Genomic DNA, 71,846 nt, shown 5'->3' with positions numbered 1-71,846 from the left:
GAAGGCAGAGCCTGGCACTTTGTGCTCTACCACTTCAGAGCAGAGGCAGGGGAGCAGAAGCTCATGAAGAACGTGCTGTACCCTGCGCAGAGGGGGCCCACTCCCTGCAAACATGCTCTTGCAACACGGGGCTGGATTAGGGAGGAAAGCTGCATCCCTGGTGATGCCAAGCAGGTTTGTGGCACCATTGGCAGCAAAACCTGGGTTGTGGAAAAGAAATCTCTTCCTTCCCAGTGACACTCCTGCTAGCTGCCCCAGCGACCTGAGGTCTGCCCCAGCTATCCAATGCTGGTGTTTCCCTCCCTGACCAAAAGCTGCTCCCGTGGGAAGAGGGGGACGAGGAATGACCCCTGTTCCCCAGCACCAGGAAGCCATCCCACTGGTTTATGATTCACGGCTACAGGAGTGTGGAGGCTGGTACGTGCATGTAGGCTCTTGCGTGCTAATAGCAGCTGAGGATGGAGATGGGGGAGGTGGGAAGTGTAGGGGGATGAATTCCTGATCCCTGGTATGAAGAGATCCAGACAGCCCGCTGAGTCAGCGCAGGGTCAGCAGGGTAAGGCCAGACAGGCTTTGATTCCCCCAGCAACTGGCTTTCAGCTGGTGCCTTCCCACCATCTAGCTCAGCCCCTACATAGGAACCACGTGTACGAGGGAAGCTAGCTTACCCGTTCGCCTCCTTTTCTCGCAGTAACCTTAGCTGGAGCCCTTCCCCACAATCACGTGGAGAACATGGCTCCGTTTCAAGGGACAAAGTGCAGGAGTTTCTCATTAACAGAGAATGAAAACTGCCTGCTGTGATCCAGCTGCAGTAACTCTGCTAAGGAGGAAGAAACAGCCTGGGGGGGAAGAAAGAAGTAGAAAAGGAAATCAAACAAGCAACTGCATTGCAAAGCCTGAGCCTTGAGGAGCTGCCCTTGCTCTCCTCTCCCCATGCACCCCACTGATGCCAGGATGTCAGACTGCAGAAGACCTTGTTCTGCTTCCTGAGCCTCTTGGGGGCAATGACCCCAGTTGCAATGACCTTGACTTCAGTGTAACGCCCAGCAAAATCTCTCTGGACACACAGCATCTGTCTGTGGCTTCCCTGTCTTGCCCAGACACCTGCAGCCCACCCCAGGCTGTCGGGAGCATGAAGAGCATTGCCTTCCCAGGGTATTAGGAGCAGGGAGCTGCATGAAGAGGAGGAGCAGGAGAAAGGGAAGTGGTTGCTGCAGTGTTTACATCTCCCCCTGTTATGCCCCCCAAAAGAAGAAACTGAGATTTGGTTTCCTTGAGGCAGCTCTCAAAGAATTTACCCGGCATTCAAAGGAAAAGGCCTCTTTTTTTCCCACCTACAGACTTGGCTGCAAAACCAGCCTCTTGCTCTACAAGAGGAAAAAACCCCATATTGTTAGTGAGAGCCCACTACTGCCAAACAGGCCGACCCACGTGGGCCAGGGCTGGGAGTAGGAGTGAGACAGGGAGGGAATAAAGTGGCCCTTTATCTGGTGCCTGGGTTGCCTGGGCTGGGGCTGATGCATAGTTAGCGTAACTGGAAAGGTCAAGTTTTGAAACAGCCTGAAGAGGGTGATCTTCCTTCTGGGGGAACTAGGGGAGGAATAAGGAGGAGCATCTGATGAGCAAACAGCCAGATGGTCATTGACTTACATGTGGCTTATTCATACTGCAGGGGAAAAGAGGTATTATGGTAGGATGTGCTGCGTGCATCACATAACCTGGTGAAGGGACGGGAGAGTGACCCTGCCAACCTCCTTCAGCAGCAGCAGCAGATTCCCAAGCCGTGGAGATGAAGGGCCAGACTGGGAAGAGATGGAGCGACTGCAGGAGAGATGGGGTGAGAGCACGGGGCAGAAAGGAAAATGCTGAGTTTGAATAAAGCGGGAGCACTGTTTTCCTTCCACTGCATTGGCTCAGCACCAGAGAAACCCAGTCCCAGGCGGAATTCTGCTTGTGACTGTTGATGGTGAAGTGAAACGAGCTGCTTTCCTTTTACCCCCAACACACACACACATCCACTCACTGGCACTTTATGTAGCAAGCTAATCTAAACTGAGTGACGACCTGCCAGCATCTGCTGCAGCTTCCCCGATCCTCCCCTGCCCAAGGGAAGTTACTGACAGTAGAATCATCCTTGTGTTGTCCTCCCAGCAAACGCCTCTGCTTTTCCCCAGGAAAAGGTGGTGGCATTGGCCAGGGTGGCATACCGTTCCCTTCCCACCTCCTGGTAGAACCTCTTGTTGAGGGTGAAGGGCAGGTTGCAAGAGACAAAGCCCTGATCCTATTGCCATGGAGATGTTAATTCAAGCTGAGTTCAAAGGAAATTTGTTCCAGCTAAAGCTAACAAGCCTGGCAGGAAAGCCCCGCTGTCAGTTGAAAGAGGCCAGCTTCTCGTAAAAGGGGAAAGGAGGTGGGGTCAGAAAGAGGGGCCCCATTCAAAACACAGGCTCCAAATAGACGCAGTCCTATTCCCTGCCTTTGAGCAAAACCTTCCCCCACCACCAGAGCCACCAGCTGTGAAGCAAGACAGAAGATGCCAGACAGTCTTCCCATGCCTGGATCCTTACAGCACAGTGGCCAGGAGGATGGAGGAGCTAGCAGAGCAGCTTCTCCCACCTAGGGCAGATGTGATGGGCATGCACTTAGGCTATATGGCTTGGGTCTCCCCTGCTTAGGTCACTCTGCTATGGTACACGGTGATGGTGACAACAAGCACAGGTCCCAGGCAAGGCTGGCTGCCTGCCTGCCATGCACCAGAAAGCACTGGAAGCAGAGAGGGAACCCTTGACACCAGTGGCAGAGGTCTTGCTGCCACGCAAGCATTAAATGCACGATGTGATAACCAGGGCAGGATAGTGAAGGGCAGGACAGCTCTTGCTTAGCTCGGCACTGAAGTCATTCGGGTTTTCACAGTGCAGTTTCAGGGTTAGTGGAAGTATCACATTTGGTATAATGATTAATCCTGGCAGGCGAGACATGTCGGAGGGTATAAAATCTTGTGTTTGTGCTGGTGTTTAGGGAATGCTTTGTCTCTGGTAGCTGGTGGTGAATGTTCACAGCCCTTCTAAGGGTGGGCCGGACTGACCTTGTCGTTATTTGGCATTGCTGGAGAGCATAAGGGTCCATATAGAGCATCTGGGGAGAAGGCAGGTGTGCTTTCCCACACAAAACACCTTTAAACTGAGGAAGTGACTCATGGGGGTGCAGGACAGGCAGAGGCCACAGTCTGGAATGGACAAGAGAGAGCAGAGCTGCAAGGTCAGTAAAGAGCTTTGAAAGAGATGATGAAGCAAAGAGCTGCCAACCCCCTCCCCTGCCCTGCAGGAGCACTTTGAACATCTCCTACCCTGAGTCAGAGCAGGAGTGGGCCTGCTTAGTGCAAGATTTGGAGGAGAATCATGAGCAGCCTAGCTTAGCGTTAGAGACATTAACTGTGGTTAGGAAAAAAAAGAACAAAACCCCAAACTCAGAACAGACTCTTCCAACTGAGCTACAATATCTCCCCATCTGCTCCTCCAGTGCCAAGAGGCAAAGCAAGCACTGGAATCAAACTGCTCCCTGCCAGCCAGGACAGCAACAGGAAGAGAGGAAGCTTTTGTCTGTATCAAGCAGCCCTGGAGAAACTCCTGGCTGGCAAAGAAATGCCCTAAGGGAGTGCTGTGCAGTCCCTGCCACTGCTGGACCCTGAGATGCCTTCAGGGCTTGCAGGAAACTGCTAGCTCCATTGGCCATAGCATCCCCTCCCCTTGGTCCCTAATCCTCATCTCCCTTTCCCTCCTTCCCATCTCCAGTGCCTTCCTTGCTGCTCTTTGCATCCCCTTCCTCTCTCTTGCGAGCTCACCCCGGTGCCGGGCTCAGAACGACGTGGCAGGGAGCAGTAAGAAACTGCTGACAGCCAGTTAGTGCTGCAGGTTTCACATCCCGCTGGTTTAGCAAGACTTGGGCCCTCTCCCACCTCTTCCTTCTCTTTCATCTTCCCCTGCTTCCAGGCTGTAGCTTGAGGCAAATGCAGGAGGAATTTGCTAACGAACAGCACAGAGATTTCCCACAGATCATAGCAAGAAGCGTTGTCTCTGGTTCTTAGCTTTTCCTCTCCTCCTCTCATCATCCCTTCCCCTCTCTCAGACCCCTTTCCTTGCCAGCTGGCTCGTCTCCTCCCATGTCAATGCTGAGAGGACGAGGGGCTCCCTCCCAAAGCAGCTCTGACTTTTGGCCTGCTCAGCAACGTGCCTGAGCAAGAGGAGAGAAAGTAAGGAAAAGGGGAGGGACAGACTCGGGTTACTGTGAGCTATTAGGGCAGCGGGAGAGCGTGCAGTGAGGCGGAGAAGGAGACCTCAATATGCTAGCGTCGGAAATAACAGCAGTGATACTTGGCATCCCTCTAGCCTCGCTCGTCTTTGCACTCAGATGGGGTCACAGAATGCTCCTGGCTGCACAGCCCAGTGGCAGGAGAGCCAAGAGGACCCCCCCGCCCATAAACCAGACTCTGAAATGCCTCTTCACTGTGCAGTTAGGAAACCTCCAGACACTGAAGGGCATTGCTGCCTCCGGTGAGTCCAACCTGCTCACCCTGCCTTGGACAAGGCACCGCTGAAGGAACGGGCAGCACAGTGACTCAACTGGGAGCCCAATGCAATTAAACCACAGGGTAAAGCACCTCCGTGGCCACTGCTACCAGCACAGGCATGTACGTAAGCTGATCAGCAGCAGTACTCAGAAGCTCCATCTCCTCCTCCAGTAACAGGAAAGGATCTGCTGGAGTCGTAGGAGAAAATGTATCACACACTCCCTTCCTTGAAATAGCTTGAGCTTCGTGCTAAACCAAATTAGAGCGGATGGTTATCCCCACCTCCCCACCCCCAGTTCTATCTGTAAATTGAATTATGTTAGAAAAGAAAAACATCTGGTTAGAAAAATAACCGGCCCTCCTAGGCAGCCATAATCGATTTCATTTTCCATTCACATGTAGCCTTAACTCTTCTCCCCTGCAGAATTTGCTCTGGCATCCTGCTGAGGAGTGAGGTAGCATTTCTGTAATCCGCTACAGTAATCTCTCCCAACCCTGTCCCCTTTTTAATTGTAGGTATTGAATTAGGTGCTTTGGTCCTGTGATAACATGGGGTTGTTGAAAACCCCAATGAAAGAGCCATGATTTCCTCCACTTTTCTAGAACCAGAGAGGAGAAGGTATTACCCCAAAGAAAGTGAACTCTGAATTTTATTTCTACCAGGAACTTGGCATTTTCCCTTTGAATACCTTTGCCTTCACTTGCCCCACATTTACCCCTTTCCTCCACTGATGATGAAGTTCTCTGGAGGCAAGGTTAAACCTCTACCCCATGCTGATTGCAGAGCATCCCCATTTCTTCCTTCCTTCTTTCCTTGCTCTTTTTGTTCTGCACTGGGGAATTCGGGGCTAGTTATTTTAATGCCTATTGCGAGGCTAGTCAGCTTGGCTTTTGACGGCTCTCATTGATTCCTGCACACACCAACCTCGAAGCTGCTGCTTTCTCTGCTGATCTGGCTTGTTTCTACATCCCTTGCAGGCATTCTGATGACTGTTAGCATCCTTTTGAGGTGGTTATTCATCTAGCTGGAACTGGAAACCTCGCTTGGAAGGTGTCTCCACCCCCCACCTCTCAAACATCTTGAACTTTGGGTTTTCTTTGACTTAGAAATATTGCAAGCCTGCTCTGAGCTCCTGAGTCCAATTTTCATTCCTGTGGATTTCTTTTAGCCAACAAGGATTTGCCTATTTGAAATCAAGAACCTTATTTGCAAGCTTTGTTTATCTTTCCATTTCATTTTAATTGAATCAGCAGTTAATCTCTGCATCCAAGGCTAACTTTCTCAGTACGGTGCCCTCATTGCTTATCAAAATCCAGTCCAGGGCAATACCTTTGCTCACAGTTCAGCGAACGCTGGTGAAGAGATTCACCTGCTATTACGTGCCAGAATATATTCCCTATTGTTATTAGTGATACTGATTTTTCATGCTAAATGAGAAACTTTCGCTTCCTGAGTAAGAACACACTTTCTCACTCTGTATCAGGCAATGGACTCTCTGTCCATGTCCCAGTCTGACCCTGGAAATCTACAGCACAGCCCCGTCACAATGCCAGCACCAGCCCATCGTTCTTTCCCCACTGATCGTAAGTCTAATAGATTCCTTTCATGGCATGTCAAGACATAGAAATTCTTGCTATAAGGTTCTGTATTGCCCCTTCTACCATGTGTACCCGTAGGGAACTGTAATTATTTCAGATCTCATCTCGGAGCAAGGTTTCCAGCTAGCCTGCTGTTTCTGCACCTCATCAGACAGATACTGCATGGCATGGTGCAATACATCCTCTGCCTGGAAAGCAGGGCACACTGCAGATGGTGATGAAATGCAGTTCCCTGAAGTAGGGATTCACTGAAGCTGGGATTCAGCGTGGAATAGACAAGGCTTTACCTCCTCTCTCACTTCTAATTCCTCCAGCTCCAAAAAGCAAAGTTAAAAACCAAGGGTCTAGACTTAGAGTGTAGTTTCTGTTCATTCTTCCTCTCAGTTACCATAACAGCAACTACTAGATACGTAGGTGCAAAGGGGCAATGCGGGCACAGGGCAATAGTACAAAGCATGCCATGCACCAGTGCCTTGCTGTAATGTCTGGCAGGGTTCATGAAGTGACAAAGAAGTTTGCTTCAGTGTCATCACATCACTGCAAGAAACAAACAAAGATAATCAGTGCAGAACGCCAAAGGGATTTTCTTTTCTCTCTCTTTAATCTGTATTTGAGTTCCTGTCTAAAAATCTTCCATTTCACCTCCTGATGTTTCTGCCCCTTCCCTGCTCTTTAATGGATTACTTCAGTCTGCTAAGGTGGGCATCAGGCCAGGCTGCTGAACGATAGTGTTTGCTTAGTTTAGCACTGGCTCCTGTCAGAAGCAGCCCTGCTGGCTGAACATACCGTTTGTGGCCATATGTGGTGTTATTTACATGGGGAAGGGAAGAAAAAAACCCATCTTTGTGAAATATGGGTTGAGAGAAAAGAGAGACACAGGCAGAGCGGGGTGGGAATGTGCCCATCTGAGAAAGCCATCCCAACCCAGTCTGTGGGAAGAATTAGCCCAGTGCTCATGGAGAGGAATGCTGCTCCTAAAGCGAGCTGCGAGGGTCTGCAATGAAGCCTTGCAATGGGAGAAGGAATTGGACAGACTTCTGGAATTGCTGCACGGAAGCTCAGCTACCAGCTGGGAGACTAATTTAGTTTCTGTTTTTTTCCCCTTGTCCCCATCCTCCCTCTTTCTCTCTTTGAATAGGAGAGCAACGCAGCCAAGGGCTCAGCTCCAGCCAGATTGTGCAGGCTCAGAGCGGGCAGACTGGGTCACTCAGTGAAGGAGTAAACATCAGGGAAAGCTGAAGGGGCTTTCTTAGGCTGTGCTTGAGCTAAAATGCTGAAGAAGAGCACAGGAAGCACTTGAAATCCCCAACAGGTCCCAGCCTGTCTGCATCCAGCTGCGTTACCTGTTGAGAGGTAGAGCAGCCTGAGGACTACTCTAAATCCCACAGCAGCCGTGGCAGGTAATGAAAGCAGAGACAGGCAAGGGCTGAAGTTGGTGAGTGCTCCGTTGCCTTCCTGCTGCTTAGCACAGCAGTATTCTACTCTTTGAGTGGTGCCCAGCACCAGCATTGCAATTGTGTCATCCCCAGCACAACCAATCTCTTCCCAACAGAGCCCGTGTCAGTATCCTGATGTGCTTGCCGAGAGATGCTGTGCCAGTGGAGGTGCCATCCTTTGGAATAAGATGTAAACCCAACTGTCTGACAGCCTGGACTATAAAAGTTCCCTTGGCAGCTTCTGCCAGTGTTATCTTCCTCCCTCAGCCAAATTCCAGGTTAGAAACCGAACAAAGCAGTAGTGATGAGTTGCCAGTATTTTAATGAGCAGTTCCCACAGACACTTTCCTACCCCTGCCTGTGATGAAACTCTGCAGAGCAGGTGCACGTGTGTGCTCCCAGAAAGGGAGCTGTATTTACTTCTCACTTGTTCAAACAGCAGCAGCTACAAAAACCCTCTCTCATAACCATCACTCAAGCAGGGAAGTGGCTTATTTGGCAAAGAAATTGTCATCAAGAGCAGTTTGCTGGAGATGTTTACATTGTGTTTCTGAGGGTATAATGAGTGTGCTGATAAGATAGTGCACGAACTAGCTGACTTGAACGAGAGGGGAGTGTGTTGATGGGCAAGCTGCAAGCTGTATTCCGCAAGGTGTTTGAGAAATACCCTGCTGACACCCTACAGAGGCAATAGGATTTACTCTTGAGTGTGTATTTCAGGCCGCTTAGGGAGAAGGTCTTTCTAGGACAGAAAAGCAGGACTGGGAAAGCTGGGGTTTCCAGAATTGTGTTTTTCTCCCCCAGGAAGGAATCTAGGGTGTTTTCCCTGCTGTAAATCCAATTATCCCTTTCCAGCATCTGAGGTATTCCAGCAGGGAGGAGGAGAGGAAGAGGTACTGTCAAACCTCCAAGGAGTTCGATACTTCATGAAGATTAATCACGAAAGCACTCGCCCTAACAGGGACCTTGGCAGGACAGGCATGGACCAGGGGAGCAGCACAAGGAGAGGCTGGCTCCAACACAGGTAGGTCGTTCGGGACCTGGCTCAGCAGCTTTCTTGCTCCCCAGGGCTGGCTGCGTTTCAATGGCGGTGGATTTACCTCTCTAGCAAAGCATCGAAAAGCCTGGAAATCATATACAGCAAAGCTCGGGTCCTGTCCTCTGCCCCTGGCCTCGGGGAAGGCTCTTCCTCCTCCTCCCTCGCACCAACCCATTCAGGACACGGAGCGGGTTTCCCTGTGCCCGCATTCCCGAGGCTCCGTTCCCCGCGGCGCTCCCGACAGCCGTGTGCGGGTCACGGGGGACACCTAGCGGCTGGCCGCCGTGCCGGGCAGGGGGCCCCGAGGATGCTCACCCCATCGCACACCAGGGTGGGAGCTCCTCTCTCCTCCGTTTCACCGCCCTGAGCTGCCCTATCCATCTTCGGTGCTCGCACACAAGCCAGGGAAATCACGCAGGAAGGGGAGAGTGGGACTGAGCATCTCTGGCATCCTCCTAAGCCCGCATCCCCGCACAAACTGGCTGTGTAGGAGATTATTTGCATGCTACATGGTGTGGGCATATGGCTGCAGAAGGTCAGCGAGGAGGAATAAGCACCTCCCGTGCACTCCTAAGCTGGACTTCCACGTCTTCCCCAGTATGGTGCAGGGCATGGGGATAGATCAGAGGATGCTGCATCACAGAGGTGTGAACACTGAGTTTGGGAAAAGCTGAGCACTAAAGCCCACCAGGGAAGAGACATGGGAACCTTCCACAATGTCCAAGAGACCTTCATCGATCAGAAACACCCTTTTACAAGCTAGCAGCTCTTCAGGGTGGTGAGTGGCATGCACTCTCCTCAGTGAGAGCCAACGTGTACTTTGTGTGCGTCCACACGTACACACTCTCCCTGCTGCCATAGGGCCAGGATCTCCAGGAGAAGTACAAGCAAGTAGGTGAGGGCAGTCCCCTGCTTTCTCCTCCCTCTCCTCTCAGACAGAAGTGGCCCTGGGTGGCAGTGTGCCCCCCTGGCATGGGAACTCACCCCAAAAGGCTGTGGCAGCCAGCTCAGAGGGCAGGATCATCGCTGCATGGGTGCAGGGAGACAGGCAGGGAGTGTGAGGCAAAGGCAAGCACGCCCTTCCTTGTACCAGAACAGAGCTGCAGCTCCCCCCTAGGCTTGCAGCTTTCTCACCCCATCTTCCTCCACCCCTTTGGCTTTCCTTCCTGGGTGCCAGCCAGCCCCATGATGCTACGTTAGGCTGCGTTTGGACTTGATGGAGCCTCCAACTTAAATGCAATTAATGTAATAAAGGCAAGCAGCTAGTGCATGCATGGAGCCAACCGGAGCAGCAGGGACAGCTCCCCAAGTTGCCCAAGCTCCAGGTGTTCCCTGCCCATGCACAAGCAACATCCCTTCTCCACTCCCTGGCGTTCCTGCAGCCTGCAGAGCTGCAGTGCCAGCACATGGCTCAGAGCTGCCTGGGAATCTCCCCCGTTATTTTACCCTCTTTCACAACTATACCACCAACGAGGAGGCCAAATCCTGCCTTTCCGCCAGCACTTGCTGCTGGAGATGCAGGCTCTGCCAGGAGGTAGCGAGGTGGGGAGTCAGGAATGCACGAGCTTTGGGCCCTCTGGGTGCTGGGCACCTTCCAAAGCTCACATGCAGCTGCAAGAGTTCCCCAACCTGACTGCCCATCCTGTTCTGTGGGGCCAGCAGCTGTGACAGTGCTGGCTGGCATGCAAGGCAGTGTGGCAGATGCCTGGCCTGAGGCTGTGCCCCTTGCTGCTGCTGCCAATGTCCAGTCTGCTACCCTGCACCTTATTATGGGCACTTAACTCACCACATAGAGCTGCTACCGCAGTGACAGAGCTGCCACCAAGGCCGGAGGAGAGCTCCATGTGCTAGCCACACAGAAAGCCCTGCCCTGGGGAGGTAGGCGAGAGGATAGGATGGACAGGCAGGCAGCCATGGGCAAGGATGCAGCGGGTGGCCATGCCTGTGCGCCACCAAGAAGATGATGATCTCCCCTGACTTTGAGTCAGGTCCAGGGTTCTTGAGCTAAAGAACCTCTGCAGAGGTTTGCTTTGCTGGGTGAAGACAGAGAGAGGAACAGCTTTTTCTGTCACCAGGCCACATAGGAGTGAAGCAAAGAGGTCCTAGTTGGTAGGAAGATGGAGGCTGGTTGCAGGGTGGCTGTGAGGGGAATTCAGGGTGCAGGTGGCCCTTCTGGGCTGTTCAGAGCAGTGAGGATGCATCTGGAGAGAGGCAGGAGCCAGGAGAGAGAGCTGGGATAGCAGGATGAGAGGTGAGCTCCTGCCATGTATCAGTGGGGCTTGGAAGAAGGTATAAACAGGTGCTGAAGGGCTGTGAGCTCAGTGCCAGTGACGTGAGAGCTACCGTGATCAGCATGTCCCCAGATCCTTTCCAAGGCAAACATCAGACATTTTCCATCAGACGCTGCTTTCTTTGGGTGCCAAAATTCACTCCCATTTGTGCAAGCCAGGGCCAGTGTCCACATGCTCCTGTTGAATTGCAGATCCCTTCCCAAGCCCCAAACACTGAGCGGCCGCTGACAGAAGCAGATAAGGGACTTAGGAAGACAAGCTGGTTCAAGGACTGCCTTCCCTCTGCTCCCATCTCCATCTGAATGCCGGCAACCAAAACACAGTCTCTGTACTGCTACCTGGAACAAAAGCAGCCTTGCTGGCCTTCCCTGCACCTTGCTGATCCTGTTGTTTTCACCTGGAGAAGGGGGTGGCATGACAAAGCCATTTACCGGGCAGTTGCCACCACCCTAAAACCAGAGGGTGGGATTCAGCTACAGAGGGATAATGCTGACCAAGGACAAGCAAGTCCAGGCAAGGCATGCAGCGCAGCACTGCTCCTGATGAGTAAGAGTGGTGGATGCTAACCCTCCTCGAGGTCTGGTCCTGACCCTCGCCCTGCCTTGGCTTCTGTCATATTATTCTGTATTCATGGCAGTGAGCAAGGGAGGCTCAGGCCCCAAGTGCACTCTCTTACCTAGGTTTTATATTCCTCTCCCAGACTTGTTCTGATATTTTCCTCATTCCTTCTTTTCCCAGTGTTTTCCCTCTTCTTTGTCTCTCCCCCTTCACCCTTGTCTCATTTTTCTTTCGCTGTCATACTTTTTTCTTCAGTATTTATAGAGGAAGGGAAGAGGGGCGTAAATCAAGACACACATGCACTGGATATTTGTCTTGCTCTGTCACAGTGTGAATAAGCGTCCCTGTTTTAACATGTTTTCCCATTTAACTTCCCAGGGGCTTTTCAGAATGAGAATTCCTCTGAACAACCAGACACAAGAACTGAGCTCTCAGTCATTTGCTCTGCGCGGTGGCCTCATTCCTCAGGCTTCCCTCCGTCCTGCACTCCTGGTTTCCAGGAACACAACGATGACACAGAGCGGGGCCCACCCACCTCCTGCCCTAAAGCCTCCCTGGCAGGCAGGGAAGCCCAGCGAGGTCAGGCTGCAGCTCCCGAAGTGCTGAGCTGTCTCCTGGCGTGATGGAGCAGCAGCTCTTGCACAGGCAAAGCCTCCAATGGAGGTTTCTGTGCAGGGCAGAAGCCACGGGCAGCCAAGACCTTGCCTGCTAAGGCTCTTTCACATCTGCCCTGGGTGGGTGATGGCTCCTCATCCCTCTAAGCAACATCCCTCCAAGCGGAAGGATCTCTGAGCCTTCTGCAGAGATCCGACCTGAGACACTGAGGCTCTTGCAAGAGGTGAGGGAGCGTTTGGGAGAGATGACACTTGCTCTTAGCAAGGAAGACACTGACCAGGGCTAGAGCTGATCCCGCAAGCACAGTAGCCCCTCACCAGCCCCTGGACTGTGAATAAGCACAGGGCAGGAAGAAGGACCCCTTAGGTCCATTGCAGCACTCTCACTTCTGCTCTCCCACCATGCTGGGTTGCTTGGTGGCCACACAGACCTGGAAAACCTCAGGAGGGACAGAGGCACAGTTTCTGTCTCCAGGGCAGGCCGTGGCAACGAGTGCTTCTCCATGCACAGCTCTCCGTGCTACCCTTGCTAGAAACAACCACTGCCTGGAGGGAAGCTTGGCTTGATATTGCCAAAGACAGGTGATTTCAGAGCAGTTTGAGTGTTAGGGACACTTTATTAATAGCTTTCTGCCCTTTTTCTTCTTCTTTCAGCATTTTTTGCTGAGATCCAAACCTATAGAGAACTAGACCTGACAGAGGAATTCCTGCTGCTGGGGACAATAACAAATTATGTTAAAAGTTATCATTTCCAAGCATCAGAAACAAAACCCAGCATCCTCACAGAAGAGTACACAAAGAGATCCTGGGGGCTATATGTTAGCACCTATATCACAGGACCAAATCTTTTTCTGGAAGGAGTACAGCCTGTTGCAGCCATCCAGCCATCAATAAAATCAGTTCTGCCAGCTGCAAAGAGTGGAATGTTTTATTACTTCTTCTACAGCCCCCAAAATCCTGAGATGATATGAACTGTCAATTTTACATAAATAATATCTATCTCTTGTAGTACGCTTTGTTCCCAGAGATCCCAGAGCACTTTAGAAGATTATGAACAGGTTGGAGCAGAACAGAGAACAGAGAACTGAATCACAATCTCCCAAGTTCGCCTGTGGAACCATCCATGAAATCACGACCGTGTGGTTACTGAGGCTGACTGTGACAATGCTGCCAAGAAGCCAAGAAGAATATGCTGTCCTACAGCAGAAGGTAAAAAAGGTCCACTGGTCATTGCCAATCCAACTAAGGAATATTCCTTCCCCATCCCAAATTTGGAGATGGGGTTTTTGTGCTGAGCAGACACCCTGAGAGGTGCACCCAGCTCCACCCAACTTCCCCATCTCAGGTTGTGCCAATCTCCAGTGCATGAAAAGGAGGTGGAAAAGAAAACAAAAACTGAAAACCAATGACATAGAAACCAAGTTAATCATCAAAGAAGGGGGAGTGGGAGCGGGAAATCCTTCTTGGCCTCTACAGGCAACCAGCAGAAGCCTTGAAATACAGGCTTAATTAATTAATTAAAACCAAAATGGACATGGCGCAACAAGTATTGTAAGCACATTGAAGGCATGCAGTATCATCCATACAGTTAGGCAACGTGCTGATGACTGTAGCAAGCTCATCTTGAATACAGTTCAGATCCTCGTGCCCAAGACTATTTCAAAGGCCATGCCTGAACTATGCTCCTGTGATGTCTAGAAACCTTCTTCTAATTTCTAGCCTATATTTTGAAATGAACAGATTTACCCTATTTGATCTTACACTTGCAGTGTCCTTTGATTCAAATAGATTTCCCTCCTTAGCTGGTATTCCCTTTCCTGTCCTACCGATGAAATGAATGCTGAGTAGTCATTTTCCCCTTCAGCTTTTTCAAAGTTGAAGACTCAGCATAACCACTAGAAAGGGGTCCTCCCCCAGGCAGCACATATCCTCCAGTTAATGCCCTTGTCCTGTCACACACCCTCTCACTCCTTCAGTGAATCACCCTCCTCCTGCACGCTCACTGAGTATCGTTGTTACACAACAGGCACTTATATCCTGCCTGTAACTTGTTCCAATAATTAAGATTCCCCATGGTCCAGCTCATAGCCTGCAGGCCTGATTTAAGCCCTGGGAAGCTTGTGTTTGGCTTGCCATGGTACCCTGGAGGAGCTATTCAGATGCTCATGCTACCCTAAAACCGCCCTCCTATCTGAAGCCAGGTCCTGACCATCTTCACTGAGCTCTCAATTCGGCATGTTCCCTAACATGAAAATGCATCCCCCAAATAACTTGGTTCTGTTTGCCCTCCCTTTATCGCCTACTCTGAAACACACGGCTGAATATCACATGGAGGCGGTGAGCCCACATTGTCACGAATACCTGAATGTAAGTTTATGCTATATAAATTGTGTCTGTCTTGTATAAATCACCTGTATAAAGCCCTGTGAGTATCTGGAGATCTGCTTTAAGCACACCCGAAGCATTGTTATTTTCCCTATGCGCTCTGTACCAGGGTAGCTCTATTGATCTACCTGGATGCATTGCTGACTGAATGTGATACGTGTGAAAGCAACACGAAGCCTTGAACTCGTTTTGCCTGCTTTGCTCTTACATTGGGAGCTGGTTAATGCATGGTCATTGCTCAATGGTGTCTACATGCTTGATGGGTTGATTTCCTGTGCTTTCTTGTGGCAGGAATAGCCTGCATGCATTTCAGCATAACATTTTCTGGGCTGTGGATGTGTGTTATATAAAGGTGTAAGAAATGAGAAAGGACTGAAAATATGTAGGATGTGAAAGGGAGTGTGGATTAGTGGGTAGAGCACAGAGCAGGCAATTAGTAGGAAGGTTCCCCACTCCTAGTTTGGTTGGAGTTATTGTGAGAACCGGGGCTAGTGAATCATGGGCTGGTTGATCTAATTCTCTGTGACTCTCCATGACTTCATCAGTCACTGGCATTTGAAACTCTGCTCCGGAGCCTGTCTAAAGGAGTGCCCCAGGCTTGGCTTAACTGTTTCTATTCTATTTAGTTTGAAATGGACCCAATTTTATCGCTTTTTCCATCCTGGGGAAATTTTTTCTAGCCATAAAGATTTTTGTGAGCACATCACACAGTGAAAACACTTTAGTAAGAGCAATAAACTACTTAAACTTACTAGTGCATATACAGTGAAAAAACTCAAGTTCAAAACAAGATCAAAAGCATCATAAAAAAAATAGCAAGGATTTAAAGGGGTCACAATCAAGAAGAATAAGAGAATGAACAGGCAAAAAGGCTGCATAGCAAAAAAGTTTTACTTTTTCCTGAACAATTTCAGGCAGTTCATGCCTCAGTTTCTCTAATTGCCACATGGGGTTGGCAACCCAGACCTATTTTGCAAAGGTGTTGTCAAGTTTAATTTGTGAACCTTTGAAAAACGCTCTGAGTTTTTCAGATGAAAGGCACTGCAGATGCCAAACGTGGGTGTATGCTCTGAGTCAGAGGCACAGACATGGGCATATTGTGTGATCGGCTTGACGCAGTGCACTAGATAGGAGACAGTTGTCTTCTGCGGGAAATGTAGGGAGAACTAGCACAAAAATCACAGAAGATGCTTACACAAGTGTGAACTCATGCTACAGAAATCAGGAACCTCCCTCTGGGAGGCAGAAAGATAAAGCCTACAATAACGAAACATCCAGTCTGTACTTTACTTTGGCTTCTAAATTGCCTGAAATACACGTGTGTGCGCAAGTCTTCTAAATATGGTTGGGAACTGAAGCACAGGTTGTCTGAGAAACTACCCTTTAACTAACAAACTGCTCTTTAACTCCTGTAGTCCTCCTGTGATTCCCAAGCAGAATTAGCCAGCAGTGGCTGTGGTTACAAGCACCAGTAAGACCATGTGCTCCTCAAGTTTCAGACAGGCGTGAACAGTAGATTTCCTAGGAGAGGCCAGAAATAACAAGAGAGAGGTGAGCCCCATCTGCAAACAATCTTTTGGCATGAAAAAGACACGATGAGGTGTGATGAGGTGCAGAGAGGTGCTGGGGAAAAGGTGGGCTTGGCCTTTGGCTACGGAGCGAAGTAGAAGGATGAGTGACAACAGAGGTGGTGCATTTAGCTCTTGCTGGTCACATGTGGGCCTGCCATGGTGTCACAGGTATTTGCAAGCAGGACATGCCCAAGGCACTAATTTCAGGTATGCGGGATGCTTGAGAGTGAGCTGAGGTAAAAGGGGACAAGTGAAAGTGTCCCTGATACTGATAGGGGATGAGGTCAACAGGTTTGGGAGGATGACAGAGGGAAGGAGACTGACATGCCATGGGAGGCCAAAAGGGGGTGAGAGACCTTCAAGAAGTCCAGTTTGCACTTGGCTCCATTAATCTCTGTGTGTGTGTATATGCACAGCCTCCCTCTTTCTGTCTGGCACAGCATTTAAGCTGAGGATTCTCCAAAACTAAACAGCAAGGACAGATGCCACCCATTCAAAAGCCAAAGAAGAAACTGCAACTTTATGGAGCATACCAAATGTTTTAAGGGCTGACTACAGCCCATCTGATTCCGATTGGAGCAGTAGATGAAAAACATTACAACATCTTACATCTCAAGTATGGCCATACTTCACCAGCAACAAATGGAAGAGCTAATGCCATGGCTGGCGTCAGGGTAGGCCAGGCAAAGCCCAGCCATAACCTGACTTACTGGAGGGTGACAGTCTGTATGTGCCTCTGCATGGACAGAAGAATCAATCATAAACCTCCTCTGAGCCCAGTTACTCCCAAGATTGCCTAAAGTAACAGGATTAAACTCATTTACTCTGGATTTGCCTCAGTAAAATCAAGATGAAAAAATTCAGTCCTTAATCTTTTGACTGCCTATTCCAAAATCCTAACAATCATTCTTGCCAGGAAAACAAGAGAAATCAAGGCCTCCTTCTTCCAAGTTAGACCTTTTGTAAGGTGTTAAACCTTAGGTGTTTTTTCTTTCTTAAGTATTAATGCTAGCTTGGAAAATCTCTGCTGATTCTCTTCTGTACATGTGAGAACAGGCAGCTCCACCCTCCAGTATTTTTAATCACTTGGAGATCTACAGGCCTGTTAATGCTATAAAGATCAGCTCAGCCGAGGAAGCCGGGGAAAAGAAATGCATGTATGTCAGTCAATGTCTTTCTTTTATGAAATTTGTTTTTAAAAAATAGCATTGCCCTTTCCTATGCCACAGAATGAAGAATGACTCACAAAAGACTATGGTTCTCTTAATAAAAAACCTGTCCATTAGAAATTACTGAAAAAGGTGTGGCCTTTTCCAACAACTATTATCCAAGAAAATACTGTCTACTGAATCATTTCTCATATATAGAGTGCTATAATGACATACAGGCTGTAAGAGGGACAGGATCTGTGAGCCAGGGGTCCCAACTGCATTTCAGTTGAAGAGAAGAATGTTCTCTCTTTCCTTATCTCTCGTTTTGCACAAAGACCTTAGAAACTGGATCTGTTAGACAGGCGCTTCCTGGCTATCTCCTTCTCATGTCAGATCCAAAATGTATGCTGTTCTTGGTTTGGGCTACACCTCTATTTCCTCCACACCTCAAAAAGAACTGCAAAACGTAAGCCTGGATTTTTCCTCCACTACTTCAGACACTTCCAACCGGCTTTTGTTACAGATTTCTAATGAGACATTATTACAGCCTAAAAATCATATTATCCAGCAATGCCACCATTGCATTCTGTGACAATTAGATTAAGCACAAATCTTAGGCATGGTTAATTTATACCCAGGGCATTAATCTCAGAGCAATCTCACTGAAATTCAGAACATAGTCTATGCTAAATTGATACGATACAAGTGGAAGATCAACCTCTTTCTTTTGAAGGTGATGGAACTCACAGTGCTTGTAGAGAGCCTTTTCTTCTGAAATCTTCTGTGATTCCAACAAGTTGAACATTTCCCAGGAATACAGCTAGTGGAGACAAATCTATTTTAAAAACCCCTTTCCAGTTCTTTTTTCCTGCAAGACGTATTTTTGCCCATCTACCTGTAAATCATTTCTTCTTCCAGGTACATTACAGGTATGTCTCAGTTCAGCAGACGTTTATGGGAAGAGCTACATCAGATACACCTGAACCCTTACCTCAGCGAGAACATGCAGTGAAATAGGGAATGGGGGTTTTATTCTACTAGTCACATCAGTGGAGATTACATGGCCTGTGGGAAAAACAGGACTAGCCCATTTTAACTTCAGGTCAGCTGTGTTGTTCTGCTACATGGTTGGGTTATTTCCAGGTCTAGATGGCTGGACCTTGCACAAACCCAACATCAAAATAAAAATAAAGATAATAGAGTCTTTTAAACCCAGTATTATCCCTATGTTTCCCCTCCCTGTCCTACTGAATGCAGTAAGTCCTCAGGGAAATCGAGTTTAAGAATGCTTTATTCTAGGCGTTCATTTTAATTACAACTATAATTATTTCTGTGCATGAGTATGACCCAGTTAACAAACCCATCTTCTGCATCTCATGGTCTCTCCGACCCTGCCCATCTCTGCGAGGAGGTAACCTCAGCTCCTGGCAACAAGGAGCAAACTTATTTTTGAAACAAGCGGTCGAACTGGTTGCTGCATCTTAATGAAAACGATTTTTAAAGAACCCAACACATTTCTATGTATATAAACAGCCCTTCCTCCCAAACCTGGTTAGACAAGAATGTTCCTGGGTGTGGACTGCCTTGTATAATTAACTGCACAGCTGTAGCTTCTGATCCCTGGTAACGTCTTTCTTTCTCCCTGCGTCTCCCTAGCATAATCCAGGCGTTCTCCTCCTCCCTGCAGGAGCTCCAGGTGCGTCACTTGGGCAGAAGCTTTCCAGCATTCCACCGTCATTCCTTGCTGAGACAACGACTGGGCAGACGTACCCACTTTGGGCTGAGAGACAGGAACTGGAGGATAGATTAAGTGGTGAAGCCCATTTGCCCTGTTCAGACGATGGAAACGGGGAGTGCAGCAAGGACAAATGGTACCACTGGGAAGCCAGAGGATGTGAAGAGTCCATCTGCCCCCAAGAAGGAAGAAGAAGTGAAGAAGAATACAAACTCTAGTGGAGGCGAGAAGGAAGCTCTGAAGGGCACTGGCAGTGCATCTTTGGAGACAGGGCAAATCAAGAGCTCTCTCTTTTCCGGCAGTGACTGGAAGAGGCCCATCATTCAGTTTGTGGAGTCATCTGACGAGAAGAGATCGACCTACTTCAGCATGGATTCGGCAGATTCAAAGAAGATGCAATATGCCAGCGGACAGATAGGAGATATGAGGAGACCACCGCTCTCCTTTGCAGAGAAAGGCGATCTCAGGAAGTCCCTCTTCAATTTGGATTCCAAAAAGAGCTTCCTGCCTAGTGAAGGGGAAGGGAGGAAGTCATTGTTCTCTGGGGGGCAGATGGGGGACCTGAAGAAAACTTCCCTCCCTCTGGTAGAGACAGGGGACCTGAGAAGATCCACCTTCAACAAGCCTGACCGGGCAGCTGGGTCACGGCCCAGGGTGAAGCTTGAGGATGTTCTGTGTGATTCCTGCATTGATAACAAGCAAAAGGCCGTGAAGTCTTGTTTGGTGTGCCAGGCTTCCTTCTGTGAGCTGCACCTCAAGCCCCATCTGGAGGGAGCAGCTTTCCGGGACCACCAGCTCCTGGACCCCATCAGGGACTTTGAAGCAAGAAAATGCCCTGTGCATGGGAAGACCATGGAGCTGTTCTGTCAGACAGACCAGATGTGCATCTGCTACCTCTGCATGTTCCAAGAGCACAAGAACCACAGCACAGTGACAGTGGAGATCGAGAAAGCAGGAAAAGAGGTAATGCTCTTTTTATTGCATTTTCTCATCAGTCTTTCCAATGCATTTCAATATTACACCACAGCTTTTGCTTTCCAGCCTACAGTTTCTCCTCAAACCATGTCTGCAATGTAATTCTGGGATGCAGGGGTGATGGATGGGAAGCATTTAGTGGAGAACGGATATTGCCTGAGTTCTGCTGCCATGGGATCATTCTTCTTCTAATGGCTGGTTACAACAGCATAGCACTGGTCTTGTGTAGCAGACCTGATTGGGGGGGTGTGGAGAACCTGGCTTCCACCCCTGGTTGCACCACTGACTTTCAGCAGAAGCTGAATCAAAGCCCTACATGCTAAGTTTTGTGTAGTGATCCCCAGAGCCAGAAAGGTGAGCACTGCTCAAGTTCAGGATCTCCAGAATACAGGTAGTCGGATGAGTGGCTGCTAGAATTACTAATGGCTACTCTTGCCATGTCAGCTATTTAGAGCGAGATTATGGGGTTTTGTTTTTCTCTTCTGTCACGGATATAGTAGTGTCAAGCACACCTATGGGAAGAGTAATTTGAAGCTTAGATGAAGAAAAATTCCTGGTGCAAACACGAAACATTATCATTTCCCCTGATGTGTTACTAAAATAAGTTTAGAAGATGGATATCTAAGAGATGAGGCTGGTGTGTGGAGCAGTGCTCACTAATCAAAAGTCTTCCACCTTTGTTTGCTTCAAGTCTCACGTTTTTTGCTTTCTGGGTGGACATATGATTATTCCACTAGGTGCAGTAAAGATCAGAGTCTCACCATGTTTGGTGCTATACATCCTCATAGTAAGAGCATGTCCTGGCTTAGAAATCTTCTAAGCAGACAGGACAAGAGAGATTACAGAAGGGAGACCCATGAAATGCTAATGTAAACCAATTTGCCTAGAGTCACATAGCCAGGCCATGGCAGAAACTGGAAGGGCACTAAGTAAGATCTGCTAAATCCAACTCCTAGGCACAGCCCAAGCCAGTGCTCTGATGTGGTGAACAGGCAAATAAAATTAGCCACTGCTGGAAATTCCTGAGTTACCCTTAACATGGAAGAACAGTTTAAGCCTTTCTAAGGTGGTAGGAATATTTCTCTCATAAGGCTGAAAGAGCACCTTATGCAGAGCTTCTCTCTGTCTTCCTCTGCACATATTTTGCCTTTTCTTCCAATGTCATCTCCAACTTGCAGACTTACTGAAACCAGACAACATTTCTTCCATGTCTCAACCAGTTTTTCGTAAAGAAATTCCTGCAGGGCTTGCTAGCCTGCTGTTTGTTTCATTATTGCTTATTCTTGTGTTTTTGATGTCAGCTCTCAACATAGCATATGCTAACTCTCATAAAGCTGTGTCTGGTGTCTGCCAGGTCGTCCAATTCCTCTTAGCCATTTCTACCGAAAAGAAGTTAACAGCTGCTCCCTGAAGAACCAAACTTAGGCAGAGCCCTCTTCCTGTGGTTGGATGGACCTAGAACACCTTGCTTTTAAAGAGGCTGGGCAGAAGAGACTTTACCTCAGATTTAAATGATGTTTGATTTCTTTCTCAGAATCCTCGTGCCATTCTTGTTAGCACCATGCTTTAGTTCCTACACTGTCTTTAGCTGTTTCTGCTGCTGCTAAGCCTAAAGGATTTAGGGCTTTATCAACATGAATCATACACATGTGCAAGCTTCTCCTGACAACAAGTTTTGATCATGTTGTAACTTGAGTGAGTATTCACTCAGACTAAAACAATTAACAGGATAGCTGCTGCTTGCAAATGTTTGTTCCTAGCGCCGATTTATTCACCAAAGGTGGAGCCTTAGCAAGAACCAGAAAGAGGAATGAACATTTCCAAGTCCCTTGTGTGCACCACCTATTCTTTTCCAGTCTTGCAAATCAGCTGAACTGCGATGTGACCACAAATCGGAAGAGTGGCAAAGTGTGAAAAGAATAAGCAAAAACCCCACATCAGGTCATCTTCATCCTTGCCCTATTTTTAAAGCTTGCATCCAAGCAGCATTGGGGTAGTTTTAGAACCTCCAAATTTGCTAACTATACTGCTGGGCTGGTGACCAGAATACAGCTATATCTTCCCAGACCCTTTCACACAATGTGGGTTGTCAAGGAACAACTGGTTTACCTGCAAAGGTTTCCCAGTCCTTGGCTGTACTGCGACTCCAAACCTGGAGAGGATTCCAGCAGAACTTGGTGTGTGTCACTGACTGTCAATCTGGGCGTTCAGCAATTTGATGGCACAAACCTGTCGCATAATAAGGCATAATATGCTTGTTTTAGGTACATGTATTCCTTTCATATGGCAGAATTAATGCCGGTTACAGTCTCTTTCATGAGTCTGCCTTTGCTATAGACCTGTAGGGAAGAGAGGTGCTGTACTTCAGTGTTGGGAAAACAAGGGATAGTTTAAGATCCTTCTGTAAAATTAGGTAACTCTGCTTGCTCCACAGTGCAGACAGAGACAGTACAGCTTAAGAGAAAAGGAATGCAAACAAGCCAGTAAACAGACACCTACTAGTTAGGGCATTTAGGCGAGCAGTGGAAAGACTGATATTTCTCTGTCTGTGAGACAGAGGAAGAACACAGCAGCATCTTCCACTTTTCAGGAGCCTGGGGTAAGAGTCACTCTTTTGCTGGTGTGCTGCTGAGCAGACAAGAGCAAAAGGCACAGGGGGTCAGACAGAGACTCTTTTCCTGATTTTCCACACAGTGATATTTGCGTATTTTACCCATCAAACCTTTAATGCCTTCCCCAGAGCCACTTTGCGTTAGTTTCCTGCTGCAGATTTAGAAGCAAAGTAACACCCCCACCAGAAACCGCTCAAGAAACAACCAAGAAAAAGGCTGTGAGGCTGGGTAATAACCACACACAGCTGAAAAGTGAAAACTGTCAATAGCAGCTTGTACACCCAAATAAAACCCTCTGGCCAGCTTGATTTATCAACAGAACTAGAGTCCCCCTTTCAGACAGCATCCTTCATTTTGAAAGGGGATCCTTTATTCAAAACCTGTTTTACAGGCCTGTGCTCAAAATGAGACAACTTCACATATGCCTCCCAGTCAGAGAGCTGTAAATAACCTGTCGTTACTATCCAGCACCAGCCTTAGTACTCAGCACGTCAGGTCAGTTCTACTGAAAAGCACTTTGATTCTTTTCTTTAATACTTTACCTTTAAAGAAAAGTCCACATTGCACAGCAGGTTTAAAGAGGCAGCAGAGAACTGCTGTGCAGAAACGGGACCTGGGTGTTCCTTGTTTCAACAAAGCCCCTTTTAAAAGGGGAGACTTCACAGAGGCTGAACTGGGCTTTGAAGTCAACCATCCACAGACATGCATCCAGAGGGATTTCCATCTGAGCCCTCTCTATTGCTTTCACTGTCTGAATAGAGAGCAAACAAGAGAGTAGCAATATGCCAGTGGAAGGATTTTTTGGCCCTTCTCACTGATGCAAGGTTAGGGCACAATGTGGCTGTAGGACCTTAATCTACACGAGTTGTGGTTGCTCTGCAGACACAGCTTAAAATAGATGCTCTTTCCACAGAGATGGTGCAAGTTAGCTGCAGGACGTTCTTCCTAGCTGGAAGCTAGAAAAAGTGGGAAAGCTTTGACCTGCTGCAAACTGTGATTTGCCTGTTTGCCTGCATTCTGCATTAATGCCTCTGCAGTGAGGGCAGAACCCAGGGAAAATCCACCAGTTTGTAAGTAAGGAATTCTCTTCAAACTGTGCAAAGCAGAGAGCCTTTTCTGGCCTCAGCTCATGTCGTGACAAGTGGCATTATTGCAGGATGCTGGCAGAGTCTACAGAGATTGTAGCCCACTGACACCCACCTCTGCTTAACTAAAGCCTAGATAGAAAAACGTAATGGCAAAAGCAGCAGAAATAACATCTCAAACAACTTGCTGATTTCTCAGCATGTAATTTCTAATACAAGCCCTGTATGAGGAACAACTAGTTTAAACACTTCTCTAGCTTCATTATTGCATTTGGTTGTTGCTGTCGGGTAATTAGCATAGCTCTCCCAGGCTGGTGACACAGGGGTGTTCCCTGATTCAAGGACTGGGTTCCCAGAGCATTAAGACATGATGATGCTTGTATTGCTGCCTTGCAAAAATGAGTCACATCATGATGCAAGATTCATAATCTCACATCTCTAGGTCCTTTACAGCAAAAGGGCTGGGTTCAGTTGTGGATGTACACTCTGAACTTTCACTTAGGCCTCTTGACTGTCGTAGCAAACTTAGACTCTAACAGGGGATCCTCTCTTAGCTCGAAGACTCTCAGTGCCAGCATTTCTCAGCTTGCTATAGTCAAACCAAATGGTCTAAACCTGTATTTCCTAGAGCTTCTTCACTGTTAGTATTTCTGCGCTGTAGGGACTCCCCTTACAATGGATGGAGGTGCTATATTATCTTTCAAGAGGCCCTTCTCAACCCCAAGTCTCACTCAATGGATTTGTTCTGGGTGGTCCATCACATAAGAGGATCAGGAGTTCCTGACCCTGGAAAATCTGAGAAATATGAAGAAAGCTGGGAGAGAAGCTTCTTTATAGGGAATAAAGTGGAGAAGTTGACAATACCTAGTACCTGTAGCCAGCCTACTGTAAATGTAACACAGGACGTACGTGGACAGCTAAAGCAATCTTTCAGCCAGTCCAAGACTGATCAAGGCCTTAAAAACATCACTTTTGCTTAACCCCTTACATCGTGTTCTATCTCCAGAGCACCCCTAGTGAATAAGTCTCTTTGTACCCACATCACCAGTTCTTGTACTATTCCACTATTCCTTGCTGGTGTCTGTGCTAGTGTTTTCTTTTGCCCTCAGTATGGGCATTTTAACCCATGCTGAACCTGGATGACTATGGTCATTTGCATTCTGACTATTGGAACTATCTCTGTAATTTCCACTTGCAAATCATAATTCTCACTCTAAATGGTAGTGTGGGTCTGCTCTTAAATAGTTGTTACATCCCATCCCAGAGGCACCCAAACTACCTTTCTGGGTGAAGGGATATGATGACTGCAGCAAGCTGTTAGGAGTTAGTATCACTTTTGAGCAAGTAATAGTTTACAAAATTCCTTTGATACCCATCTTAATTAAAAAGTACTATAAAAGCATAATATTGCTATCAATATCTTTCCAAGCACCACCTGATTCTTTTTCCTGTTACCTTTCTTTTCAAATCCCTGTGTTTGAGAGTATCTGTGAAAAGTCTGTTCTTCTCCAGTCTTTCTCTGTATGATTTCACTCATATTCTTGTCATAAGAATGTCCTGATATTTAGGGATGAGGAAGGAAACAAGACCTCCCATTGCCCAGGAGGTGTGCTTTTTACTTTGCTAACAATTAATGCCATGTGCTCTGAACCCCTGTAGAATATGAGCTTCAGCTCATGATGGTATTTACTTGACTTTTGAAGGCTGTCTGGGTGTATGGATAGTATTTAGATGGCCAGTGCTCTCTTAACTCCCAACAAACAAGGACAATTACAATGACAATGTGAGGATGCAGCTTTGCTGGCATTGAGATACCTTGGAGTACATTTCCCTTTTTTGTTCCTCCTTTCTTCTGTTTTATAAGGCAATGAAACAACCATCAAATTGTTTTCCCTCTATAAACAGAGATTTTTTCTAAATTGGAACAGCTAAAGTCAATGGCTCTCAGATGCAGCTGTGCATGATTCAAGCTTAAGAGGATGTTCAGATGCTATGGTGACTGGCACCAAGACAAGAGTCCTGATGGGCTGATTTCCTTGGTCTGAGCTCTTTGACAGCTTACTGCATACTCTTCTTCACCGTGGGATGCTGTTTTCTACTCCGTGAACGGAGAACTGAAAACTTTAAAACTTCCACCTCAAGGGAAACCATGATCACCAGGGAAAACCCAGGTTTTCATGTTGTATTATCTTCTTGGATGGCAGCAAAGCAGTGGGAACTACAACTTGTGTTTTAACAGCAGGGAGACCTCAGTGTGTTAGGTGCTGCAGGAGTGATTTTATCCTCATCTCCCCTGCCTCTAACTGTTGGCCTAAATGTAAGTGCTTTTGAGTAATACAACCGTTTGCCAAAGGATCCCACATGAACAGCAGGTTTTCAGAACTTTTCCAACGCGACACATATCAGCCGCAGTGGAGTACAGGTAATTCCTGCAAACTGCGTAGTTCCTAAATAGCTCTTGGGATGAATATCCCATAGCCAGATTGCCTGTAGTTATAGTTGTGCTGTGACCAGCCTGTACACACATGAAACACACAAAGATCTTGAAATGCGTAAACAAAGGTTTTGTCATGAGCTGTTGGGCAGGGACGTGGTGAATATGAACAACTGAGGGAGGGGTTGCCCAGAGTTAACGGCGCAAGGCGTTACTAAACAGCCAGGTCCTGGTCTGATCCAGAGACATGGCATGCACACCACCCGGCGTGTTACACCAGTGCATAGCTGCCCGGCCCTCCATGGCCTCCAGTTCTATGAACTGCCTTGCATGCAATTGTCTGCTCTGAGCTTCTCTGCGAAGCCAGTGCAAAATGAAATGCAAATGAAGCCCAGTGAAGTTGCTGATCTAAGCCAAGCAATGGTTGACTACACCTCCTCCCTCCTCCTTCTCTGTTTTTTATTTTTTCCAAGCATTCCCCAGCTTCATCATAACATGAAAGCTCTCAATTCAGAGCAAATTAATCCACAATCCTGTCTAAACAGAATTCCTGCCGGAGGCATCGTCCTCTTGTTGCAACACTCGTCAAACGTCATTCCGTAATTACATGAAAACTGTTATTGCTGCAGAGGCACACCCTGGGATGGGCCCTTCACTGCATACACAGCTGAATTTTGAAACAGGCCTCTTCCCCCTCCAGCTAATGACTCTAATGTGATTAAAAGCGGCACCATGACGGTAGCCTAGTAGGTGGGTGCTTCTGCTGTCTTTGCTGAGGGAGCTGAATGTCTTGACCCAGCGAGAAGCTCTGGGATCTTGTCCAGTGTCAGCACATGATCCCCATTTCAAGCAGTGCCAGGAACCTGTACCTCCCAGCTGTTATTGTTCAAGGCCAAATGCATAAGTGGGAGCATAGCGCCTCTTTGAAGTAGGCCACCCTCAGCCCCAGTTCATGAGACTGTCCTCTCCTCACAGGCTGAGCTTTCACTGCAGAAAGAGCAACTGCAGCTGAAGATCATTGAGGTAGAAGATGAAATCGATAAGTGGCAGAAGGAGAGAGACCGTATCAAGGTGCGTATGGGATATTCATTTCAGTTCACTTCTCTGTTTTTCCTGTACTTGTCATTTTCTTTTCCACTCTCTCACATCCCTCTCCTCCTTTCCTCTATTTGTCTGACATAGCCAGCTCTTATTCACTCCATCCCTTATCCTGGCTCTCTCTCATCACTCTCCAAAACTCGCTCATGCCAAGTCTTGGAAACAACAACTCCTACTAAATTAACATTGCAACATACCCTGCAGGAGATCAAGAAGAGGCAGCACAGCCTTGTTACAAAATGATCTAAGGCACCTCCCTGCTTTGGGTCCCTTACAGTTCTTCTATCACTAGTAGCCAGGCTGATTCGGAAACAAAGGTGTGCTGCTGCTTTCTTTCCTGCTAGACCACACACACAAACTGCAGAAGGGCTCTGGATTGCCCAAACAGAGATAAGGCAACAAGAAAAGACGCAGTTATGCCAACAGACACCTGGTATATGGTGGAACAGCTTATTTCCATACCGATACAGGGCTCTATTATAATTCTTTCATCACGCTAAGAGTTAGAACATAGTCGTGGTGTTATTTTTCTCATTTATACCCTAACTGAATAGAGCAGTGAAAACACAATTTGAGGACACCCCAGAAAATCTGCATAACATTAATAGGCAAAGCCATTCTTCTCCCTTTTATGTGGTACACGTACATTGTCTTGCCAGTTCTGCTTTTCGTCTGCGTTATTACTATTATTACGATTATGACTATTATGACTGTTATTACTATTATTATTATTGGAAACCTGACCTAGAAATTTTAACTCTGAATAGTTACATCCACAGTCCTTCTGAGGAATGTTTCAGAGGGACCTAGAGGTGAGGTTTGTAAGAAGCAATTCAGCACCTTTCGTCCTTTGAAATGGTGGGAATTTGGTCCTCAAATCCTTCAGGAGCCAGAACCATGATTTAGAAAGTGAAACAGTGTTTTTAAATATCGCCCGAGAGTGCAATTCGTGAATTCAAAGATATGCTCTTATAATCAGGAAGACAGCATGCCCTTTAGATTACATACACACAATTACTGCAAGAACAAGTATTACTTCTCTTGGCATAATGTTTCTGGTGCTGACTTACATACCTAGAGCCTCCACAGTCACAATCTAAATGCTGAGGATGCTTGGACATACACCCCTCTGTTTCCCTCTGTTAGATGACTCCCTGAGAAGTGTAACATGTTATTTCTCCTGCCTCTTTCCTGCTGCCTCCTCTCTCTGACCCTTCCCTCTGCAGAACTACACCACCAATGAGAAAGCAACAGTGGACCAGCATTTCAAAGAGCTGATCCGTGACCTGGAGAGACAGAGGGATGAAGTGAAGGCTGCCCTGGATCAGAGGGAAAAGATTGCATCAGAGAATGTGAAAGAAATCGTGGATGAGCTGGAAGAGAGGGCAAAGCTTCTGCGGGAAGACAAGGAGCACAGGGAGCAGATCCACCAGATCAGTGACTCCGTGCTCTTCCTGCAGGTAACCGAGATCTCGGTTTACTGTCTTTCCATGAAGACAGTATTTGTCCCAAAGACAAATCCCAAGCTGGTGTAAGATGCGTTAATCTCCTCCAGTTCAATGCACATTTGTGGCAGGAACCTACCCTGACATTTGAAGCTGTCTCTGCTCTGGTAGGTGAAGAATGAACTTCTGCATGCCAACTCCTGTGTTTTTTTGTAGATGGCTGCAGCTCACAGACACAACATTTGTCTGCCTCCTTTGTCATCTTCACTGTTCTCTTTTGCACTCCATACTATTTGGAGCCTCACATTAGCCAGTTCCCTAGGATCTAATCTCCATCTCTTATATTCCTCAGTAACCGCTCCTCCCTTCTTTTTGGCAGGAGTTTGGGGCTTTGATGCGGAATTACGTCCCCCCTCCATCTCTTCCAACATACAGTGTGCTGCTCGAAGGGGAGAGTATGAGCCCATCTATGGGACTGCTCAGAGATGACCTCCTAAATGTTTGCATGAGGCACGTGGAGAAGATCTGCAAGGCAGACCTTGGCCGCAACTTCATAGAGAGGAACCACATGGAGAATGGTAGAGTATCTGAGATCTACCCCTTCCCTCCCTCCCTCACCTAGCACAGAGTCAGAGGTGAAGTGTGATCAGTGTGCTCTCACAGAGGAGAAAATAAGCAAAGACCTAGGGAAAGTGGGAGAAGCACTACCTGTAGCTGGTTAGTGCCACAGCACTGCAGGGAGTCTTCTAAGTCTTAGAACCCACTTACTTTCTGTGTCTCCCAATTAGTTCTGCAGAAAGGACTTATCTTGCATCAAGCTTACACATAATTTTAGGAGGACGGGGAACTAGAATGGGACTCCACAACCGAGTTTCATTTCCTAGCTCTCCCATAAAGAGCTTTTGTAACCTTGGGCAAGTTAATTATTCCCAAAAGATGACCTCCTGAACTAAGAATAATAGGGATTGGAATTAATAATTATCTTACCAGGCTGCTGTAAGGATATAACCTATTAATAATTGTGGAACCTAGATAACAGAACAATAAAGGTCAAGAAGCTGGATAGGTAACATGAAGATAAATTGCACTCTGCTGTTCAGGAGGATGTGTGACTCAAAAAGATGCAGGGATAATCTCAAATCCAGTTCATACAATACAAGCAGCTGAGGAACTTTGCTGCAAATCTGCAAGATCGCTGTTGTTTCATTCAAATTCACAGTACTAATTCCTGCCTTATTAATACACCACCTCTTTCCTGGGCAATAGCCATGCAAATCACTCTAACTTCCTTCTGGAAAAGACAGATCCACATTACAAGATGATATGATAAAGGAGAAAGGAAAGAAACAACCAAAAAACCCCTCCAAAACAAAAACCCAGACAAAAAGCAGCCTGTTGATAAGATGCACAGCAGTAAGAACAACATGGGTTCAGCTACTGGTAAACATGGTAATGCTTTTCAGTGCCTGGGTTTTGTGAATCAGCCTGCCTGCATTTACAATCTAGAGCAGTAAGAATGAAGGTAACATGGGACCAGAATACATTTAGATCTGTAATGAGAATCACTAGTATTCATCAAGTGACAGCCTGCTGCCTCCCTACATTATGAAGAGAAAGAGTAAGCCCCTGGCCCCAAGGAGCCTGCACTGCAAACAGTTCATTAACGTTTATCTAGTGCCATCAATCTCCATTAGACATGAATTAGATGGACCAGATTCTTCTGGTCTGGAGAACCCAACTTTTTAGTTCAAAGTGCTCATGATGCATAGCTAGAGTTGGATTTTTTAACTCTCCCTGCCCTTCAAGTAGTCCCAGAAACTGAACGTTACTTATCTTCCAGCATTAAACACCACCATGTACCTGGTCGGATTCTCAATACTCTCTTTTTGCCAACCCTGAAGCAAATATACTTTACTTGGCTATTTGTACAACCCAACGAGAGTATGCATACGTTCAGTTCTAGTAGCTCTGGATAAAAACTGACTACTTCTTGATCATTTATAATTTGGGCCCCTTCCATATTACTGATGTCAGAAGTCCTCAATGGTACTTGAAATCTGTGGGATTCAAGTGCCAAAATATGAGTGGGGCAACAATTATCTACTACCAGAAAGCTGGGCACTTTGAGAAACTTTACCAGGGATTTAACGGGCACAGCTTGGAGTCTGCCTAATGAGAAGAACAATGGTATCCACTCAGTTGGGAAATGTTATTTAAGGTGAGTCTCAGAAGCTTCAGAGCTCTCCGTTTTTCAAACCACAGTTACACTTGAAAGAGGACAGCACTCTGCATCTAGTGACTGCAAGGAAATAACTTCACAATTACTTAATGGATTTAATTAACTCAGACTCCCCGAGTCACTGCAACAAATTCATTTGCAACTGGCTTGATCTTCTAGTGTAAAAAACTTCCCAGGAAGAAATATTACATTAACGGAATGAAACCAGCTTAATAGCAGACTCCAAAGGGAATCCACTTTCTTTTAGTTGTCATAACAGGTACCTTCTTAGTAGTGTGGCAAGGAGGAAAATAATCAGAGAGCATCCAGGGATTTTAAATAACACAGCGATAAATTGGAGAAATAACATAAAAGTTTGTTCAATGACTTAAGAATCAAAGAATGGAACTATTTAAACGTGGGAAACAAATTCACATCCTTGCAGAGAATAATAGGTTTATAGAACACTCGAGGCCTTAAAAGAAAGTATTTTTATGGGCATCTGTACTGATAGAGCACCATTTCCTGTGGGTCAGTGTCAGAAAATCAAAACCAGGCTGTGTAATACTTGGGAATAAGGTAGGTTTCATCTGCTTTGCATGCAGCCTGAACCAAACATCCTTGTCCAAGAGCCCAGGATGTTAGAGCTGTTTGCAACTCAGGTTTAGCATTTTTCTTTAAGAAGTGAAGAAACCAACCTACTGAGCTCTCCCAACACTGATTTTCTTGAGCTTTGTAATACTTGCAGTTCAAGATCTGCTAGTTGGAAGCCAGCACAGGTTAAACACACAAAAGAAGCCAAACCACTGCTTTTGAAGTGGGATATGTTTTTAGCCACACAGCAGGATATTGGTAGGAAAATGCTTCACCCTCAAATCTCCCTATGGATTTGCAGGAGATAGCGTATCTACTGAATGGCCAAATGCTGTGCTATGTCTCTGAGGGAGCTTTCTTCTTTATCCCAGGCTGAACCTCTGGGCAGCTACAGCACTGCTTTACCTCCCAGCCAAATAGTCCCACAGAGGTATTAAGAAAAAACAGAGAAACTCGTTTTCGAAGAGCAGAACCTTCTCTCCTGCAGCACTTGAAGAAACAATTCCAGTCTGTTATCCCCTTCCCCCTATTTCCACCCCTCTCAAGACCACTCAACAGCCTCCTCCAGCTCATGCCCTGCTCTGCTTTTCCAGGTGACCACCGGTACATGATGAACAACTATGAGTGGAACCAGCCCGACAACTTGAAGAGATTTTCCATGTTCCTGTCTCCCAAAGGTATGGCACCCTAATGGTGGCCTGGCTTCCTCCAGAGTGAGAAGAGGGAATTGCTAAAAACCAAAGCAAGGCAATGCCTTTAGAAACAGAAAACCAGAAAGGGTAGCACACAAAACAAGTAACCAAATTTCCTCTGGTCTCTAGACCTGGATTTGCCAGGTGTTTGCAGCTGCTGTTCTGCAAAGCCAGATGGTGGGCAGCTTGAAGGGATATGCCAACAATTAGCACTGGCACTCCCCTGAAGGCACATTTGAAGTGCAGTGTTGCCTGCTCTGTCGTTAGGGTTCCATGGGGATAACCCAGATCCCAACACTGAGCCCTTTGTCTGTATTTTCCCCTTTGCCCTTCTCCTCTGTTCCCAGCCCACGCCTGGCAGCTCGCTGGCAGCCCTGCCTGGCGCCGCGGGGGTGAGGATGCCTTTTGGAGCAGAGGCGGCATTCCCAGTTCAGCATCAACAGGACTGTTTCCTGCAGGCCCCCCAAGTTAGGGAACATCCTCTTCATCAAAGGCTGCAGGGGGCATTTTGCCAGTGGTGGGTTTGTTTTGCATGGAGCCTGTCTCCAAACACTGCCCGCATGGTTATAGCTGCTGTGCTGCCCCAGCTGCTTCAGAGCTTTACAGGCCCCGTGCTGTCAGGGAAACACATGTTCTGCTAAGTGGAGCTGCAGATGCTCGGGAGAGACCACAGACTCAGCCCTGCATCCAAAACTGTTTTCAATCTTATGGGATGGTGCTAAGTTAGTTCTAAAATTGCGTGGTCCGAACCCATCTCTGTCCAAATTCACTGGAAATAGCCCAACATGCTTTAGAAGAGTGTGATGGGGTGTGATGGGAACACAGTAGACAATGCCATTCTGCTGTCATTGCTCCTATGTGTGTCAGGGACAGGGCTGCAACCTGACGTGGCAAAAGGAAAAGTAATAAGTGACAGCGCCATTGCATGGCATAGCCTAGCTGCTCACTGCTCCAGACCGTAGTGCCTGGACTTCCCTCTGCTCCTCTCTGGATAATCAATTGCCTGGGAACAGGGGCTTGCTGGCTCCCAGCTGGGATCCAGCATCCCAACCTCCTGAAGGATGTGCCTAGAGAAAGGAGGGATCATCAGAGACTGCTAGATACAGGGTTTCTTATTTAGTGCTCTTTATTGGAGCCAGTGGGGACACTTGCTGGATGCAGTCAGCTGGAGAGTAGTGTGAAGGCTGCAGAGCAGCTTGCAGTTCAGTGGGCTACTGTTCCTGCAATGGATTTTTGAATATACAAATACTGGGAGAGCATTTCTTCTGCCTACACACGTCTACCTTTTCCTCAGAGCACAGGCATGTTGCCTTCCAAAACTACTCATTCTGCATTTTGTACCAACAAAATCACTTTATGCAGAAAAACCTAAGCACAATCTCTGCTGAAATGGGATTTGAATAGCACAGAATGAGGACTCAATCCTCTCTACCAGGATGAGGACTCAAGCATGATAGAAAGGAACCAGCTGCTGAAACCACACTGATGAGGTGTTTGGGAATGGAAAGAATCAGTAGGCAAACAGGAGACATGACCCATTTAGCTTGCATGCTGGCTAGCAAAGGATGATCTGATGAATAATGCAATGTACCCATAATCATTTAACTCTCTAGAGATTTCTATGCTCTGTGTCATGTAGCACTGCCTCCCATTGCATCTTTTCTAAGGAATTCCATAAAATGGGATTTAAAAAAACAGAGGACCACCCCTTGCATTGCATAATACACAATACCCTTGATTATTTCATGATAGTTTTGTAACACACCCTTTTTCTCGCTAGGTCGGATCACTGCAAATCCTGCCTGAAGCCACAGTGGCAAGTCTGTTGGCTGCACTGAGGAAGGCTACCCAAGTTGTGCTCTGCACTAACTGCAGTGGCCCACACTAAGAAACTGCTTGGATTTGAGCTGAAACCTGTTTTTAAGCCCTGCTTAAATTCAAGGAGACTTCTACTGCCCTAGTAATTAAAAACAGTATCACAGAGCATCTGCTTGCAGAGGTGTCATAATGAGGCAGAGGGGAGACATAAAGAGTTTCAAATGCTGCCTAAAAGATAGAGGAACAATCTATTCCACTTCTCAACACTCCTTTCTGTCCTCTCCACTGAGCTTTCTTCTCCTGATGTGGCAAACAGTTTGGCCAGAGCCAGGAGGAGGTTGGAAGGATCATCTTGTGCCTTTGGAAGTCTTTGAATGAAGAGTAGAAGGGACTCGGGCACACAGGAAGGGAGAACCAATAGCTTAAATAGAAACACAGCTTAAATAGAAAAACAGGCCACAGGATGGCAGCATAACAGCTCGAAGTATTCACCTCTTCTTCACTCTTCTGGGAGTCCAGTGTCTCACAAAAGAGATACAACAGCACTAGTCTGCATCACAGTAAGACGTCCTAGTGAAACCCTGGAGCACATGCCTGCCACAGTGGCTGAGACAATGTGTGCTGGAACAAGAAATGTTCCTCTGCTTGTGTCTCTTTAAGCTCCAAATCCAAGCCTCTGCCTGCATGACTCTTTGCAGAATAGTCGCGTTGAGTAGACAAACCTGAGTTGGCAATTTAATGCAGCTAAAGACAGTTCTGTGGCAGTTAGAGTGCTTTGTTCTGTAAATGAGAAGTCTATTCACCATTCCCTAGAACCCAGAATAAAAAAGACCAGGCTTTTCTCTACTCCATGGACCCAGATTTCTGGTTTGGGGCTGCTTCCAAATTGGTGGGGACTGTTTCATAGAGCAGCGCCAGGCATAGGCCTTTGAGCCAGCTCATCAGGAGCCAACTGCTGAACTGGATGCTCTTGTTTTACAGCCAGTTTCAACCCACGATCATGGGAATTTTCCTCCTTCCAAGCGACTGAGGAAACACTTGGTACGGGTAATTCCGACTTCAGTGTGAAAGGATCTAACCCCCCGTGCCACAGCTTTTGAGCTGGCTAACCAAACCTCTGCTTCCCTTCTCAGCTGTCCTGTGACCTGTCAATCACTGTCTCACACATCCATCTCTTAGCTGGCTTATCAGCACTGTCTGCATAGACCCAAACCCAGGATCTCACTGCTCTAGATCCAATGTATACAGGAGGGAAAGGCACCCCTGTCCTCGCTGTTCAGACAGCGAAAGAAGATGGAAAATGTAGGTGCCAATTTGTAAAGATCCTGAGATTCCTAACCAAGTGCAATCAACAGGAGTGCCAACATCATCCAAGGCAATCAGTGGAGGATGTGGTAGACTCCAAGTACCCTCAGCCCATCTCAGAAGCACAAGGCGGCTCTTCTCCATCAAACATACACCTTTTACTTAGCGTATTAGAGCCTGCGCTTGTTCACTGTCTGTACAACATCCAGCACAATGAGGAGGGGGTGCTTTGAGCTAGTGTACCAAGAACCCCAGCAGCAGTGAGTCATGCCTTTTCTTCCCAGATGCCTACAATCCTTTTTCTCACCCATATTTTCTTTCTTTGCTTTCTTCATGCTCAGAGGGTCCTGCCTTTCCTGTCATTCAGAGGCAGCCTACAAGCATCCACGGCCACTCTACCTGGGGGAGCTCTGGTGACTCACAGCCACACCTAAGTTGTTCCTGCTTTTCATGCCACAGGCAGGGCTGTCTCCCTCTCATCATCTCTGCTCTCAGATTCATTCTGGCAGCCAGGGTCTGACCCCAACGAGGCCAGAAAGGGAAGCCTTGCTTTAATTTCTATGGGCTTTGAATAAAGCCTCAACTGCTTGGAGGCAAGGGAGCTTTGGCAGTTATGTAGTTTTGCCTTGTTACTCCTGTCTCTGGAGATGCAGTTTGCCTGCCAGGAAGCTGCTGCTCTTCAGTCACACCTGCACTCTGGGTCTCCCAAGAGAAAGGCTCTTCCCTGCCTGTCTGGAGCATTGGGATCAATTCACACTTGCACACTGTGTACACTGGGACCCCACAACTGACTGCACTCATCTGCCTTTTCTTACTAAGAGAAAAGGGACAAAGCTGTTAGTTCCCATTTTCCCCCAAGCCAGTTGAAGGTAGTTTTACAGGGTGTGTTTTGAAATGCTTAGGGCTTCCCCACTGCAGCATGCAACACCATGGAATAACACAACCTCTTCTATCTTCCAGTTGGCAATGGTACTAAGCTGCCTTTTCAATTCTCCTCGGTGGGACAGAATCCGCCCGGTGACTTCAGCAAACAGTCTGATGGGAGCCTCTTCACTAAGACCGGTACTAGGCAGTTGGTATTTTATCCCTTCCTTCTTTCCCTTTTTTAGGTGATAAGACTTTCAATCCTCTTCTTGCTCCCCCAGAGAAGGTCTGGAGCAGTCCTACACCTAGCCCATGTCTCCTATCCTGACTGTCAATCTCTAATACACACACACATGTTCACACGAGCAACTTACTCTGCTGAGCCAGGGCAACAGGAGTTTATTAAAGAGTGTTAAAAAGTGTTAAAAAGTTTTATCTAGTGACTAGCTGAAATGGGCTTAAATTTCATTTGCAATGAGAATTTTTGATGGTTATAGAGGCACAGGGAGCAGGAAAAGATACTGGGAAATGATGTTCATGGCCATTTACCCCTTTAGCTTCATGAGTGTTTTAAAAGAGCTATCATCCTGAAAGAATAATAGCCACTAAGCACAACATTTAAAACCATGTGCCGTAGCTGCCTGTTCTCCTTCATCTGAACCAGAACCCCCGTTCACTGTCTCATAATCCTCTTTTCACTGCTCACTAGTTCAAGGGCACCAGAGGTGGAATCCAAGAGCATCAGCACCTGCCAAGCAGAGCCAGATCTGACTAATTTGTGAATGGGAGATTATGGGGAAAGGCCATTGCCTGATAGCACTAAAACTGGTTGTGATTCAGCAGAGCTGGTGTTATTTTTGAATCAGAATGGAGCTGGTGTGGTAGAAGGGGGTTAGGGCTTATCACACTGCCAGAGGTACTGTCATTAATTTCTGACGTGAAACCCAGGTCTCAGCTCTTTGCAGTAATTAAATAGCCCATAGTGTTCTTTGCAAGAGTCAGAATGCTTAGTTCGGGACTTGGCCTAAATTTAACTGGACTGATTGCATTCCACCTCTCTGCACTCCTCAGACTTTTTAATTAGACAGACCTTCTTTACTTCCTTTTCCAAACTGATTGGGTGGTGGAATAGAGATCTGTCTGACGGCTATCGTGTCCCGCCCCAGTAATGGCTGCATTTCAATGTTAAGTAATGCAATACTAATTATGTGGCACTTCCAGTCCTGCTGCTCATCTTGATGCTCGCAAGGGGAGATGGGGATGGTGGCAGGGACTGATCTATAACAGGTTGTTTTATGTTGTCACAGCTTATCCTTCAATAGTGAGACATCAGTCTGCAAAGGTGACACCACAGACATGGAAATCCTCTAAGCAGTCTGTCTTGGTAAGAAATATACCCTTGGTGTGAAAGCATGTGCACAGCTTCAGCAAGAGAACTATCCGCTTTAGGGATACCTGAGACTTGAGAGACCAGGGCTTGGGTTCTTTGGAGATGGGAATGTACAAGCTTCAAGACAACAGCTTCTATTTTATTTCCCCGTGGTTAACTGCATCCACAGAGGGATGCAGGTTAACACTGCTGCCACCACAGCTCTGGGTTGTAGGAATAATCTGTACTTCAAAATGACATGTTGAAAATATTTTGTCCTGGTCTAAAACTTGATCCAGGCTTCTAGAAGCTATAGAAATACTATAGCACACATGCTGCTATCTGTAGTACTTTTCCTCCCTGCAGGGATAGCATACACTCTTAGTCTGTGACATCTAGAAAGCACAGATTGTGAAAGTGACTCCAAAGACAAAAATATAAGAGTATCTTGCTAGTTACATCCTAGAGTGCACAGAGGCAATATCAAAACTGAGGGGTCAGACTATTATCATAAATCACTAGAACATCAGTAAGTCATTCATTTTGTACTGTTAGCACAAACCAGGTAACAATACATTATAAGGGGCAGAAGACAGTGCTATTTTAGGTCTTATAATCTCAAACATACAAGGTTGACAAGCAGTTAATGCATAGCCACAGAAACACTAAGTTCATCTATTTTTCTTAACATCCATTCACACTGTGCTGCATTAAGATCTTGCATGACCTGAATCAAGATCAACAAGCTTTTGCCCCCATCTCCACAGATGAAACCTATTTTTTCAGTTCTGATTCTACATTTGTGGAAGATTATTTACTGTTCCCTGGAAATAAGACTTGTAAGAAGCAGAGAGTCAAGAACTGAGAGCATTTCCACATTGAAGGAAGAAAGCAAAGGAAACACACAACAGTTAGAAAGTGGCTAAGGACTGCAGCTTTATGTCTCTACTACCTTTTCAAGGCCCTACCAGGATATGAACGCCTGTGAAAGGGATGTACCTGGGTAGACTGTTTCACAAAACCCAGCCTTGAGTCTCTGAATGTGCTACTGCAAAATGGATCTCCTAGGAACAGCAAAGTTTTGTAGTGTCTTCTGTCTTGTGTTTTGATCACTGCCTTTCTAAAAGATCATCTACTTCATCACGTGTGCGCTCAGGTGGAGGCTTTTCCCAGTGATTTTAGATATCTTCCTAATGGTGGTGGTATACAGGGGAAGTCTGGCCAGGAAAGTGAGTCTCTGTTAGCACTGGAGGATGCGAGTAGGGTGGTCCTAGCAATAAGCATCCTGCTGCATGACAGGTAGCATGCTGTGCTTCATGAACACAACCCATGCTTTCTTTCCTTAATCCCCATAGAGACAGCCTGGGTAACTTCTCCCACATGAAGTCATCAGGCTTTTTCTTTTTCCCCTTCTCTCTCATGCATACACTTGTAGTGGTTATTTTATTTTTACAGTCTATATTCACCAGATAGCCCTGAACTAAACAATTGACTTGATAAATATAAGCATTAAAAAGTCCCAAAATAGAAATACATGCTCTGGACTGCAGGAGCTCTGCAGGAGCTTTTATGGTCTATTGGGCCAATAATCGACCTTTTAAAGAGTCTTAAATATGTATTTAAGTAATACACATCCTAAAAGTTCTGTAAATATGAATTTTCACAAAGGACTCTACTGTTTAAGGAGGAATGTCTTTTTAACCCACAGGGAGTTCTTTAAAATGAAGCCTCCCTCTTTCATATCTTAATTATATTGGAAATTAAGGCCATAAAATGAAAAGAGCTTCAACAAAAAGGAACATTGAGCGGGAGGTATTGGTAGTCAGCACTGAGCAGGAAGATGGGTTGGGCTGGCTTTGCTCTGTCCGTGCTTCCAGCCTCCTGCCATGCCTAATATTAACAAGAGCATTGCACAGAATGTTCCTGTGAGGTCTCTCCCACCTTCTGCAAGCAAGATCGGGGTGGTAGATCAAACCTGAGACAGATAAGACGTTACAAAACCACAGTTGTTCCTGATTACCTTGGACACCATTTCACTAGTGTAAGCATATTGTCATCCGGGCTAGAGATTTTGCCTTGAACAGAGCAACCAGGTATCACAATCCATAAATTGGCTTTTGCGCTTTGCGATCATCCCAAGCCAACGACATGCTGCACGACACAACTTTGCTTATTTGTAATGGTGCAGATAAGAATGAAATTCCAGGGGTAGGTCCTGATGAGAAGACGTACAACTCAGGACTGCAGTAAACAGAGCTAGAGCAATAGACAATGGCAATTCCTTTAAGCTCTGCCCTTGTCTCTACCTTTACACTTCTGTTTACACAGACGTTTAGTACTGGGCCCTGCAACATGTGCAGGTGTGAATAAACAATACACCATTGTGTGAGAATTTCCATGCACAAGAGTTTTGGCACAAATAAATACCATGCGACTTAGTTGATCACTCACATAACTGTGCATGGCTTTAAATGTGAAACCTCTCAAGAGTTCTCAGGTTAGTAAGCAATTAAAAGACAGTGACAGAAGCATAAAAATAAAGGTGACATTCCTCTTCTCCGAGAAGCCTCTCATCAAAACATGAGTCATAGTCTGAGATTTTATATGATGCACAGACTCATTTGGCTCAGGAATGAGGTCCATGCAAAGCATGTGTATGAATCAAAAAGCAACACCATTTGCATATGATCACTTCAGCACCTCCAGTAGTGAAATGAGGCAGTGATGCTCTGCAAGAGAAAAGACTGAAGGTGTTAAGATATGTACGGTTGGGCTACCTAGGAGGGTGAAGTATAGGTGATCAGTAAAAGAAGGTAGGTCAAACTCACATGCCCCAAATTCTCCATTGCAGTCACATTACCGCCCCTTTTACGTCAACAAAGGCAATGGAGCCACTTCCAACGAGGCACCTTGATTCCTGAAGATTTAGGGAAGAGCTGGCAGCACTTGGAGTGAAGACTCAGCTGCGGATTTTCATGGATGTACCTGCTACTATATTAACCTTACTGCTCTAATCTCTGCCAGGGAGAGGGAAGGTGCAGAAGGGAATAGCCTTTACTGGAGGAAACAAAGACTTTTTCCAAATCACCTAATCGCCTTGAAAGCTCTGCAGGCCTTAACAACGTAACCCCATCCTCTGCTGTCACCTCCTAATTCCCTCTCTGTCAATGCCCTTCCCTTTGCTTCTGCAGAGCAAGCTGCTCTGCTTCTCCCGGGAAGCATGCATGCTTGGGTAGCAACCCCTCTACTGTACCAGTTGTCCCCTTGTCCTAAGCGTGTTTATATGACCATAGCCATTAAGTTCTGATGAAGGTCCCAAGCTGGGGGGGAGCCCAAAGGTCTTCCTGGAATGAAGAGGCCCCAGCCAGCCACTGGGACAGGCTAAAGCTCTTCCCTTGCCGCTCTAGCCTGTCACTCGGAAACAGGGAAACAGCTATCAATGGCATCAGGTCCAGTGCTGCCACCTCCCCAAGACCCCTGCACACTCCCCCCAGCCTATGCCAGTGGCAGCACACTTCCTTAGAGCCCTCCTTTAGCTCAGCTCTGCTCCTGCTGCCTTTCAAAAAGCCATCCAAGAGGACCTATTCAGAGCTGCTACAGCCCAAGGCCAGCTACTGGTGGAGGGCAGAAAGACTTTCTATCCCATTAAAGTACCCCCCCAGCCACCTTTTTAAATTAAGGAATAAAAAAAGAAAATCCATCCTACTAACATAAGATTGATTAGATGCCATAGGTGGTGGGTGCTTTTTCATTTTGTGTTGGCTTTTTTTTAATTCCCCTAAACCAAAATTGATTAATTCATTGTGTTTCAGGGGTTGGTTTTGGTTTTGTTTTTTGCAATGGGCAATGAGAATTAGTACCATAGCTTTTTGCTCAGGATAGCATTTTTTATTTGTCCTCCGGATAGACAAATCACATCAGCAGCCAGCCTGCAAACCAGGCAAGGCTGGTTGAGCTTTCCATGATCTCACTGAGATTATTTTCCTTCCCCTTGGATGAAGCTGAGAGGTTCGGTCCATGCTGTGCAGAAACCTCCCCAGGCCAGTCGCTGGGAGCAGATGGCCCATTGCAGGATCAGAGCCCTCAAACAGTGATGAGCAGCTGCCAGAGAAACAAGACCTTACAGCTACTTTTCACCGTTTGCTCTGTTCAAGCAGTTTTTGGAATGGCTTCCCCCCACCTTTCCTGCCCCCAAATGCTTGCGATACCTTGCTGAGAGGTCACACCTATTCACTCCCTGAAGATGACTTTCTTCCTGGGCAAAGATAGTGCTTTTTAGTGCGACACCTCAGACAAAACTTGGTTGCTCCAGAATACCTGAAATGGCACTTGTTATAACTACTTTTTTTCCCAAATGACCAGCGGGGAAGGGGATAGCATGGCAGGGAAGGATGTGAAGAAAAGGAAACTGAGATAGAGTTGCTAGGAAATACACTGAAGGGTTTGAGTATGTTTGTGAAAGGATAAAATAAGCCCTCCCCAGATCTCACCGTTTGTTTTGCCCCTGAGCAGGCATCCAGTAAGCACTTGTGTCCCTTATGTCCCAGTAAAACCTTCTACCACCTCCTTTGATTTTCCAAAATGTGGGTGTGATCCCTCCCTCCTCTTCCAAAACTTGGATAGTAAAATCCAACCCTTCTTTCCTGCCCTATAGAAGGCTTGTTGCGGTGTCAGATGGGGGCTGCACTGCCCCTCGCCTAGCACACAAATGGAAGAGTGTCCCTTCGTCCCACTGTCCCATCCCTACAGCCTGTTTGCTCCTTGTCCTCTCCTCACTTCAAGGGCCTCACTCAGACCACACACACATGACTTTCCACACTGGCACACTCCGGCAACAGGAACGGAGCTGCTCCCCACTTGTGTTAGCCCAGGAGGATGCCGGACCCCTCCTTCCAGTCCCATTGTACCTCGCTAGGGAACTAACAGCGCGGCTTCGAGGTGTATTGTGCATGAACTGTTTTTATCGTGTTTGTCTTGATCAGCAAAGCAAGAGGAATTCCACCTCCTCAGACAGGACACGACTGCGCTGATGTAAGTGAGGCCCTTCACGTGTGCAACATACTGCAGAAATAAAGGAGAAAGCTCCATGTCTGACCAAAAACAGTGGGTTTGAGGTCTGTCTTTGGTGTTTGTATGCTTGTGAGAGTCTCAGTGAGGTTAAGCCCCTTCAAAATATTCTTTAGGTGAGTAAAGGGTTTGGAGAACCCATTTTCCTAGAGGCTTTCTTTTCACAGCTGTATGGATGAGCCAAGGTCATGTTAAACCAGAGAAAATTCCCACATCCTTGAAGATGAAAGTCAGACTGATGGATGCAATTGTAGTATAATACCTTCAGAATACCCTGCAGATATGCCCAGCTAGGTCAGTTCCCAAACAAGTCCTTCCCTGCAAGGGCATTTCCAGAAACCCCTCAAGCCTGTGGCTGTTCATTTTTCAATGCCTCTCCCTTGCCAGAGTTAAACCTCATCAGTTCACACTGGAGGAAAGCTCTTGCTCACCTATGTGCTGGCCAAAATCAAACTGGGAAAGACCAGGCTTTGAGGAGATGGGCTGAGACACTGTTCTTCCCCAGCCTGGACCCAAGTCTCCCTGGGAGGTTGGTTATGGGCACCACTGGGACCCTGTATCCCCTTGAACCCCTGTGGGGAAACAGAACTCTGACTCTGCACAGCTCACATTGCTTGCCTATATCATGGCTTCTCTAGTCTCTGAAGAAAAGAATAAATCCACTGTGGGATACTAAAGACGTGGGTTCAGGGCCAGACATGCACAGACGTAGCCCTGACAGCCACTTAAAAGAACAACTGTACACATGAATCTGTGGGGATAAGAACAGAGGCAGGCAAGGTTTATTCACATACCCTCGATACACATTCCAGAGGATGCCTAGCATATTTCTTCTCCGAGGTACTAGGTATCAGCTATTTTTCCCCAGACATTGCTGACAGTCATTCATGAAGAGCAAGGATACTACCAATTCACTTGAGAAGCCAGTAAATCCTCCTTGTTTACCCCACATGGGACTTACCAGGGAACAGAGCTCAGCTCTTTCCCATCAATTCCACTCACTGCCTCCATTACTGTTATTACTGTGATTAAAAAGCAATCAAAGAGAAATCTTCTTCCTGTCCTGAAATTGCTGCAAATGTCTCAGTTCCACCATTTAAGCATGAGAAGAGCAAGTTACAAGCACGCACTGCACTCCTGGACTCTGCAACCCTAGAACAAATAATGGAGCTCATCACCTGAGCAGTCAGAGGCAATAAACAGGACTGGCCGTGCCGGTGGCATGGGGATGGAGTAATGAACCTTGCTGCTGCAGGGCTGGATGCCTGCTTAGGGAGTCTAGTCAGAGCAGTCCCAGACACACATAATGAACTTCACAGCCTGGAAGTGTGGCCTGAGCTCTGTGCTGCTGCACGCCCAGCTCTGGGGTCAGACATCAGCCCTCCATCCCAATGAGATCCCTGAGAGAAGGGGTGGGGATGATGGGGCTCTCTGGTCCGGGAAGAAGGATGGAGGACACTTGGACACCCGAAGCTGGGCTGTCAGACAAAGGCTCGGTGACAAAATGTGCAGCCAGTGTGACTCAGGAGACGTGAGCAGCTGTGACACCTCTTTAGAGGGTCTGGATACTGATGAGATCAGGAGAGGTCTTCTCTTTCACCCCCAGCAATTAGGGGCCAGGGCAGCAGGTCTCATTGAGCCGCAGTGCTTCAGAGCCTGGCTCTGCTGCTGTGCTGCGAAGATGCAGGGCATGTTCCTGTGTAACAGGCTACCTGCCTGTAATCACAGCCTTCTGGTAATCAAAAAGGAGTGACACTGACTGCCGTGCAGATAAGAGCAAGTTCATGCTGAATTTTACTAGCAGATCTGTAACTGTGGGCTTCTGAACTAGAACGATGCGTGATCTGTGCTAGTCCAAGGGAAACACAGATAACACACGGATGGACCCCCTTCTTGGATGTCAATTGGCTTCAACAGTCAGTGGAAAAGCAAAGCAAGTAGCTCCAAAAGCTGATCTTCACTAATCATTCATTCAGCTCACTCAATCACTTCTGTTACCACAGCAAGACAGGCAACTGTTTTATCTTCGTACATATTAACCATAAAGTTTTTAAATGAACAAGTCTTCAGGGGCATAAACAATAATAATAAAATCTAATTGCTTGTGAACCTTTAAGTTTTTGCAATATTTTAATGAGATAAATTTGCCACTCTCTTGCACAAAGATAACACAGAAATAAAGGTTTTGAATTTCCTAATTAGCAAGCGTAAAATACAGGGACATGTTCTTAATAAAACTATTGGGATGTTCAACCAAAGACTACGATAGCTTTTGAATTTTCATTGCTAAGAATCTGATCTTTAAACTTACATCTTTTCAGGCTACAAACCTTGAAATGATGCAGCTTAACAGAGCATTTCCTCCAGACCATGGTGCGCTGGACCAGTTCACCATAGCTCACAGGTGGACAGATAGAAAACACTCTGTTGCTTAGTACAAGTGAGGCTTGTGTCTCAGCACAGCCATCCAGACAGTACTCCATAAAACAACAATGATAAATACAAACCTGATTCAATATGTTCTTTTTTATCCCAGCTCAAAATCATCTACTTGGATTTTTAAACAACTCTTAAATAACTCAATAGAAAGAATTTTTTATGTAATTATAAATAGAAAGAATTGTAAGGAAACCCCTTTCAGGTTAATATTTTCCTTAAGTTGGGAAATAAAACACATTTAAGCCAGATAAAACACGCATGGATAGCTGTGGCAATTAATTTGCACATTTTACCGCACTTAAACTAGTAATCTTACACACTTCCATCAACCATATATTTAGTCCTGGCTGGCATAGTTGCTATGCACTGTTAGACAAGGCTTCCTGCATGTTACAGTAATGAAGGATAAACGTTTTGCCCTTTCTATCACTTGTCATTACAAGATCTTCAATGGTTTGTAAATACTTTGTAAATACCAACACTTTCTTCCTGGGAAGGTAAGCAAACATGGCCTGTAGTTCCCTCACCAGGAGACACAGGCACAGACCAGAGGGAGCAGCTTCTCCAGTGCTGCTGGTGCTGAACTCTGTGTTTCAAAGGGGACTTAAAGCAGACTTTGTCAAACTCTGCCTTACCTGTTTGTTGACTCTGATAAGGCCTGAAAAAGCTGCTTTACAATAACGTTAGCCAGTCTCCCTTGGGTTGCAGTGTTGGGCAATCTTCCTACAGCTGGCACCCTAAACCTGGTTAGCCTGACTTTGGCGAGCTCTAGGAAGAACCTGACAAGCCCTAGGTGGCCCCAGCCCTGCTGAAGTTGGAGTGGGCTAAATGAGCCAACAGATCCTGAGCCTCTGGAAGAGAGTCTGCTTTGGTGCTGTCGGGAACTGCCCAACAACCCTTGCATCAGCAGCATCCATTTGCACTGGTTTTATTAAATAGCTCAGCACCAGAGTTACTTGTGAACTGCTTTTGGGTCCCTGCAACTCAGGTGCCACAGGACAGCATGCATGGAAGGTCTTTTTGTGGGATCTTTGAGAGAGACCTCTCTCAAACCCCACAGCAAGGGCATTAGCACACAGGAGCCCAGCCTTGCATTTCCCTTCTGCAGCATTTTGGCAGACCCCATTACCTTTTCACATGCCATTTGGCTGCTGTCAGAAGGAAGAAAGCTTCTTAACAGGGAAACCTTTAAAGGCCACAGCCTGCATATGTGTGCTCTTTATGTGGAGCCTCCTTCAAAGAAAAGATTTACTTCACATTTTCTCTTTCCGCTCAGGACCTCCAGGGGACGATAGCTCCATAGCCATGCTCTCCTGCCTACTTAAGGATTCTGTGAGTACTTTCCCACTGCAAATCCTGGAGGATTTAATATCCACTCTGTAATCTACTGGCACCAACAGGCATTATCTAACTAAACCTTAAATTGAAAATGCTAGTCTTTCTATTTTCCCCAAGCAGTTGTGAAAAAGTCGGGTTCTCATAGTCCGATGTAATTTACTCTCACTCTAATTAAAATACACCACTCAGCTCTTCCTGGCAAGATACTCAGCTGGCTGATGCTGTGAATGTCGAAGGCACATCAGGAACTGGCGGGTGAGGCAGCAGTGCCCTGGGTCTCCCAGCCTGAGTCTGCTTTATCAGATCTGCCTCTATTCAGTTTCCCCACACAACAGCAGGAGCAGCATATGCTGAATTCTCCACTCTGTTTTGTTGAGGCTCTGATCAGTCAAGTTTTGGCTCTTCTTGGGCCAAGGATTGTCACTGAGGGCATCCAATTCCTTGTCCTACTCCATTACCAAAACCTGGCAGCAGTAATCAGCAAGGACACTGCTCAGCATTGTGTTTGGTTCTGTAAGTGGTGGGAACTGATCAGTGCCCACAAAAGCACCCTCCACCCAACTCACTTCCAGGGCATCTGCTGACAACAAAAGATGGTACCTGGCTGGGCTAGCAAACACACATAACTGGGCTTGCAGTGGTGACATGGGAAGGAAAATAGGCAAGAGGGACCTGAAATACACATTTAATGCAGATAGAAAAGGCCAGTGATACAGACTTGTGATGGGCTTCCAAGATAAAGAAACACGTTATCTGTAGTTCTTCCTCCCTCTCATTCATCATACTACATTTTGGCTAAATCACCACAGAATAAACACCAAGCAGCAATATTCATTTACAATTTCCAATTTTATTAAGAAAAAAAGAAAGTCTCAGACCCGATCAAGCTTGTTGTGTGTATCGGGTTTCCACATGGATAGGGTATAGATTCTGCTCTGTGGTAATCAATCCCCATGGACGTGCAGCAAATGAAAAATGGAAACTTTTAGGGGGAAATCAGTCAGGAGATGCAAGAACAAAGACAGCGTTACACTGAATTGCAGAGCAAGTCCATCTGGTTCAGAAACCAGTCCGACAGTACCAGATGCTTCGATGAAGATTCCAGTAGACAGATGTGGGATAAACTGTGTTTAGGGAGAGCTATTTCCTGATGACCGCATCAGTTAGTACTTAGCTTATGTCCTTAATTAATACCACTTTTAGTATTTTTAAATCCTATTAACTACATATCTGATGTGGCTCCCTATTACTATAATAGCTGAACATCAGCATCAGGCTCCCTCCGGTGCATTTATTATCCCAACACTTACAGCAAGTATGAATCCCCATTTTATGGCCACAGGGAATAGGAGCACAGAGAAGGTGAGATTTGCTTAAGGTCATAAAAGGAGTTTGTAGCAAGGCAGGAACTTGAGGTCTAATCTCCAGCCAGGAGAGGATTATTTTCCTCAAACATACCTAATCCCATTTTGAATCCACTTGTCCCTTAGCTCAGGAGAATGTGATAGCAAAGAGTTCTACAGTCTAGCCTCATAAAAATACTTCTCTGAGAACAACTGTTGTGCAGACATCATAAGCACATTTGAAAACCACTCGGCAGAAGAAGGGTGTTAGTAGTGCAAGGAACTCAGGATTACAGCACAGCTCCACCCTCTATTTGAAGAGCCTACATCACTGGGAACCTTGGTCTTGCCAAAGAAGGAGGAGGACATGATGGATGCAGGGATTTCCTCCACCCTTTTTGCTCCAGTGTAGCGCATTTACTGGGACAAGAATCACACAGGCTGAAATTGTGTGCAATGCTTAGGAGATGGTGGAAAGATGGAATAATACACACGATCGAAGAAATAGAGGAACCTAAACAGAGTAAAATTTTTCTGGAATAAAATTAATATGAGAAAAGAAAAATTTCCCATCTGACACATTTATTATTTGATACACTTTTAAGAAAAATCATTTCAGAGAGATGTAATAACTGAATATTCCCAAATCCATTCGCTTCTGCTGAAAGAACAGCTGCACAGGAAGTAGAGGGAAATAATCAAGAACAAAAATCCCATCCCAGCATACTCTCATGTTCAGTAGGCATAAGGGACTTTTGCCCTTCATAACTAACATAACAACTTTGTGTTTTCATTACTCAGAGAGATGATTAATTCCTATGTGAACTTTTCGAGATGCTCCACTTCCATCACATCTAACGCAGCAAGTTTCACTGAAATATGTACAGTTAAAAAGAGGTCTAGGCCAAAGGACTGACTTAGACTAATGAAATACATGAACAAGGTCACAAATCTCTGAGTACAAATGAAAATGCAGAGCTCATCTCTCTGACCTAGGACAGCAGTTCTGGGCACCCATCTCTGTTACCACAGGATCAAACTCTTCAGCTTGCATTAAGACTTGCCAAGATACTCCAGTCAGGCAGGAGTTTGAACCTGTGTACTATATTATGGTGCTTTATTATTATGGCTGTTAGGAACATAAGGCATCACTTTTTATCATAAGCTGATAGAGTTATCTCCAATCAACTCAGTTGTGCTAATTGTTAAGAGTTCTTTTAAGGGTAATGTCTTTTCATTCCCTAGATAAGACAGGCTAAGTGTGTGCAGAGTCACTGTGGCTTGGCTAATGAGCAGTAATTTGTTAAAGGAGCAATTAATTTCAGAAAGCAGTCCATACTTTCCCTAGCAAAGGGAAGGATAGAGTCCACGCTTCAGTTTCTACAATGCTCCTGTCACTTGTGGTGAGGAAGAATTTCTCTTTTTCTGCTCATTTCTAGCCACTAAAACACAATGTGGAGAAGTTACACCATCAGCCACGCGATAGCACAGATACATGTAAACTGGCTGGTTTCTACTCTGACAAAACACGATGGCCACACAGCAATGCCCTCTGGGTGACCAAGACAATGGCTCTTTTCCCTCCTATTTCAGACAGTCTCAAGGCAGATAGCAGCCTGCTCTCAGCAGCTCTCCTTTTTGACACCCAGCTAGGTTTAAAAGAGCCCAGCCACAGCAAGGACCAAGGCTGCAAAGTTCCTCTCCAAGACAACTGCATATCAAGTAGAAATCACACAAGCACTCTTGATAAACAGCAGGCAGCCCTGCTCCTGCCAGCTAACAGGATTAATCTAAATGCACACAGACACAGCTGGGCAAAATCAAAACACCGAGCAGAGACTAAATTACACCACTTAATGGCAAAATGTCTTCAAGGCTCCCACTCTACCCACTGCCTTTAACCTTCTGCTGCAGCCATGGCAAGGAAGGGAAGCTGCATCCCTGCTCCTCTAGCCCTTGGGCGGTACTAGTTCAAATGTAAGGCAGACCTTAGAGGTGAAACCCAACCACCCAGTTCTTAGAGCAATGGGCAGGAGAGCCAGGTCTTCATGGACCTGGAGTCACAGCTGCTGAAGGGTCAAGAGATTAGCTTTTGAAGCAGTAGTAATGGCAAGGTCTCTTACAAAGGGAGAGGGCATGGCTCTGTGGTTAAGACCACAAGATACTGAGGCTTTTGTGGCTCTGCTGCCAACCAGTTAATGCCAGAGTTACCCAGTGCAGTGCTGAGCCTGTGGTTCACCCAAACCACAGGAAGCAGGCTTTAACACCGCGAGAAAAACCTCCACACATTGCAGCAACAGGGGTGAACTAAAAATAAGAAGTGTATGTTCAAAAGGCTAGAGTAATTTTTACATAGTTGAAAGTAAAAGCCACTGAGGCAGTGTGACACAAGGTTCCTTCTCCCCCCGGCACTAACTAGGGGATCCTGAGACTGAAAAAGATGAAGACAACCTCTTGGTTTCCCCATGTTGAGGTCCCTGCCTCTATAGTGGAAGGGAGATAGGAAATGATACAGCTGCAATCACGACTGTGATTTGAAAATGAAATTCAGGCACAGGGATTGCCTTCCTGACTCCATACCTCAATTTCATCCTGTGCGCATCTCATTTATCTTGGTTATCCCAAAACTCTATATAGAATTAAAGAAAAATGTAGCTGTCATGGCTAGTGCCCCAGCATCAGTTTCACAGAGTTTATGGGGCTGTGGGCCAGGAGATGCAGAAAGTATTACAGCAGGCACTAGCTGGATTGTATCTAAGCAGACAAACACGTGAATGCTATAAATGGTTTGGGTTAGCTCTGCCCCATAGCCAGATCTCATTTAGAACCAGTAACGAAGGCTTCGTGTGGGCTGGCTGCGTTCTCACTGTGCTCACTAGAAACAAGACTAGCAGTCATCTAGGAAGTAATTGCCTGACTCACCTCACATGAATTTTTCTAACAAGCGGAAGCTGAATCTCCTGTCCCCAAGAGCAGAGGGATCTCAAGATGACCAAGAAAAGGTCATATCAAGCTATGGCAAGCTGCCCTCCTGCTGGCTACTAATCCAGGACAGGTTATGAACTCCACTTCGACTCCAAATGGGAGTGAGCTACTTCTAAGTGTTTCCTAGTGATACCTGCGCACTGAAAGGGAACATCCTTCATTCTCCAGAGACCATGGTAATGTCTGGTATACCATGAGGCAAAACGAATTTCCAGCTCAAAGGATGTTATTTGCTTTTATCTTATTTTTTTCTTTTCAGAGCATTTATTATTTTGCTTTTTCAGCTGCTAAAGCATTTTCCAGTCTGGAAGCAGGTCCCTGGAAAAGACAGAGCTGAAGCTCAAGCAATGCAGAAACTCACTTCCATGCAAGTGGCTGTTTCCTCTTTCAGGATAATTGTAAGTCTGTACTTCATAGCAGAAGGGAAAGATGCTTTCTATTTAAAGCAGAAGGGTTAAGAGTTCAGGAAAGGAGGATGAAGAAAGAGGGAGGAAAGGTTCTTGAAGATGTAGGGAGTTGAGAGTGGAGATAGGCCGGCACCCGGCAGAGAAGAAATTACACAGGGCAATTTGTACCAAGAACTGTTCTGACCCATTTTAAATCAGTTCTTTGGAGTCTCCCCTGAGGTACCACAGCAATTTCCTTCAGCTTTTACTCAAAGGCCAGACTCTCCTTTAGGCAACTTCTTTTTCATGGGTTGTTTGGGTTGATCTTAAATGGCAATTGCATTACCAGTAAGACCAGTTTCCTTTATTTCTGCCAATCAGCACGTTACAAACTCTGTTACCTGCCACAGAACACAAGGCTCCTGCCTGGGGCTTTTGTTTCAGCAACTTTTAAACCCCCAAGTCCCATGTAAACTTGATGCAATGGCCAGATCCCCAGCTAGGCTGTCTACCACACCTCATAGCAGCCTTGTGCAGCAATTCAAAGAAAAGCCTGTTTGGCCTCAGCTCAGGGCTGCAGAGCAGGATGCTCTTTGTCCTGGGTCACTCTGAGCACTTCACTAAGGGGGCCACTGTTCAAAACATGCCTAAGCACCTTTGTGTGCCTAGCCTGTAAGTCTTACCAGGTGCCGTGTCTCCACCAGAAAATGCTGTGTGTTTCTATGGCATTCTGAGGATCTTGCCTATTATTCCTACCTCCATTATATTAAGCAGCACTTGTTAAACTGCTCTTGTCAGGCATTTCTAGTTTTAACTACTCAATGCACTTGCACAATGGTTTGCTCTGCATGTATTTTTCCTTCTTTCCTAAGAAACCACAGAGACAAATCTCACAGTCCCAGAGCAAACCAAGAAATCCTGCAGTACAAATAGCTAAAAATATTTTTTACAATAGTCATCTTGTTATTTACATATTTGTTCCCAGCCTCCCCATCTAATTAGACTCTGAATCCCATATTCACTTACACTGACAGATAGCTCCATTGTTTTCATGTTTTGGGTCTGTAACTATCTGCAGAGCTACAGTATAATCCCATTTATGCTTCTGGTAGGCAAAACCAAAGAGAATTGAATGCCCAAGTGAGGAGCCTATTTGCAAAGACTGAGGATGGCCAAGGCAATTCTAATGCAATTGATGCTATGGACTCAAATATGGGGCAAAGACAGACCATCTCATTCAATTTATAGACCTGTTGGATCACATGAGCCAGGAACTGGGCAATTACAACGCAATCCAAAGAGAAGTTACTGGGTACCAAAAGAAATAATACTATTGGCAAAATCTGTAGATTCAAGTGGAAACATCAGTAGGAAATGACAAGGACAACAGAGGCAGGAAGAGTTTCCAGCAGGTTACACAGGGACTTGGATTAACCATGTGTTAGGAACTTCAGTGAGCTGCTGTCTCCACATGTGGACAAAGCTGAGGGGAAGAGAATCAGATCATACATGAGCTGTCCCTTATGTTTGTGCAACATGAAGCAAGCAACCTTGAAGCAAAACTGGAGCAAATGTGGCTGTTGCTTCACGGCTCAGATGAATTATGGGCTTGCAGAGAAGCCAAGACATGCTCGGGAGGAGCAGTCTTTGGGATGCAGCCACAGAATCACCAGTTCAGTAATCAATGCAAAGCATTTGGCATGACAGCTTCTCAGCTGGATTTGTGAGCTGGGTGTTGGCCAATCATTATAGCTCCAAGCATGTTAGCAGGGATGTGGCCATAAATCAGTAAGCTCCCAGCCCAGCAGCAGGTTGAGTAGCAAGGACCACACCAACTAACATGAATGCTCAGCAAAGAGCACTGGGAGCTTTTCCCCAAAACATGATATAAACATAACAAATAAGAGAGAGAAAAATGCCTGAGCAAGCCCTTAGAATAACCGAGTTCTCTTCTCCACAAAGTTCAGCAGCTACATCTACCTTCCTGGCAACTGAATATCTGTCCCAGTATCAAGGGTCAGGCTTATTGCTGTTGCATCTTTACAGATTCGAAAGTAAAAGCATATTCTGTCAAATTAGATGACTTGGTTTTAATTAAGGGCAAAGGAGAAGGGGAGAGGAAGAAGCTGCGAGAAGACAGCTCAAAAATTAAATGATCTGAAAAGAGATGAATTGAGAAAATTTTCTTCTAACTCCTTGCCTGTTTCCCTGCCATGTGAAAGGACGGTAACATCTCTATCTGAGGGATAGAATCAAGCGTGCTTCAACAATGTGTGCAAAATCCATTTGCCATTCTGGCATGAAAGGGGCTATTGAGATGTGTGGTATTAACTGAGCCTTTATCTGATACCCTACGAACTTTTGAAAGTCTCTTTTTACCCACAGCAGGGTCAACGGCCACTAGTAGCGTGGCTGAGATAAGGCTGGGCTGCTGGCACAAAGATCCCATCCTGGCATTGTGTCTGGTACAGAAATAAACTTACAAGCTTAGGGTTTCTCTCCTGTTGCTTAATGCATTAGGCAAAAAAAACAGCCAAGAAAGAACCCTGATGTGCCATGGGCTAACACAGGAGGAGCTAATGGCTGAAGACATTAGCTAGAAGCTAAGGAAATTCTGGCTCCCTAGTCTTGACCTGATTGGTTTTTAAAATGCAGCATGCAAATTACCTTGATTTTTAAGAGGTGCTCCAGGGATGTGCACTGGCTCAAGGGGCAGATAAGAGACCACAAAGCCTTTCCACCCTTAGGTTAGCAGCAAACCTGCCCTGCTTTGTTAGCAGCAGGATGTCACAGGGGGCTGATAACCTAGTAATTGGCATGCAAGTTTTAGGCTGCACAGTACTAAACCTGTAGTAGGGGAATTGTAAAGGAGGCAGCATCATCAATTATTGATCCCAAATAGAATTAATAAAGAATGAACATTTACTACAGCTGATAAAATGTTCTATGCAAGATCTTTATCCTCAGTACAGCAGCAGAAACAAGACAATAACATGCAGGGGTTGTTTGGCATCCCCTTTATGCCGAACAAGAGATGATGCCTTGTTTCTCACAAGGCAAAAGACTATGAAGCTGCCCAGGATACAGAGTTGGTTTCCATCATGTAATCAAACTTGAGCCATGCAACTATCTGGTGCAAATGCTGGGCTTCAGTGCAGTTGCCCACCCTTATAGCTCGTATATGGGGAAGGGACCTGCTGCCCTACCCCTTGCAAGCCAGCTGCAGATTTGCAGACAGACCTTGCAGCAGGCAGCTCTGCACCAGGAGAACTGGCCAGATTCTCTCCCCCAGGTAAATAAGCCCTCTGCTCAGAAGGCAGTGGTGAGGTTTAGGTTAGGGTTGAACAAGGCAGCTGAACCTGAAAGCGCATGCAGGCTTGTTGCTGGTTAGACAAGCATAACCACATCCTATCAGAAGAGATGAGTGGCACTAGGGGTTTGCTGGTGTGCTTTACTGAGCTTTCAGGAGAAGCTGTCTTTCCCCTGGCCACAGAATTTCAATAGCAAACCTCTCCGGGTATTATTGCGTTTCAAGGCTGTACAGTGTTCAGGCACAGGATTTCTCTCTTTTGGGGTTAAGATGATTTCTCATTAGCCTGGATAGCGAGATGCTTCCCCAGGCAAAGCCCCTCCGGAGACCACAGCATCTACTCGCTGTGGACATGTCCGATGATGATAGGTTTCTTTCCCCATCTTCTTGGTGTGCATGTGCTAGCACCTACCTAAATATTGTCAGTGCACATAAATCTACATAAATTAACCCCCATGCAGTAAAGCTCTAATAGGCAGAAAAGAACAGATTAAGGATAAAGGACTACACTGCATCAATTCTGTGCTATTCTTTGAATTCTGTTGAAGTTACTCTGGTTTACACCACCTGATGGCGTAATGCAAAGATTCTCCCACTGCCTTGAGCCAGGATGTTTTATGATCTAGTTCTGTTTATTTGCACCCACAAACTAAACTAACCTGCATTATGAATTATAGCAAAGGGAGGGGATATTTTTCTCCTTCTTCCAGAACGCTTTACATTCATCAAAGTTAATTGTAATCGGCCGTTAGCGCCCATAAATAATCAGATATATTGCTGAGACACAGAATAAATCCACCCAAATTATGGTAATAAGCAGGATTTTGAAAAAGTTTAATCAAAACTGTGATACAAAATCACAATCAGCAGAAAACTGTCAGTTCTTAAAGCTCCCCTGTCTGCAGTCATCACAAAACTCCTAAAACCAGGAAACAGTGAAGGCTTCAAGGGTTGGATGTTGGAAATTAAATCAGCAAGGCGCTAGTCTCCTCTATGTATCTTCAGGACTCTATTTATGTTGCCATCAGCATCGTGACAGGAGTACCATATGTCTTGCTGCTGCTTAAACAGGACCCTAGGAATGATGGGATAAGCACAGGATAACAAGGTTTGGGCATCTATTCTAGACGTGGTTTTATACTGCCCTCCTCCTAACAACCTTCCCATTGCACAGTAAAGAACAGCAGCAGTCACCTTGCTTGGGCTTTTCCCCCTTATCCTGTAGCTCCAAACACGAGCTCGGTTTCAATCCATCACTCCTGCTAAAAGCTCTGTTTTTCAGGTCAGCTCCCATTTTCTCTTATAAAGGTTTAAATAAGGATGGGTGCCCCACAAGGCCAGGGTGGTCTCCTCCCCTCTACATGTCGAGGGGCAGAGACTTCCCCAGTCCTAACTGGCTGGGTGATAAAAGAAAAACTACCAGTGCATCCTCCTGCTGCCATTGTTCCTACAGCTGTAATAGCAGGGTATTGCCCATGTAGACAACATTCACAATCAATTGCTGTGAAGTAGATGATGGGATTGTAATTTCATGTCTTCTGTTGTCAGGGAGTCACAGTAAACTCAATTAAAAGTTGAGACCAGAAGAAAGAAAATAAAAGAAAGAAAGGAGAGGGGGACATGTGTATACATATATATGTATGTCTGTGTGTGTTTCTGGGACAGAAACGATGATTGGTGTCCCTGTGCCCCACAATAGGAAGTATCTGCTTTTGATGAAAAACTGGGGATTCGGAATGTGCTGAGGAAAACCAGGAGCATGACTGGGAAGGAATCCAGCTGACAATTACATTGAGAAAAAATCCTTCCAGGCGCAGGAGGCAACGAGTCACAGTTCTGATTGAATAGACTTGTTAATAAAAATACATTGAACAAAAAATGAAATAGAGAGCAAATCCTTTCAAATAAGATTTCAGTCCTGACTTAAATCCATGGCTTCATTTATGTGCTCCCCTGTCCTTGCTCACTCTGCAGGACAATAGCAGAAAATGAGAGGTGCAAACAGACTGAAGCCTGTCATGTCCCTCCCCAGGATATAGCTGGGGAGCAGAGGTGTGTGGGGGGGGGTAAGCCACAGCAGTTTTAAAACATCTTTCCCCTCCCATTGCTTTAAAGTCGCAGCTTGTTTTCCTAGAAGTGAAGACAGCCATAAGGCAGCACATCTTGATCACTGTATTATATACATATCTCTGTCCCATAACAGGTCAATATTGCACCTTTACAGCAGCAACATTGGTCTCAGCACTTTGTTCCTTCTGCTTTTGTGTTTTCTGCTACATCAGCACCCTAGAGGTCCATGGCAGGTCCCCACTGACAGGTATAATGGCTAGAGAGCTCTGTTAGTTGGGAACAGGAGCGCCATCAACTTGTGTTGGGGCAGGAAGAGAGCTCTCTCTGTGGTGACTCTTCCCAAGGACCTTTCTGGGGACTCTATGAAGCACCAGCTTATCTGTGCTTGCTTCACATTGCTGCTTGGACCGCTGTTTTCCTCCCTTCTTTGGCGCAGAAACATGGTGAGCACCACTGGAGGGCCCACATGTTGTTCGAAGGAGTCTATCCTATATTTGCCACCCCCTGGAGTTAAAATATAATGAGATCTATAAATAATAAATAAATCAGCAATTCTTTTTCATGTCTTTAAAAAGGCTATTCTCTAAGGCTACAGAGCTTTTAGAATTTCTAATGGAAGTGCAAGGGGGGAGCTAGAGAGTGTTTCTTCTTGATTTTGAAGCTAAACACGTAATTTGTGGAGATGAAGCTTTAAGAAAAGAAAAATCAAGGAAATTAAATGTGATGAAATCAACTCTTTCAGTCCAGTAGAGAGGAAAGACAGAAGGAGAAAAGTGGACTAAGTTTTGCTTGGAACTTCTTAAGAGAAACATTTACTTCCACTAGACAAATAGATCAAGCTTTTTTTAGTGCATCTATAACATGGCAATTTGAGCAACTCCTTTACATGCAACAGGGTGTTTGAAAACATGAGCTCAGTGTCTGATAGATCAATAAAGAGGGAGACTGAATGGGGAAGAAGAAACTGAGAGGTACTTATTAGCCTGGGTCTTGTGAGTCTTTCTGTGTTGGGGAAACAGGACAGCCTGCCTTTAGGGTCATTCACTTCAATGTGCAGGGCATAGGGTATTAATAATACAAATCCCCCCGTATCTGAAAGATTAATATACTAGGTCAATTCAAGCAAAATATCACAGATGAAACTAGTGCATCTGAGTTGAGGAAGAGCAAAAGAAAAGCCAATATCACACCCCCAGGTTCTGTCTGAGCAAAGCCTGCTCTGCTTCTTCCTTCCTAATGAGGCATTTTACAATGCTGATGGGAAAACTCCCTGGTGGAATAGAAACACCAAAGTGGGAGCTAGGGATACAGTAAAATTTATATCCAGTAAAATGAAGGCAGGAACACAGGAAGGGGAGCAAAGGTGGAGAAATAAAAGGGAATCAAGTTGACTTGCTCTACTGCACAGACCTCGACATTTGCAGTGTCTGTTTACTTCCATCACCCCCTTGCTTCCCCCTAGAGAAACAGCCAAACCAATACACAGACCCATGGTTTTTATTTACTAGAACCTTCTATTCAGTTACTCCTGGTCCAGCAGAGCTTTTTTTGCCTTTTTTTTCCCAAGCACCAGAACAACACTGCTAATCCTACAGAATAATATTAATGTAATCAATATGATTATGCCCGTGAGAGAATGTCAGCCACTGTAAAACAACACAGCCAAAGGGATCCAGTAACAGAACAAAAACAAGGACAGGAGCTTATTTTTGGATTTGTTTTGTTCTGTCATTTTCTATGCTTTTTTTCTTTGTACTATGTAAAATAGGAAGAGATAGAGCAGAATTCTTGGGCATTGCCAAAGAAAGCCAGCCTTTTGTTAAGGCTAAACACTAGAGAGACTCTAGCGTTAAGTATTTGCTCTTCTGGCAATTTAAAAACATACCCAAAGCTATGACTTCCCCGTTGAATCCCAGGTAAGTGCTGCCCAAGCTGCTTGTCAGTCAATGTTTGGCTGTGTAATTATCTGTATAGTACCACTCTGACAGGGGAGATTGTCAAACTGAGCCTATTGCTGCTTGGCTGCACGGTGCAGGCAGAGCAAAATCTGAGTGTTGCTGTCCCGAGATAGCCTTTCTACATGGACTGTGAGTGATTAGCACAAAACAGAGGCCTCGCTTATAGATGGCAAGCACTAGTATTTCTTTACACTTGAAAGGGCTTGAAACAAATACAGAACAAGAAGAGTATCTGAGATCTTGAAAACACCACCCCACAAAACTCCAAGTGATTTTCTAGTGCTCCCACAGCCATACCTGGGTAAGAACTTGAATGCTGTACTCATACTCTGAGATTGCATTTATGGAATGAGTCATTTCCTGCCAATCTGGGAGAACCTGGGGTTTGCTTTTGAAGGCATGGAGTTTTCTTCCTTGAGTAGTGCAGAATGCAGGAGCTGGCAGGGGGGCTTTGCCATGAGTACAGCTGTGTCTGCACTTAGGGTTGCTAGGCAGGTTCTTACAGCATGATTCGTGCTCTGCTAATAGCTATCAGCCACCCTGCTCACAGCTGCATTGCTGAGAAAACTTCTGTTTAAGTTCCCCTTTTGGGGGTCAGCATCTCCTAGTTGGCATAACCAGCCCCTTCAGTCTTTGCCTTCACTTCATCTCTTTAAAACTCCCATTACTACTTCTTCTAAAAGCTCTGAGATGGTCCCCAGAGGCCATACAAGAAAATAGAAATTGAATGAAGATTAAAATGCTGATCCAGAGCTGTTAATACCCCTCAGGAATTACACTAACATCCACTTGGAACGAGTCCCATCTGGATAACAGCAAGAAATGTTCAAGAACAAGCCCTGAAGGTTAGTCAACATACTAGCTTTCTCTAGATCTCATGTCCTCTTTGACTTTCACCCCTTCTCCCTAGCATTGAGGAATAGCCTTGAGACCATATGCCGTAAAGCTCTGACACAGAGCTTTAGCCAGGCAAAAGCTGCCCCTGCTCTGGGGGCTGTATGAGCCATGGACTGAGAAAGCCTGGACACACTTCCAGGACATGACAGAGTCCCATGCACCACTGGCCAAGCCTCCTTGCCTTCCTGAGAGGAGGAAGGGTTATAGCATAGCAGGGAAATCAGTGTCATTTAAGAAGGGCTGGACTCAAACAGTTCAGAAACAGGGAGAGCTACTCAAGTGAACAGGAGAATTTGGGTTGCCCCTTAAATAGTACTAGAAACTTAAAGGACAAGGTTCAGCCCTGCAAATGGAGATACCTATGGCACAGAGATGTGTGCACTCATCACCCAGCAACCTTATCCAGCTTTTTAAACCAGCAGACTTTTTAAACCAGCAGAAAGACACTTAAGTGTGGTTCATCTCCTCCTGAGATGAGCTCTTTGCCCGACTCACCCAGAGTTTCGCTTTGGACAAGGCATGGTGCTATACTCCCTGCTTCTGTTGTGCTTCTGTCCTCTTTCCTATCTGCAGGCAGTTCACTATTTGCTTCACCAGTTCAGCACATTCTCTTTTAATGCCTTTGTTTTTGTCATAGATTTTTATGTGTGTGTGCACTTGTTAAATCTGGGCAGGAATGTGTTTGAACGTTTAGCCAGATTAGCCTGGGTTTTATTTATTCTTGCCGAGACGTGCACTCTAGCCCTGGCTGACATTATATTAGTTGTTTCTGTTCCATTATCCATTTACAAGGGGGGTGGGGGGGGGGGTGTTGTGCATGAAATGAAGAAAGCCTCATATGCCTTGCAAACATGTTTTATCTCCCCATTGATTCCTCACCAGCCTGTTCCAGCATCAACAGCCCCTTTGAGCTGGTAAACCTGATGATTCTTGCCTCTCCCTGTTATCATCACTGTCCAAGACCTCACTGATTTCCTTCTCTGTCCTCCACCCCAGTCCCTTCTGGATTTCTCCTTTTCTCCCTGGCCTGCCAAGGGCACCCTCCTCAGTGTCCACATTGTGGGCAAATCACTTCTTGTATCACATCCTTCTCTTCCCTGTATCAAAGCCTCCCAGTCCTCAGTATCAGCCCTGCAAACTGCAGTCATGGGGTTCAGGTCTCCATCAGCCCTCCTTCAAAAGCTTGCTATATTCCTGCTAATCTCAATGCTGCAAATGAGAAGTGTCACTCTGGCTCCTATAGCCTGTGCTCTCATCCTCTCGCTGGGAAGCTACAACCAGCTATCTCCAAATTCTTGGTCTATACACTGATACTTGTGTTTATGGGGTCAGGGTGGGGTGAATCTGGGATGCAGCAGAGCTGCCTATGGCAGTGGCCTGACTGTACCTTCCTGGTTTTTGGAGTAATAAAAGTAGCAGCTACCAGGTGCCTCTTGCTGCCTTTCTGTGCTGGCAGGTTATTTATATGCAAATTTCTTGCCTGTGTTTGCTGCTTATACACAAGATAACAAAACCTTCCATGGAGATGGGATGGGGGAAGAGGCATGCAAGAGCCTTTTGATCCAGCCAGCAGAGTTAATACAGTATTATTCACAACCAATTAGGCTTTTTCAGACAGGAGGGGATAACTATATACTGAGACACAGTTTGTTAAACTGAGATTGCAGCTGGAACCTGGGGAAGGCAGAGGAGAAAAGCCCCTGGATAAGTATTCAGCTACAATTAGACCACATGAGGACCAAAGAAATACGTTCTCTGTGATTTTTGTCTTTATTTGCTGTGATGCAATGTGTATCCCCAGCTTCTGGATCCTGCTTGAGTTAGAGTGCTATCTAGCTAAGAGCATTTTCAGCCAAGTTACAGGAGCCCTCTCCAGACTGGTAGTGTCTTGCTGAAGGTAGCTCACAGCCAAGTCCTCTCACTGTGCCTTTGCAAAATAAGCTTTGATTAACTGAAATGTAGACATTTTAAGATCCTTAGATGACAAGTATTAGAGTGGCTATGAGAACAGTAGATTCACAGATCTGAAGAGGCCACACTTACCATGAAAACCCACTTTCTACCCAGAATAGGCTGCAATTTCTCTATGAGCAAAATTATATCATTTTTAAAGCCCATAATCTTGAGTTAAATCCAGAGAGGTCCCAGGTCCTTAAAAAAAATCCTCTCAGCTGACCATTACTGCTAAGAGTAGCACCTGCACACGCTGCTCTCAAACTGGTATCAGCATTAACTGTTGAAGGCTACAAGTTTTGTTGGTTGGTTGTTTTTTTTTTTCTGGGAAGACAGAAACAGAGGAGATAAAATTTCCTGGGAGGGATAATTCTTTTCTTCTGGTAGAAAATGACCAGTTTATGACTAATGCCATCAGCTCCCTGGAATCAGGGCTGCTTTCCAAAGGTGCAAGAATAGAAGCTTGTATCCCTCTGCTCTCAGGCCAGTGCACAACCTGCAGGCACCACAGCTCTATACCTGAATGGACCACTCGGCCTCACCACTAGCTCTCAGGCCTTACCTGTTGCCTTCACCAGTTAGGGAGCTGCTGCCTCTAGAGATCTCACCTGGACAGAGGGATGAAAGGGGCAGCAAATGCAGGGGCTTGTGTGCTTGCTGTTCTGCGTAAGCAAGGGAATCAGCCAGGCAGAGGCTTTGCTGCTGGCTTCTGCCTCCCTCCAACCCCCAAGGGGCCATTCCTGGTTTCCTACCACTCCGAAGAGGAGATGCTGATGGGTTGGCCGTGTCAGGCACTGTGTCAGCCTGCCAATCCCTCCCTCTGCTTTCCCAAAGAGGAGGACTAGAGGCGCCGCCTGTCACAGTGCATGTACCTCACCACGACAGACTCTGTCAGCTCTCGCTTCCTCGCTCTTGACGACATTAGGATGTTCAAAGGCTTCACAGAGCCGCAGGCACTTAAACCTGTCTTTCTTTTCAGTGACTGCCACTGCTGTCTAAGCAGGGAATGGTAGAAGGAAAGAAAGAGGGAGAGGAAATATTCCAAGAAGGAGGGAAAGACCAGCAGAAGAGCCCAGCTAAATAGAGCAACACTGTTGACCAGCACGTAGAAGCTCAGAAGTGCACTTCTCCCTCTGACCAGCTACTAAACATCATTTCTCTACTAACAAGCCAGACAGGCAGCCCTGCTCCTTCCTCCACTGCATCCTCCTGCTAGCCCTATTTCCCGCTCGGTTCAGCAAATGCCTTTGCCATGGAGATGGGACCTCAGCAGTGCTTAAATTAACTCTAGGCCTGATTTGACTCCAGCTTATGCCAGGTGAGGTCAGCAGCCCTACCTCAAAAGCTGTGTTGGCATTACCTCCACCTCCATCCTGCTCATCCAAGCACCTGCTCCTGTTTGGGCTCCATACTCCTACGGCCAGCCACACCACTGCTTGGCTCTGCCAGTTTGGCTTGGGGCTTTGGAAAAAAGATGCTGCCTGCAATTTTCTCTTTTCTGGTGAAGCACTGGCAGAGGTTGAGCACTGAATCTGCTGCTTCCAAAGAGGATGTGATGATCACTATGGGATCCACCCATCCTCAGGAAACCCTGTTTTCAATTGCAGTTTTAATTACAGATTAAATCAGGAGTGTTGGTGTGAAGTTAGTCCCCCAGCCAGGCTGACACGAGCAGCTGTTTTGGTTTACTCATTTCCTGTCCTCCCTTTACCCCTTGGCTGCTGAGTTATTGATGTGTCTTCCAAAGACATAGGGCTGCCAAGCCTTAAGATGCTTATTATATCATTTGTTTGGCATTTTGGAGCTTTCTCATGGTACAAAGAAGGAACCTGCAAACATGCACAAAGCCAAATCCTTGTTCCCCTTCACAGCTCCTGAAAAACACCCTTGCGAAGAAACCAGTGAAACAGCAGCTTTACCTGGGGGCTGCATCTGTAGCCCGTCATGATAAACTACCCTTGCTCCTTGCCTCATTTCTGCCTGTGTTCACTCTTTATTTCCTGGCATGTTTAATTTAAACTGAGGAGAAGACCACCTTCCTACTGAGTACTTATTCTTCTCTCAGCACCAGAGGGATTGTACTACACCTGAAGCTCCTAAACAAAACCACTATACAAGTGGTTTATTTATTTAACTTACAACAGCAATCCCATTATAAAAACATCATGAACTCCAGTAGTACTGAGATCTAATTTGGCCCAAAATCTCTGTATTCACGTATTCCCTACCTCTCCACTCTTTCTTTTCTAAATCCTTGCCTCATCAAAGCTAGGAGTGTACTTTGGGGACTACTCCAGATTTCAAGCCTGCTTTAACACATTAACTGCTTGTGACAAAGAGAAGGGACATGTGAATAACTAAGGAAGTTCTGATTTCCCACAGATCTGTGAGTGGAGGAGAAGGGAATCTGAGTCCTGAGACCATCCTTCATGATTTAGATTACTTCACCATCTCCAGCCCATGGTTTTTGGTGAGAGAAAAGCTTTAGCCTCACAGACAGTGCCACAGGGACACAAACAGGGATTTCATATAACTACCTCTAGATATCTTTTTTCTGTGGAGTGATGCTGAAGCAGAGAGCTTATGGCAGAATGTATGGTATGTAGGGCAGAGGAGCCTCCTCTCCAGCCTCTGGTGAGAGTCAGACCTGCACATCTTTGACACTTGCAAGGAAAATGGATGAAGACCTCTCACCTCTCCCAGGACTCACTCAGCAGATGCCAAGTGAACTACAGCAGGGCATAACCAGGCAGAGGGAGCAGCAAATGAGTCTGACTAGCTCCATTTGCTACCCTGACGAGTGACTTCCCCTGCAGAGATAGACTGTGATCTCTGGAGGAAACTGTCAAATACTACTAGGAGCTGCACAGGGATTTATGCTGGCAGGGGCACAATATTTCACTTCGATGACACTTGCTTTCTTAATATTTTAATCATACTGTTAACCTCCAGACTTGAGAGACACAGGCGGCTGCCACCCTTCCCACTGTGCCTTCAGCTGATGAAGCCAAGCCCTGCAGCACACACCACGCTGACAGTGTTCCGCACAGCACACGCAGCTCCAGTTATCCCAGCTCATGCATCACAGCGCACATCACGCCAGAGACCCAGGGACCAATTGGGTCCCATTTGTCTCCTACCAAATTCAGTTGTGCTCATGCCTTGGAAAAGCAACACAGAAGAAATAAGAAGGAAAGTCAAGGTCAAGGCAGCCAGGGCTGCAGAACTCACTTCTGCATTCCTTAATAACTAAAATGCCACTACACACTTGCTTTCCAGCCAGTCCCACGCTGCATTCTTATGAATGAATGGTAATAAAGGCATCAGAGAAAGGCAAGAACCCCCCAGTGTTCAACCCCACATGCAAGATTCATAGGATCATTTATTGCCTAACAAATTCCCTGCTATTTCAATGACTTAGGCAATTTATGTCCTTGATCTGTTTTGCTTTCTTCCCTCAGGTTACTTTAGCTTGGAAGCTTTTGTGTTTGTTTTAAATGTATTATCCTAGCGTATGCATATCCTAGGGAAATGCTTCCAAGACTCATGCGTACAGAGGAGATTTTCACCATGCTTGTGGACACACATTTATTATGGGACTGCATATTTGCAGGGGACTGTATCTGATAAGCCAGATGATTGCTTCTAATCCAGGGTCCTGCGTCATATTAGTGTAAACTGAAAATTTACATTGATCATATCCAGGTGGTGTGTTCATCTGATGCTCATTCTGTACACAAGAGTAATTAGACTATCACAGAGAGTACAAGGGATATGAAAGAGGAACTCATTCTATAGCAGAGAAAGGCAGAAAACTACTAAATGCTTTCTTAATCCTGTAATTCAACAATCAGATGAACACTGTAATGAGTTTTCCAAATCTAAATAAATAAAGTCTTTTCTAGGAGAAAGGAGCAAGCAAAGCCAAGCCCCAAGCAAGGAATATTACAGAGCAAATCAGAAGGCAATAGCAAGACATCCCAGGCTGCTCCTCAGTCTGTCAAATGGGTTATTCCCAGCCCTGCATGACAGGAGATTGCAGGCAGGTGTCTGGCCGATCACAGGAGACAGGGTGATAAATCCTTTCTGCCACTGACTGCACTCCTGCTCTTCACCAGTATATTTTGACAGGGAGAGAATTGAATAGTGTCACTAACAGACAGAGAAGGAATTATAAGGTTCATTTAGAAGGCAGTAAAGAGAGAATTTTCAATTTCCTTTTAAAATCACAACATAATAATTCTTTCAGCGTTTCAACAGGGGAGCAGGAGCCAATGGGACCTCAGAGCATTTCGATATTGGGATGGGTCCCTACACTGTAGTTGAGAGCACAGCTTTGAGAGCGCAGTGGGCAGAGGAATTCAGGCAAATATAAGGGTTGGTGCACATTTTCAACACCTGCAAAATCCAGCTAAAACTATGGCCTCTCTATAATGAAGCATATTACAAACGGATAAGGAAAGGACCCTTTTCCTTAAGGAGCTTAAGAAAACGGGACATTGTATTATCACTGGGAAACAAAGCCCTGAAGATGCAAGATGACATGACCAGGGCCTTATTGGCAATTTGTGGCAGTACAAAGATCTGATACCAGATTGGGCACAAGTTTAGTGTGAATGTAAAATCAGGCTTCTGCACTGTGTTTATGTGCATATATTTTCTATAAAAGCCTAGGAGTGCGGATGTGCTCACGCATCAGTGGACTGTAGGGAGGGTACACGTGACAGTATTAAAGTCCAAGTTCCGCCATTAATTCCTGTTGGTTCCTTGTATGAAATGACTGTTTTCAGGAGTCATTCCTGCAAACCTGGAACAGATATTAGGCACATGTGCAAGCATTGATTCGTGTCTTTGAGTCAGTATAGATTGGCATGCAGGAGCAAGGACAGGGTCCTGGAGGGGATATGAATACATCCACATGCCAGAACTATGGAGTCACCAATGGAACAGGCACATAAGCAAAGTATACCTTTGCAGAGTGCTAAGCAAAGTAATCACAGGCTTTCTCAGTTAACTGTTTTCCTATTCTTCTTTCCATCACCATGTAAATAGCTACAAACTGCCCTCAGCTGGATGTACAGGGAGATGATTGATGCAATCAACTTATATGCAATTAGTGACCAAAGCATTAAGGGCAGTCTCCTAGTGTTTCATCGGGGATCTAATAACGATGCATACATCATAGAGACATACACATACCATTTTCACACACATATATTTATAGTTATGCCCATGGTTAGATGAATAAGAGCCATGAACAGTCCTGAAGGCTCTGGTTTGCTGTTGTGTTAGGAGTTTTGAGGGGATGCCAAAAGCTGATTGCTCTTACAGTGCAACAGTTCCTGTTTGGATCAGAAAGGCCACACAAAAATCTATTAACTGTTACTTCAATTCACTGTGCAATTTCTACTCTTTTCATTTATTCTATTTTGTATCAGCATATTTTTTCATGATATGGACAAGAGTTCCATTTGCTAAAGCTAAGTGTGATGCCACAGGAATCAATAGGATAATGATAAATTTTCTGTAGCTCAGGATCTGATTCCCAATCTTTTATCTGAGTTACTGTATTGATTGGTAGGAAAAAATGGATTACAAATGAAAATACAAGGCAATTAAATGCTATGCAATTAGCACTAAGCCTCAAGAAAGATGACTGAAAGACAAAGGGTATAACTCAGCAATCATTTTTTGTTCCTACTTTTTCAAAGGCTAAAAACCCTTCAGTTTCAGCATTCAGGCCAGCCTCTACTTGGTGTATGTCAGGAACATGCTTTCCCTATGAGAAAACAGTTCTAATTATCCACTGGTGACTTCCTCTCCAGCATCTGGAGCAATTTATTGTGGGAGGTAGATACTGCTCTGGTAGACCAATGGCTTGATCCTCTGAGGCTATTTCTCTGGGAAAGTAGCCAGGCTTGAATACCAATTATCTCATTAGAAATCTGGAATAACTCCATTGGCTTTAATGGGAATGGTTAAATTTGGAATAACTTTCATACAGTGGGTTCATCCAGGCTAAAATGTGCATTGAGGACAATATATTTCAGTCTCAACTAGAAGGACCTCTAACCTAAGACCACTGGGAATAGAATGAGAGAACAGGGAGTGCATCAAATGCTGTTTTGAGATAGTGGGACAAGAACATTCCTGCCAGGAAAACAAGTCACAAATTAGTTCCATAAATCTCTGCATTTTCTGATATCATTAAGGATTCGTGGGTGCAGAGGGGAAAAAGAAGGGCAATTATATTTCTTACTTTGGAAATAACAGTGAGGCATCCACCAAAGAAGAAATGGTTTTGGATACATTAAGCCTGACCTTTAGGTTATGATATGGTAAAAAACTTGGCTAATATTGTTCTTTGAAAGCACTGGAGCAAAATCGTATATAGGCCTTTATTTCTAATACATAAGCAGTATAAGTTTGATAGCTCGCTCTTAGCTGATCTGTGGCCATAGGTCACTCTCAAATCTTCATTTATGTCAGGTAATGCCATGCATCATTGACTTCAATTGAGGAGATGCTTATTAATAAGATGTAGTGTATTAGATGGTAAGACTAGCAGAAAGACCATCTACGGCATCATAGTGATCCAGAAAGCTGGAATAACTCATCGCATCACTATATAATTTTCATTAGATGCTTGCCACAGTTTTCAATGTTAACAGCTTGTTTAGGACATCGGGGCCCTATTGCAGGTCTGAGGATCCCATACAGAAAATTATGTGAAGATTGCAAAGGCTTCTCTATTAGAAGAGATTTAAAATATTAAGACTAGATTAGTTGTGGAAGAAGATGAGTAAAAGGTAACATGATAGAGGCATGTAAGGTAATAAATGGCACAGAGAAGGTCAGCTAGAGGCTCCTGGTTTTACTTTTCATAATACAGGAATCCAATTAAATTAAAAGGCTATTCATTTAAAACTGATAGGAGGAAATACTCTTTTCACATGCAGTGCAATTAAGCAGTAGAATTCATGAGTATGAGGTATTATAAACATAGAGAATTTAGGACTGTCCCAAAAGAGGGAGTGTTCACAGAGGCAGAATATACATCTTTGGTAGAAAAGGCTTAAAGGGATATAGACTCATACCTTTGGCTATACATTAAGCACAAGAGACTTGGTACAAAGCTGAGAAAAGCTGGCCCAGACACTCTCATTTCAAAGAGATTTGTTCCTATCTATGGCACCTTGTTCTTGAAGGGAATGCCCTCACATAATTTTATTACTGGTCCTAATGGGAATGATACACTTTCTGTCCTCAGCAACTGCAGCAACGGTTATTGGTAAGTCCCAGACTAAAGCAGTCATCAATCTGAGTGTGGTGACAGTGACAGAGGAAAAAATATCCCTAATTCCACTCTTGAATGAAAAAACTCAGCCTTACGGTTAAGTGATAGAACCTTATATATCTTTCTGTCAGAAAGATGAATAATTATAATAAATTAAGGACCATTTTTTAAAGGAGGTACCTTCTTCAAGTTAAGTAACTGGAAGAAGACCCTGTTAATAAGCTAGTGCCTCGTCTTGGTGGCTGCTCATCTGATATCCCAACACATCCACTACAATAATGACGCAATATTATTTCACTATTGTCATTATTTATTAGCACACCAAAAAACACTATCCAGATTAGGCTCCTATTATGCTAGGAATTGTGTACACACATGGTAAGATAAGTGCTGCTAAAAAGCACTTGTGATCTCAATTTAAATTAAGCACAACAGGTATAAGTAACAAACAAATGTAGACAATGAAAGAAAATGGATAAAAGCTCTAAAGGTAAGTGCCCAGCGGCTCTTCATGTTTGTTGTTCTTTTTTAAGAATCACAGTAAATGAATTGTTGGGAAAAAAGTGTCTTAGACACAGTGCTTGAAGTGGATATATCACTGAAAAACAAATTCTGAGATTCATAATCATAAACATTTATACAGGAAATCTGATGCTGTGATTTATGCTTATCCAATCAGGGACTTAAACTATTCCGTGTAACCACAGACAAGAACCAAAGCTGCTTCAAATACACTTCCAAGACACTCAGAACTGACAAGCTTTAGACCAAGATTTATCAGTAGAAACTATTTTTGAATATCATGTTGCCAATAAACATGTTTCAGAAAGTTGCAATCACAGAGTATTCACAGAAAGCAGAGTGGATCAAACTGCCACCAAAATTCATTCCGAATAAAATGAATGAGAACTTGAATGGAACCGTTTCCCATTTGAAAATGTCATTCTACCAAAATCAAAATATGTTGTGAAATTGTGTTAATTTGGGCCAGGAAATGTAAAAGAAGATCAAAAATGATTATATGTTTTGGTTTGGCATTTTAGAATAATAGTCTCTGATGTTTCTTTGTGAGATGATTTAAGTTCCACTTTTTCACCTGATACAATACAAGTATCAACACTGAAGCAAACCAATTCCATTTTGAAAACCGGCCAAGTTCCACCTAAAAATGCGGTTTGGTGTTTTTTTTAATCCACTCCTGTTATATCACTGCTTATAAAAAACCTGCTCATGTCTGAGCTAAATGTATTCATGAACCCATCTGTTAGGTCCTTTTTTAGCTGAAACAACAAGACATGGGCTGAGACCTACAAAAAGTCATCCTCAGAACAAATAGTACCTCTCTAGAGCTGGCTGCAGGAGGGAATCCAAACGGTTTTCAAACTGAATTTGCTTAGAAAAGTCAAAGATTTTGAAATATATCTCTCCCTTCCTCTACTCCATTTTGAAACGCTGAAACAAAACTGAAGTGATTCTTTGCACCTCTTTGTTGCATGCTTGCCTTGCTTGTGCTGGACTGTTCCTAACTGTTCAGAGCCTTTTACCTACTCATTCAAGACATGCACTAAAGAAATCTGATCTTTTCTCTGGCTGGATCGCCCATGCGGCTGAAGCGCTTCGGTGGCTTTTCAGTATAATGGAGAGGAACTGATTTGGCTCAATCTCTAGAATTAAGTAGCTTTGGCTGAGAACTCCCATTCTCCCACCTTCTTTTTAAATCCTATTTCTGAGCTTCTCCCTCAATTCCTCCTGGCTATTTCCTGCCATTGTACATGATCTGCAGATGCACTGTCCTCTAGAGACTAGGGAGGGTGGTTTTGACAAAGGTCTCTGAGACAAGGCACTCTGAAAGTGACAAAAATGTAAAACCCTGCTGAGCTAAATGCAATGTGAAAAGGGCAAAACTAAAGTCAGCTCAGCAGAACCAGTCCCCTCCTTTGCTCAGAGGACACTGGCTCAGGAGAGACCAGGACCGGCCTGCTGTTATCTTTCAGGTTTGAACAACAGGACTTTTAATGTAGCACACGGGTGGGAGAAGGAAAAGGTCTGTGCCTGATGACATTTCTTGTCTCTGATCCCATCTGTGGCCACCAAAAGTTCACCTGGCATCTTTGAACATGATGTCTGTCTGGAAGGTGTCACACTGCCAGCAAACATTCCTAAGAGACTGAGCCATAGCATGAACTCAGAAGGGAAAACCTGTTATGCTTAGCCTGAACATTTGAATTGAAAGGAAGAGATGAAGGTGTTAAGAACAGATGTCTCTCGTACTGAATGTCCCTCTGTTTATTACACAAGCAACTTACTGCTTTAACCTGTGCAGAAATAAGAAGGGTACCACAGTCAAAAGGAGAAAAGTCTCAAAGGGTGAAAAAAGTTCCAGAGATTTACTAGGAGGTCTCTGGAGATGTGGCTTCAAGTATTAGGACTTTGAGGTCATGTCAAAACCCAAGGGAGATTGACAAGCAGATTTGGGCTGAGTGTTGATAGAAACAAGAGCATCTGTGAAATGCCAGTCTCATGTTTTAGCTTCTCCACTCCTGAAGTAAGTCGGAGAAGGCTCTATTGGATTAAGCCTGCTTGCTAAGCTTGGGGCATGGAGAAGTAGTGTACAGAGCAAACCAGCTGACCTCTTGTTTCCTCCCCTTCTGCCTCTATTCTACAACTCACAGTGCACAGTGAGATTTGGAGAGCAACAAAACAAAACAATGGAGCTAAATACTTCAAAAGTAAAGTAAAACTTTGGCATTCATCAAGCAAAGCATCCACTGAGGGGGGTGTGTGTGCGTGTATGCCTATGAGAGGGAATTCTTTGACTCAGTGAGGGATTGGGATGATTGGCAGAAGTCACTTGAAGGCTGCAAGCCAGGCACAGCAAAGAGACGCTGCTGAAAAGAGGGACATTTGGCACTACACCAGCTAAGGAAACAGTGGTGAAGACAAAGGTGTGAGTTCACAACTCACACAGCCCTGGAAAAGTCCTGCTCATTTCCGCACAAAATAGGCTCTAAATGCTGTGAACCACCCACTTCCCAATTTAATTCTGAAAGTCACGAGAGAGAGAGAACAACAGCGAAACATCTGTGCTGGTAAGATATACTGGAGCCCAGATACTGAACATTATTTTGGTGCATATTACACTTTTTCCCCTTCCTCATTCTTGCAGTTGACAAGAATCTTCAAACAACTAAGAGGAAGGAAATAAAAGCTTTTGACAACACCTCAGTGGTTGCTTTCTCCCCGACAGCTGCTTGAGCAAGGTTTTTATCTGCCCAGTGGTTACAGTTGACTAGTTGTGCTAATATCATCAACAAATAACATAAGAGAAGCTCTTGTGGAAAAGACAAA

General features: G+C 45.5%; 1 protein-coding gene across 2 annotated transcripts; it reads left to right on the top strand.

The window, feature by feature from the left end:
- The first annotated feature begins 18,877 nt into the window (after positions 1–18,877).
- Positions 18,878–42,550, top strand: TRIM29 (tripartite motif containing 29). 2 transcript variants are annotated; one of them, XM_030505607.1, is made up of 10 exons: positions 18,878–19,429; positions 19,505–19,909; positions 27,028–27,123; positions 28,377–28,610; positions 28,975–29,173; positions 32,001–32,084; positions 34,899–34,958; positions 36,183–36,284; positions 37,394–37,470; positions 40,307–42,550. In XM_030505607.1, exons 1-10 carry the CDS (start codon positions 19,052–19,054, stop codon positions 40,367–40,369), a joined length of 1,698 nt encoding a protein of 565 aa, XP_030361467.1. In that variant the 5' UTR covers positions 18,878–19,051; the 3' UTR covers positions 40,370–42,550. The 2 variants fall into 2 exon arrangements, with proteins under 2 accessions (XP_030361467.1, XP_030361466.1); XM_030505606.1 differs by having other exon boundaries at positions 18,878–19,909.
- Positions 42,551–71,846: the final 29,296 nt, after the last annotated feature.

This window comes from Strigops habroptila, chromosome 17 (assembly GCF_004027225.2).
Source record: "Strigops habroptila isolate Jane chromosome 17, bStrHab1.2.pri, whole genome shotgun sequence".
NCBI lineage: Eukaryota > Metazoa > Chordata > Aves > Psittaciformes > Psittacidae > Strigops > Strigops habroptila.
This window is presented reverse-complemented; position numbering and strand designations above follow the sequence as displayed.

Coding starts and splice junctions, on each gene's coding strand:
- TRIM29 (XM_030505606.1), top strand. CDS start 19,052: ATGGAAACGGGGAGTGCAGCAAGGACAAATGGTACCACTGGGAAGCCA. Junction 27,124..28,376: donor AGGAGAGAGACCGTATCAAG/GTGCGTATGGGA, acceptor TTCCCTCTGCAG/AACTACACCACCAATGAGAA. Junction 37,471..40,306: donor CCTCTAAGCAGTCTGTCTTG/GTAAGAAATATA, acceptor TCTCCATTGCAG/TCACATTACCGCCCCTTTTA.